We start from the raw sequence: 72,089 nt of genomic DNA, 5'->3' as shown, positions 1-72,089 counted from the left end.
CTGCCCGTCCTTGTCACCCTTGTTTTCCTCACAAAGATGCTTCCACGTTAGGTATCCTGTCCCATATCTGAGGTGCTGAGGTGGTTGGAGAGGCTATTGAAGGCTTCCTGATTTGGCACAGCCTGCATGCTGGGAGCAAGACTCACCCTGAAGGAACTGGGTGGAACAGTGCAGGCAAGAAAGACGAGAGCATCAGGTGACAGGCCGGGCACAGAGATTGCAGAGAGCAGATGCAGCCGCAAGGGCAGACGAATGTGCCAGGAGAGCCAGGGACAAGCGAGTAAGGTGTCAGATGGGCACGCTTTCCTCCAGGGGCAGGCAGGCTGTGCAAGAAGCCAGGCAGAGGACAGGGGAATGATTAGCAAGCGGGAGAATGAGTCACGCAGCCAGTCCCCTGGGCAGCTGCACGCGCAGCAGGCTCTCCCGGGCACTGCTCCATGCCAGGCTGCACAGCTGGTAGAGAGAAAGGGGCCAGAGCTCCTGCAGGGCCTCTCGAGGATGGGCTAGGAGCCTGGCTTCTAATGACCACCTGCTCCTGGCTTGGGTCCAGAACTGCCTACGACCTCTGTCTCTGGGTACAGCTTGCTCCCCCCATAGCTTCAGAGCAGGCCTCAACTTAGGGAGCCATGTTTCTCCTCAGTGCCCCTCCACCTTTCCTACCCCTTTTCACCCCACAGCATAATGAGATTTCTAGTTTCCAGAGACCTGAAAGCTGCTGGGAAAGCAGAAGTTGACAGGCCCGCCTCCCTCACAGGACTATCTTTGATGGGAGTCATCCCAAAACGGACAAATCCCAGGGCCAACTCCAGCCCTTTGGCGAATGGAGCAAGACAGAAATCAGGCAGCCCCTCACCCTGAAATGGAAAAGGTACAACCGGGTCCGGAGGCAGTCTGACTCAGCTGCTCCGGCGAGGGTGTCCCAGAGGCATCTGTGGGCAGGCCCGCACTAACACGGCTGTCCCCGACTCTGATGGCCAGTAGTGTTTCATGGCGTGGGGAGTTAGAGACAGAAGAAACCTATTCGCCTTGGCTGCAGAGCAGCAGAGGTCTGTCTGCCAGGAGCTGGGATGAGAGGGCACGGGAGACTCACTTGTGACCCCTTGACCGTGTTTTTCAGAGCCGGCTCTTCTGACTTCCTCGCTCACAAGGAACTTGGGAACATTCCTCTGAGCTCTGAAAGGAGTAGGGTGGCACAAGGTGGCAGTAGAGAGGCTTATAGTTGTGAGAGGAAGACAGGGTCTCTCACTGGCCTGGAACTCCCCAGGTAGGCTCAGTTGGTAAGCCAAGGACCAGGTATCTGCTTGTGTCTACCTCCCCAGTGCTGGGATTACAAGCGTGTGCCAGTGTACCCCGTTGTTTCTGTTGTTTGTTTCTTTTCTTTTCTTTCCTTTCCTTTCCTTTTCTTTTCTGTTTGTTTTGTTTGTTTTTTTGTTTTGGTTTGTTTTGGTTTGGTTTTTGGTTTTTTGAGACAGGGTTTCTCTGTATAGCCCTGGCTGTCCTAGAACTCATAGACAAGGCTGGCCATGAACTCAGAAATGCATCTGCCTCTGCCTCCCAAGTGCTGGGATTAAAGGCATACACCAACACTGCCCGGCTGTTTGTTTCTTTTTTCTGAGTCCTGGGAATCAAATTCAGGTCTTGGCATGCTTTACTGATTGGGCCATCTCCCTGGCCCTGGGACTACCCTTTGGATGCAGGTGGCTACTCTGACCTCCTAATCTAAGCATAACCTTTGCAGCTCCACAAACAGCTCCCAGGGGCAGAGAATTCACTGTGCCTTTCAGTGACCATTGACCATTTCAGTTGCTCCTTTCCTTCCAGAGCAGCTAGAGGAGAGAGTGGAGGAACCAGGTACTCAGAGGCTCTGTGTGTGTGTGTGTGTGTGTGTGTGTGTGTGTGTGTGTGTATCTCTGTGTGTCTGTCTATCTGTCTCTCTGTGCCTGACTGCCTATCTCTCTCTGTGTATCTCTCTGTCTGTCTGTGTATCTCTCTGTTTCTGTGTGTGTATATCTTTGTGTCTGTATCTCTGTGTGTGTCTGTCTGTCTCCCTGTTTGTCTGTCTTTGTGTGTGTGTATACCTCTGTGCCTGTATCTCTGTATCTGTCTCTCTGTGCCTCAATGTCTGTCTCTGTGTGTATCTGTGTGTGTGTGTGTGTGTGTCTCACTGTGTCTGACTCTGTCTGTCTCTGTGTGTGTGTGTGTGTGTGTGTGTGTGTGTGTCTAAGTGCCTCTGTTCTATCTGGCCTCCTCAGCCAAGGGACGAGCCACTGCAGTCTTGCTCAGGCCCCTGCCCTGCTGCTGACCAGTTGTGGAGGAGGAAGATGGCTGCTTCAGCATCCCTCCCGACCTGTGGTTCAGTCAGTGGATTTATTGAACACTTAAGCTGCCCAGGGCTCTGGCCGCTTCACCCTGGCTTGTCCCTGCTTCCCTGTAGCCATTTTCTCCATCTGCAAATGAGATCAGTAAATCTCGGCACTGAGCGAGGAGGGCCAGTGACAGACAGCACTGCTGGTGACCGAGCAGCCGGGGGCTTTGCTTTTCTGCACAGCCACGGGCCTGAGTGGCGCGTTCACCTCTAATGGCAAAAGCATGCAACGAGGCCCCATCAGGACCCTTTGCCTGTTCCATAGCTCACTGAATGGATGGCGTACGTACATGGCTGTCTCAAGTCGCAGAGTCTAAGTCCCTGACAGATTCACGTCCAAGCCAAGGTTAAATGGGCCCCTGGTACATTGGAGTATGCGGGTATAGTGAATTTGCATCTGTGGTGTGGCACTGTATATTGTGTTTCTATATTATAGTGATGCGGCCTTTGGGTGCACAGTGTGTGATGGAGAGAGAGAGTGTGTCTGGGTTAGTAATATAGGTTTGTAAGAGGTGGTATGAGGGTATGTGGTTTGTGAGAATACAATGATGTGTGTGTGGTTTGTGGAGGCAGTATGAGATGTGCATGGTTTCTGTGGGGTATGTGATATCTGTGTAGTTTGTAAGGGGTGTGGTATGTTATATGTGGTTTGTGGTGGTGGGTTGGTTTGGGGGTTGTGGTACATGAGGCATGAGGGGTGTCTAATGCCTTACAGGAGGGGTGGCTCCCGTGCCTGGTACCTTAAACGATGAGAAATTCTTGCTTCACCTCCAAGTGGCTACTGTGAAGTTGGGAGCTCTGGTTACAGTTCTCAAGGGCGCATCGCAGCGCCACTTCCAGAAAGGTCAGCTACAGACTTTTCATGGACACACAGGTTTGGGCCCACTCTGGTTTATTAACGGAGGGAGCACTGCTAGTGTTGAGGACCCACCCACAGCTTGGATTTATCACAAGATCTCACGTAACGGCAGCACGCCCAGGCCTGAGCTACTTGGCCACAGCCAGCTGAGTTCATGTAGATCCCCAAAACTTGACAGTGGGGTTTCTGTTAGCTGGGGGACACTTGCAGGGGTGGGGCCCATCTCCGTGGCAGCAAACCCCTTAAATCAATGTCATCCTCCCTTGTTAACACTCCCAGATCTCTAACGTGTCCTCCTCCTAGCCCCCATTGTCCTCTGCCTGTCAAAGCCTGTGATTGTGTGCACAAATCCTTCACTATTCCAGGTGGCTGTGGTAGACAGAACACTCACCCAGACATCTCCAAGGTGTTCACAGGGTGAGCCAGGTCACGTTACCTAGGCTCAGTCACAGCCCTGTCAAGCCCTCCCTGCAGAAGTGAAGACACCATTCTGTCAGGAAAGATCCTTTCCTTTCCTGGTGGTGCTACACCTCATCTGGAGTCCCTGGGCCACATTTGGGAAGGGACCACAAATCTTCAAAGCCAAAAGTAGCCCTGGGTGACTTGAGGCAGGGGGAGGCATTGCAGGTTTTAATAAGAATTAGGGGGGTGGGTGGGTATGGGGGACTTTTTGGTATAGCATTGGAAATGTAAATGAGCTAAATACCTAATAAAAAATGGGAAAAAAAAGAATTAGACTAACAGCTCCCCCCATGCAGGGAGAAGTCCCCCCAATACCAAGTGTTTTCGTAGGCTTTTAACCTTCCCTTACCCTCAAGCTGAATTGTTAACTAAACCTTCTAAAGCAGGAAGTCCTCCAGAAACTAGAGTCTTCTGTCCAGGGACTGAGAGCACGCCCTGCCGGGTGGGAAGATCAAAGTAGGTCACGGGTGGACTTTCTTGGGTGGCTGTCTCAGAGCACCACGCAGCCAGCCTCATCATATCCGTCCCCTCCCAGTCCCGACCTCACTCATAAGAAATCTGGCTTGGTGTCGGAGCTTAGTAGGAGAATATTTGCCCAGCACGTGCTTGGTCCTGGGGTCTATCCCCAACACAGTTCATTAATGAGTGAAATCCTGGAGAAGCATTCCGGGCCTGGAGATGCGCCTCAGGGTTCCTGTATCTGCCTAGCATGCAAAAGGCTGTATGTTCAATATCAATCCCATAAAAAGGAACGTACTGTACTGTTGGGCTCCAGCCGGCCTCTCCAAATACACAGACTTCAACCAGTCAGACTCTGAAGAGTTCGGGAACTTTACAGTAACAAGGAAGAGCCACCAGCTGTCTCTCACCATAGCCTTGACAGAGTGGACAGGAAATGTATGGCACCACCTCGGGGTCTGACATGGGAAGAGGGAGCCACAGTCCCACCTTGGAATTCAAGGTTACAAAAAAAAAATTACTTCCCATGGGCATAAAAATTAAGCCTAAACAAATTATATCTAAAATATCACTGGATGCCAAGGCACATGTCTGCAGTCCCAGCACTGGGCAAGCTGAGAAGATGGGGCAGTAGGGGCTGCCTTGAGCAACCGTGAGATTGTGTCTCAAAAACAAGGAAGGGGAGGAGGAAAGAGGAAGCAGGGAAGAGAAGAAGGAAGGAGGAGGAAAAACAGAAGAACTGGCTTCCTGCATCCCACTCTCTGCCCCTAGTCCAGCTCCCGTCTTTTCCTAGTCTAAGTCCAAAACTCCAGCATTGCCTCTTCAAGAAAGGCCCCTCAGCAGCCTCCCACAGGAGACACGTCCATTCGTAGACACAAAGTTTGCCTTGTTCTACTTCCACAGGACTTGGCGCTCTCCCTTTCCAGCATCCGCCTCGCTCTCAGAGAAGACTCTGAATGTCGGGCCTGTGAAGGGAAAATGGAGAAGAGACAATCCCGCCAGCAGGCACCACTCAGTGGAGCAGACAAGGAGAGCTTCGATGGTGTAGAAAAGTGATAACTCTTTCTAGGGATCATGGGAAGGGAACACAGGTGCCTAGACCTGAGAGGGCAACTCTGTTGGGGACACAAGCAGCTCCCCACCCGACGGGACAGCCTAGCCCTTGCCGTCCTTTGCTCCATCCTTAGGGAAGAGTAGCAAAGGACTGACATCAGGGAGCACTGAGCAGGGTGGCTCAGCGCTGCTCTCAGAAGTGCTGTGAGGGAAAGAATGGCTTATTCTCTTCTTCCCCAGGGGGCTGTGCGGGAAGAAGCCACTGTCTGAATTCAACCTCCCTACTGAGGGCCTGATTCTCTGTGGCTCTGAGCCCCTTGGCTACCCTCTCCTGGCTGCCTCCTCAGACCCCTCCCAGGTTGGATACACCGTCAAGTGCCCTTTCTCTGGTTGTCCTTTCCCCCAAGGAACACCACAGGCTACACAGGCTGGGGAAGCCAATCTGTGAGGTGTGAAGAAGAGGTTTCAGAGGAGAGCACTATCCCTGACAGACTGCTCTGGAGGTCAGCTAGGGCACCTGGGCTGGCCATGTTCAGAGAGGTGCTGTAGGTTAGGTCTCGGACAGTTTTCGGGGGCGTGGCAAGGAAGATGAAGAGAACGCTATTTGGTGACTTAACTAAGAACATGCATAGAGCCGGGCGTGGTGGCGCAATGCCTTTAATCCCTGCACTCGGGAGGCAGAGGCAGACAAATTTCTGAGTTCCAGGCCAGCCTGGTCTACAAAGTGAGTTCCAGGACAGCCAGGGCAAAGAGACCCAGGGGACCCTTTCTCAACCTCCCCTCCTCCCCCCCCCAAAAAAAAGAACATGCATAGCCTTGCTCCGAAGTGTACGAGTGAGTCGGAGCTGTGCTGGTCCGGGCACCATATGAACCATGTTTAGGACTAGCCCAGCTGACTCCATTCCATCTCAGCACACTCACAGGTAATTTCATGAGCCGGCTGCAATTCACACCTGGATCTACCATCACGGCAGCCTGTCAACACTCAGACGTGGCTTGCTTGGACACATTTTCCAGGTGTCACCAGGCAATTCCACACATGGCATGCGGCAGTCATATCCGAAGGCCGTCCCCAAGACTCGGAACTCTGCCTGCTTTCAGTTATTTACTTATTTATTTGAAACAGGGTCTCACTGTGTAGCCCAGGTTAGCCTTGAGCTCACTGTAAAGCTGCCTTTAAACTTATGATCCTCCTCCTAAGTGCTAGGAGGACAGGGACGTGCCACCAGACCACACTTCATTTCCTTATCTTATCTCTAAGCCAGGGCACACATACCAGACTCTCTCCCGAGGTAATTTCAGCAGGAATTCTCTCCAGATCTAGTGCCCCAAACATACTTACATCTGACACGGCCATTTGTATTCCTTCTGGGGTCCTCTTTGCATGGCTGACTTCAAGCAGGCTAATTAATTATTTTAGAAACCACGATTAAATCGACACAGTGATTAATCTGATAATCCTTTTTATGAAATTACCTCGGAAACGCTAACTTTTCATCTTTTGAAACTCACTGTGTAAATTACTCTGAAGATTACATTGTACCAGCTTTTGGCTCCGTAAATCTTAATGGCAATGTTTTGCCAAAAGCAATAAAAGCTGTCCTGGATTTATCAGGTCAATCAGGGAAGGGGCAGGCAGGCAGGAAATTGAAGGTGACTCAAACTGCAAAGTCGGGAGGGAGGGGTCGTTGACTGAAGAAACTGTTGGAACTTGCCACTGTGGCCACATGCAAGCAAGGAAGTGAGTAGCCTCAGGAAGCAGAGAGGCATGCAGAACGCCAGTCACAGCTGCCGAGGCTCCCTGTCGGAAAGAAGAGATGTGCAGTTCTTAGAGGTCTTAGAAGAGGCCTTCTAGTCGTGCCTCTTCTCCCCACCCCCAGCAGCTCCTCCCAGTGCCCAGAAGGCAGAAGGCAGAGGCAGAGAGAAGATGCTTGGGCTGTTGTCTTCCTCTGCTATGCCCGACGGGCAGGGTCCTGGGCCTCAGGCTGACTTGAATCACTCCAATCCTACTTTAGATGTTATCAACCATGCCTCCTACAGCCTGGCTGCAGTGACCCAGCCTATCTATCTGAGTGCAGCATCCCCTTCTACTGTTCGCTTCTTTCCTACATAGTGGCTACACACTGGATCCCTCTGCGGGCCTCACTGGAAGTGTGTCACATTGCTCTGCAGCTTGTAGGAGGTAGCAGGCACCACAGGCCTCTACAGATTGCAGGACAGGTGGAGGGCCCCCGCCTTCTGAACCCAGGCCCCTAGCTATCCAGCTAGCTGAAAGTGTTTATTGAACACCTACTTTGTTCCAGGCTCTAAGGACTATGGAATGAACAAGATAGAGTCAGCTCCTGTCCTCCTGATGGTGGAACAAACAGGCAGTAAACTCTATGACCATGGGGGAGATGGGAAGGGGACAGAGCCGGTAGAAGGGTCAGGGCAAAGGCCTTGGAGTCTTCCTAGTGGGACCCTAGCTTTGACTCTTCCTCACTGAGATGATATTTGAATAGAGAACCGGAGATGGAGGACAGACCCACAGAAACGCAGGAGGAAGAGCGAGCCACTGGTGCCAAGGCCCCCAACAACACACTTCATCATCCAAGGAGCGGCACCATGGCTGGACTAAAGGGAGCATCGTGGCAAGACACCAAGGTCAGGTAGCTTTGGAATCCCCACGCCATGGAAAGAGCTGAGATGTGGCCTTTCTGGGCATCTTACAAGGAAAACGCGTCCATCTGTTGCCTTGTTCTGGTCTGAAAGGTATCTCCCCCCCCCCCAGCCCCCCCCCCCCCGACAGATCAGGTGCTTCCACTGGCTCCAGGGAAAGGCTCCGGAGCTGGGATTTCCAAATCTTGGAAGCCTCACTGCCAGGAGTCACCGTGTGGCCTGAGGAAACCAAGATACCTCATACAGATTCCACATAGTCCCTGTCTCTACTGCTGCGTCCCTGGGGTCAGAAGAAGACCAACCCATAGCTTCTGTCTTTTTTCTCCTGGCCGGGCTATTCAGATGATAGCTAAAGACAAGGCAAGCTGCCTTATCTTCCCCAAGCCGGGACAGAAGGAGTTTATGAGGACGCTGATAGGAACCCTGAGAGGCTACTGGCCCTCTCAGGGTGCTCCTCAGAAAAGTCTCAGTGTGTGGTAATTATCTGGTTAGTGAGGACTTCAGCTGACCTCTGAAGAGTGACAGGACAGTCCTCCTCCTTCAGGAGATGGTGACCCACACCCATCAACCCATGCTGGGGTTACTCTGTTCTTCTCATGGTGCCACACAGGAGCTGGGCCAGTCTGGAGGAGAAAGGATGCTGGAGCCTTACTCTCAGGGGAGGAGCGCTCTCTTAGCTCACTCTCCAAGAACTGGGTGGGGAGTCTTTCAGACAGAACCTGTCTTTGGCCCTGAGTCTCATCCTGGTGACTGAGCCGGGCTTATCCCCGTGGCTTAGCAGAGCGAGCGGCCATGGAAGCTTTTCTGGACTGGGCTAGCAAGGCGTGAGGGTTTAAGCATGTGCCCGGAGAGCTCTGGCACCTGTTTGATACTTCCCAGGTTGATGGTGGCATTTCTGGTGTGAATCCAGCCCCTGGAGTATCCAGGTCCCGGGCTCCATCTGCCACCTCACTTGAGGGTGCCAGGCCCCTCACCTCTCCTACTCCAGGCCCACATCACCTTCCAGAATAACCCCCATCAGGAACGCGGCTAGGATCTTTCCTCCCTGTTGCTTTTCCAGTGAGGCCTCTTTTCCCCTTCATACAAGCACTTCCGAGAGAGCCAAATCGACCGCCCTCTAGGTTGCCATGGAAACAGAGCTTTCTTTCCTCCCTCCTGTTTACCTTGGTCAGGGGACTGCGACAAAAAGCAGCCTGTCGCAGGAGGAGAAGGGAGGGCGGGGGAGAGCGGAGGGAGAATCAGCTTGCCTTAAACCAGATCATTCCGGTTTGGAGTGGTTCTCTCCCCCGCAGCCCTAGGCCCCTCTTGCCACACTGGGCTGTGGAAGGCAGGGAGGGAGGGAGGATCCTCATCCTGCGAAGCTTTAGTGGAGAAGGTCCTACACCCGTGGTACCCCGTCCTAATTCCAAGTGGACCTGTCTCCCTCAAGGCCAGAGTTTGGCCTCCAGTGCATCCTCTGGAGGTGCTGCCCCAGGGTGACTGCTGTGCTCAGGTTGGCTCCCCACCCCAGGATAAAGAGATGGGAGCTGAAGGCCAGGCCTTGCTCTGTATATGTACTCTTGAGTGCCCTGGCCAAAGTGGCCTCACCCTATTTACCAAAAAGATCATTGTCGTAGCCTCGAACTTAAAATTTCCCAACTAACTGCCTTGGAGCGCGATTATATATCAGTGCCTTCTGAGCACCGCCTCTCCTCGCCCTAACTTTCCAAGTCTCCTGCAGTTTTTCTGGTTTCTTTCGTAGGCTTCCTCCCCTTCCAGAAGCCACCAGGAGGTGGTGGGTGCTGTCCCTGAAAAGCTTTCTAGCTCTTTGTGCTCCTCTGAGCCTTGAGCTAAAGTACTCTATTCTCAGTACCTGATTCCTCTAACCGGTTTGCTGGGTAGAAGCCCTGCCTCCGGGTGCTATCAGCCTGAATACAAGGTTGTGCCCCGGTGGCATCCCAGCCGGTTGCGTACCCACTAGATGCACAGTTAGCGTGGGCACCGGCCGCTGCTAGTCGCGGTGCCCACGACCAGGACCAGCGCTGCTCGCCAGGGGGCGGCAGAGAACCCACCCTGGGCAGCTTCTCCGCGAAGCACGAGGCCATTTTACATTCGAAAAATCCTGACCTGGCTCCGCATCTATGTGGACACTGGGAGCTTTGCCGGGACAAGTGACTGGCGGTGGCACCTGGGGGACTTGGCGCTCGCTTCCAGAGCAGCTTCCCGTCCCAGGCACAGGCTTCATCGTGCTGCACTGCGGCTCCGCGGAGCCCCGCCCACCTGGGGAAGGGTCTGGTCCTTTATCGGTGCAGTGAGAGTTCTTACCAAGGAGACCCTTCCTCTGGCATTGGGAGAGCTGGTAACTCCCTTGGCAAGAACACTTTGGTGGCCCTTGGCTTATCCTCCCGCATCCCAACACAATGTTTTTGTTTGGTTTCTGATTTTGTTTTAAGAAGCCCTGGTTGGCCTGAAACTCAGTGTATATAGACCAGGCTAGCCTCAAACTCACAGGTCCACCTGCCTCCGCCGAAATGCTGGGATGAAAAAACGAGGGTGCACCACCACGCCGGCTCCAGCACAAATTAGCTAAGCAGAAAGTGGACAGAGTGACGCCTGACTGCAGCACGTGGCAGATATGGCTCTGCTACCCTGCAGGGAGAGAAAGTGGGCCTTGCAGTCTTAGAACCTTCTGAGGCCCAGACTCTTGGTAGCTTTAGTGAGATGGTTCATAAAAGATGAACTGATCTGCCCGTCCCTTCTGAGGTGACACACACTGACACTTGATGTATTTCACAGATGCAACCGCTGTGAGGATCCTGGCTTGGTGTTGAGTGCCAAGAATAGTAAGTGGCCAGCGTGTGCCGCTGTCTGTGTCCTCTCTTCACCAACCCTAGAGCTGGGCTGAGGAGCCAAACTGGACAGGCCCTTCCCGCCTGCCTGGCTGCTGCCTGAGCCGAGCCGAGAGACCTCATTTCTGTGTGTCAGGCTGGGCTGTCCCAACCTTGGTGAATCAGAATATGGCTAATCTGCAGGGTCTCCTGGGAATAAGGTCCACCCCCGCCCACCTCTTTTCACCCAACTATGGAGAAGAAAAAGAGGTACAATAATACTCTTGCTTGATGTTATAAAGGGACAAGATAGCAAGGAACACATTTCCCGCAACACAATAAGACACTTAGAACAACAGATTGCTTTTTTCCCCAAACCTTCTCCCCCTTCATTTGTTCCTCTCTAGAGCTGGCTCTTAAAGGTTCCCAGATACCAGTCAGGCTGCGTGTGAACGAGTGGGGAACTTCACAGTTGTATCCTTTGAATCATTCCAACTACAGACTTAGTGAGAAAAGCTATTTTCACACTATCTAGAAAGACAAGTTGTTTGGTTTCTGTTTTGTAAGGAGAGGGAGATGCCAGCAGTTCAGCCCAGGCCTCCCTCGAATGTCACAGGCTAGGCAGGTTTGCTGCCACCTAGCTATATCCCCAGCCTCCACGTCAGTCTCAACACTACTGGACTAAGTAGTCTAGACACTGATGCCTTTGTTTGTTTGTTTGTTTGTTTGTTTGTTTGTTTGTTTGTTTTAGACACTATTCTTTTTATCTCTAATTAAAATGTTACCTAATGGTTGTCTTAATCTGAGACCTCCCAGCTCTAGAGAGCAGCCATGACTGGGACCATTAGCACCAATCTGAGCACTCTCCACGGCCACTAAAGCCGCACAGAGGTCTCGGAGACACTATTAGTCCACTTGAGGAAGAATAACACTGGCACCATTTTACTCGTATTTCAGTGCTCTCGAGGGAGGGAAGGGACGAGTCTGTTTGATCAGACTGTCATTCTCACATCAAGGTGACAGGGCCAGGACAAGCACTGTTCATCCCGGCCTTGGCTCAACAGTTCTCTGCTGGACAATTAGGCACAAGGAAGAAAGTGAGCAGCTACGAGACAGGGGTCCCCAAATCCTTAACCCAGTTGATACAGAACTGAGATTTGTTAAGATACCACTTTATGGGCCAGGCGTGGTGGTGCAGGCCTCTAATCCCAGCACTCGGAAGGCAGAGGCAGGCAGATTTCTGAGTTCGAGGCCAGCCTGGTCTACAAAGTGAGTTCCAGGACAGCCAGGGCTACACAGAGAAACCCTGTCTCAAAAATAACCAAAAAAAACCCCCTTTATTTTAAAATATTTAAAATAACAACAGCAAAAACAAACAAACAAACAAGCACCCCCAAAAAAAACCAGTACTGAGTTTTGGGGATTCCGGCCCCACATTTTTCCTTTTTAATAAGTATGTATTATTTTTTGAATGATTGTTGCACGTGTGCAGAAGATAACCCTCAGGTGCATCTCGTCTTCTACCTTTGCGTGGGTCTAGGTGGCCACATGCACAGCAAGACTTTTGTCTACTGAGGCACTTCGGCAGCCCTGCATGGTTTAGAAACCAGTGGCTTACACGTTAGCTCTGCCGCTGGCTTTGTTCTTCCTCCCTCCATTTACAGCCCCTCCCACTCCGTCCAAGCCTGTATCACACACGTGAGCATGCTACAAGTATGGCACTCATCTAATCTACAGAGCTGACACCAAACCCCGTGGGCTGACAGTCGGAGTGTCAGATGAAGGGGTGTTGTAGAGTTGTACAACACCCTTGGCAAGCATCCTGCTTACCAGAGGCTAGCTTCCCAAGTTCCCCTGTATCCTCCTCTCTAGTCCACTTCCTCTGACTGATGAGTAAGCCACACCCAAGAGAAACCAAGCTCCAGAGAGGAGGAGTGTTTATGAGAGGTAGGAACGAAGTCCTGTCCCAACCCAGAATCTTCCTAAAACTGCCACTCTGTGGCTAGAACCAGGTGCGGCTATTTATATTTAAATACATTTAAATCAAGTTCCAGATTCAGTTTGTCTGTCACAGTAACCAGTGTTGGAGTATTCAATAGCTCATGTGGCTGGTAGCTGCCACCCTAGTGGACAGTGCAGGTGGAGAACATGTCCTTTCACTAAACAAGGCTTTCTGACTTGTCAGCTGAGCGGAGCAGAGACTGCGGTGCTACGGCCTAACCACGCTAGGTAAAATGGTAGCTCTGCAACAGAGTCCTGATAAACCAGAACCAGAACTGTGGGAAGCCACATGTGCCGTTGCAGAGTGGCACTGGCTACTGCTGGCCACCACGCATAAGTTTGGACAAACAACCAATGTGTACATATGCAGTAAAGCTTTTTGCCAAGTCACTGCCTGGCCAGGGCATGTTAATGAGGTACTGAGAATATAACAAATCAGATGTGAGACATGCAAATGAGGTATGTTAATGAGGTTCTGTGAGGTACTGAGAGAGAGTAGCCAATCAGATGAGGAACATGCAAATGAGGCTTAGTGCATAACCAATCTGGGTGTGAGACACGCCTCTCCTAGGCCTATATAAGCAGCACCAGTTCTGGGCTCGGGGTCTCTTCGCCTCTGCAATCAAGCTCTCCCAATAAATGTGTGCAGAAGGATCCTGTTGCAGCATCTTTACTGCTGGCCAGTCTGGCACGCGCAAGACAGAACCAGAACCAGAACCAGAGAGCAAAATCACAAAAACCAGCAGAGACACTGCTGCCCCTCTCCCCCCACTAGGTCAAAATGGCTCTTGCCTAGGAGCCCAGCCAAATGCAGAGAAGAGTTTTTCTCAGGGACTGAAGGATAGCTTGGTAGTCAAAAACAAAAACAAAACAAAACCATAGAGGGCACTTGGAGAGTTCAGCCCCCCCCCCCCCACCCCATGCCAGTGGCTTCTTGGAACTCCAGCTTGGGTATTGGTCTCTACTTATTTTGTTTAGGGACGGGGTCTCTATGTAGCCCCAGAACTCACTATGTAGGCCAGGCTGGAGTCCAGAATTAAACACTGCATAGTACACTACTATGCCTCTTTTTTCTTTTTGTTTTGTAAGATTCTTTTTCAAAGCTCTTGCAGGTCAAAAGTATGAATGCTAAAGGGATTAACTTCTTATTCTTTCAGAGGGAAATAAGGCAAAGGAAGGAAGACTGCCCTGCACAGGACATCTTTTTCTTTCTTTTCTTTTAAGATTTTTATTAATTATATGTGAGTACACTGTAGCTGTCTTCAGACACCCCAGAAGAGGGCATCAGATCTCATTATGGATGGTTGTGAGCTACCATGTGGTTGCTGGGATTTGAACTCAGGACCTTCAGAAGAGCAGTCAGTGCCCTTAACTGTTGAGCCATCTCTCTAGCCCTGCACAGGACATCTTATGTACTGTCTATATGGTGGACAAATGAGCCGGACCCTTTCTCCTCCTTGTAGACTTTCATTGTCACAGTAAAGAGATCCATCCTTAGAAAGTCAATGGGCACAGAAAGGAGTGTGCCCTAGACGGCAAGCCTTAAAGGTACCCGATGTGGATGGAGTGCCCCTGTCCACTCTGAATTGTGAGTTGAGGAGATAGTTGCTGGGAGAAAGGTCACAAGATGAAGCAGGGCTAATTGTGGTTTAATCCTGAGGACCCCAGTAAAGGATTCAGCTCCCATGACCTCCTTTTCTCTGGACTGCAAAGTCCCAGGACTGCCCACAGGGCTCACACTGCCCTTACATGTCCCCGTGTCACCTCGGCAACACCTAGGGAAGTCTGACAGCACAGGAACCTGCTCGGCAGTGGTGTGGGGTATCTGAAAGATTGCAGTAAGAGAGGGGCCTGCCTGCCCCACAGGTGCTCCCTTGCCGAGTTCTACAGAGCCAAGTTCTACAGAGCAGGCTACTGTGTGTCCAGGAGTTCCGGAAGGTGAACAAAGAGGGGTGGGGGTAATAGCGGAGGGCACGCAGATATGACAGAGCAAAGATGACTCTGGTGAGAATTGAAGAACATGTAGTGACAGGGGTAGGGCTGTTGTCTATGTCAAATAGGTGAACTCAAACGTGCACAAATTACTGCAGACTGCAGACAATCATGGCAACTTGGACCAAGTAGATTTAGAGATTTATTGATCAGATTGTTTTAGAAAACCAACAGCGAACACTGACAAGGTAGGGAAGTACAGGTGGAACGTTTCAGGCTAGGTTCACTTGCTCATAGGAAACCGGGAGAGGCGGGAAAGCTGTCCTGCTCACATGGCATGCACACCAGACTGCAAAAGGACGTCCACACTGTGCAACAGGACTGTGGCAAAGAGCTTTGAAGTAAGGCAAGCACTGTGTATGGCCTCCACTGCCTGCAGGAAGAGTAGAGCCTGGCCCAGCCTGGGAACAGCTCCAAAGGGAGGCTGACCTTTCCTGCCTGTCCCTACTGCCTCTGCAGGGAGAAGCCTGTGAGCTCCCTAAGACTACCCCAGCCAGTAGCTTCCCCCTGCCTCCTTTATATTCCTGCTGTGTAACTAACACAACAGCAATCACAACTACTTAGTGAAATTGGCCTTTTCTCTGAAAACTGCCTCTGACTCGCCCTCTGCAGACTAAGTGGGGCCTTTAAAAAAACTTCTCAAAAGTTTTAAAAAAGATTAACAACATGGAAAGACCACCAAGGAGATGGCGCTACCATCGAAGCACAGCTCTGCTTTTGACACCAGACAAGGGAAGATATTTTTTTTTTCTTCCAAATCTCACAAACTTATGGACGGGTGACAACATATAGACATAGGTCCCAGAACCCCCACTGAGCCTGCTTCAGGCCCAGCCAAAGCTACCAGAGCTCTAAGGTACCTGGGGACCAATGGAATTTACACCTATGGTAACCAGCTCTTGAAAAGCGTGGCTGTAACAATAAATCCTCCTGCATTCACCCTGAAGCCCAACACCAGGAAACAACAGAAAACAAAAAGGAAAATGGCTTTTTGTGCTACGTCAGAGTGTTGGTGGGAGGGCCACTCTCTAAGCATCACTAAGACCACAGAACAGCAAACTGCTTTTACAGGGGACAAAACCAACACAGTCCGAGAGGACAGAGCACCCTTGCTGCACACCAGGACATCAGACTGCAGAAGGTGACTCCAAAGGAGGAAACAAAAAAGCAAGCTTTGCCAAGAGCCAGGAAATGTGCTCAGACAGTGGGGTTTCTGTTTCTGTTCAACACAGCCTGTTCATCCCACAGGAACTAAGAGTTCTCTCTGGTCAGGAAGCAGCAGAGAACTCAGCAGCAGGCTGTGCTCAAGGTTCCCACCGGTGGTCATTTTCCTACCAGTGTCTAAGTTAACTGGGAGCCTGGCCTGGCTAGCTGCTGGCCCTTCTTTGAGCTTCTTTTCCTTCTCTGACTTCTCGTCCCTTGAAAAGGGGATGTGTGTGGAAGAAGGACAGGAAGGGACAAGATATGTAAATCAACTGTTTGAAGGAGAAGGCTAAACACTGATTATCTATGGATTTCGATTGTGTGTGCTTTCACCTTGCTACAGTGGATAACGAAAGATCAGTCATACTTTTAATCTAGAAATGTTAATATTTTCATCATATATATAATTTTAAAATCTAGCTCTGTACTGGACATGAATGCTATAAAGCAAGCTTTTATATCAAATCATTAGGCCCTGAAAGATGATTTCTGCCAGTGGGAAGGAAGGGTTTTGTTTGTCCTGAAAAGCAGGTAAAGTTTCAATCTATTATATACTGGTTTGCAGTTTTCTGTAAAGTGGAAAATACCTTATCGTAAAGAAAACATCATTTAATAAGGTATTACATTCCCAGATAAGTTAGCGTATATGGGGGGGGGGGCTGTATTAACATTAGGTTTCAATTCTCTACCTGGGCAACACTTTCAAGTGGACTTCCTTATTCCTGGGCAAGACATGCAAATGGGAGGCAGTACAAACAGGGATGGGAAACCCTCAGCTCCTAGCAAACTGAGGAACAGACCTTTTTTTTTATAACTAGAATAAGAAAACATGGACCTGAAAGAAATCCAGCTTTACCAAGAAGTTGGCTTATGATCACACTAAAAGTTCTTGGCATAATTCTACTCTAAGGTAATAAGTTGACTTGCCCAAGACAGGTACAAAGAGTGGTGTCACTGCTTTACACTCGTCGATTCTACATAATCTGTACAGACCATATGTTTCTACATATTGCACTTCTACTTCCAGGACTGCAGGAAGATGTCTGGGCGCACCTCAAAAAGGCAGGGGGGCAGCAGGCATCACAACCTTCCCACACCAGGTGATGCCACTGGGAATCCCGAGTGCTGGTTATAGAGAAACCAAAATGCTGGTGACCCTTAGAGAGGATCCAGTCACCTTCCTTTAAGTCCTTCTCCACAGTCATTTGGCATCCAGAACATGTGCGTGAGTGGCTGCGGCATTCAGCTGCTTCCTGCACCACTTTCGCTAGTGTTCTATTCAAAGACACTTTAGACCCAACATGCACTTCTAAGATACAGAAGGTCGTTGATGTCAGGCCTCCAACATCCATCTCAAAGAGACTGCCTTCAACTGGCTTAAAAAGGATGCCAACAAGTGTTGGCTTGAATCAGCCCCCTTTCTACAGCTTTCTAGTGTAACAGAACCAGAGTCAGCCTCAGTTGTCCAAGGACCATGGGAGTCAAAGCACAGAGGCTGAACATTGCCTTTGGTCCCTATATAAACCAATGACAAATATCCTTCTGTCACCCTAGAAAACATGGCTTATTTAGTTTGGGATACACTTCCACCATGTGTCCAGGAGACCTGGCCCAGAGTCACAGTTTTGAGCACACAGTGGCTCAGGCTGACTTGCTCTGGAGAGGGGTCTTATGAGGAGTGCGCCTATCGGTGGCAGGAAGTAAAAGCCACACCAACAGGAAGTGGCCAGAGCTGGGGGTTAAGACCCCAGAAACGCAGGTCCATCCCCTCACTCAGAGATAAGGGCTTCACTCAGGACCACAGAGCAAAGGCTCCACTAACTTAACCCACACGGATGGAGCATAAGGCCTGTTGGGAGCCAAAGGGAGGAGACCTCTCTAAGACTGCACACCGGGCAGGAACGTTTTTTTACTGTAACTCAAAGGTGACTTTTATTTCATATCAACTAAAGAGATCTCTTTTGGGCTAAAAGAAAATGAATAATATTAAAGCTAGGTGGAAAAGAGGCACTTAAAGGAAAAATGTGTTTGAAATCTCCTACATGTCTCCTCTGCAAGGAGCCTGCAGGGGGGACTGGCTGCACCCTCCTGCAGGCCTCTAGCATCCTGACTGCACCTATGGACACCCATAGGCTTACACAAGTCACTCCTCAGCTCTTCTAGCTGCCTGAGGACAAAAGGAGTAAAAACGTACGTTACTTTTCTCTCCAGAAAGGAGGAAACAAAATCTCTCACCAACAGAAGCGAATCACCCTGTCTCACCCCTTCCTCCTGCTGGCTCTCCAATGACCCCTGCTTCTTGAGAAGGAGACCCTGTACCTTTTCCCTTAAGACCTTCCTCCAGTCACTAGGCAACCACAGCATCGTGAACACAGAAGCGGACAGCAAAGGAGGCAACAAGCTCAGGAGGCAATCAAGAACCAACAGTTTAAGAAAACGCAGGGACATGGTCCAGAGACTTAAAGAGAAACAAGTTCTAAAAAAGCAGCAGCTGCTATGCTAGTCAAAGCCAGCACCCCAAGCAGAAGGTAAGACAGTTAAGCCTGAAGGGTGCGGGTGCTGTGCTCTATCTACTGTCCGTAGACATTTACATCACACACTTAAGAGTCTACAATCCCCCACCAAGAAGTCAAAGACATATTTAAAGCCATTAATAAGCACAAGGGAAGTTCAGAACTGCCTGGAAAGAACTTGATGCCATATACATTTAATTTGAGAGACAACAACAGAGGGTGATGATGACAGACACACTAAACATTGGCAGGCCAACGCTAACCACCGGAGCGTTACAGGATTGAAGGGATCGCTAATCAGACGTCACTGAGCTGCCTGCTAGTGTCAAGGTCAGGCATTTTTACAGCAAGTCATGAAGCACCGTTGAGTCCAGCCACTCCGCACATCTCAGAAACACTAACTCAACATCCAGACTTAAGAACAACCTGCTAGGCTACCAAGACTAGTGTTCTCGCTCTATCTCCCAGACCAAGAGTTGTTGTTGCTGGCTTTTTAAGCTTTGTGTTTGTTGATGATATTTTAATCTGTAGTGTTAGTTGACATGGTCAATATGCTCAGAATTAAAAAAAAAAGGCAACAATTTCTCTCTCTTGATTCTTAACATTATTAAGGGACTTTCAGACATTCCCTCAACTCCATCAAGAAAGAGGGAGTGCATAAGTGTGGGGTGCATTATGAGGGGCAGGAGGGAGGGGAGCAAAGAAGAAAGCACATGAGAAAGTGAAATGTCCATAAACTAAACCCATTCACAAAAAGGCATCTGATGTATTTTCTGAATAAGGCCTTGATCAGGGTAGCCAATCCTCTTTGTAGCACATTCTACACTGCCCATAAATAAAGGAGTCTCTTTAAATTAACATTTCCAGTATCAATGAACAGTCCAGAAATCTTCATTTCAAACGCTCGATGAGTTCCTGTGTGAGTCCAAGGTGCAGGAGCTGTGTTCGGGAGAGGTTTGCTAGGTTGGGGAAGGCCGCGAGCAGCTTCTCCCATGCCAGTTCCAGCAGGCTAGGTACCACCAGCCAGATCTTAAACAGCGACCCAGTCCGTTTGTTTTCATGGATGTTCACCACTCCTCCGTGGATGTACATGCAACCAGCCTGTGAACAAATGGCAGTGAGAAGACGACAAAGTCAAACACCAGAGCAAGAGTGACCAAGGCAGACTCAGCAACGGAAACAAAACCAGCCCACAGGCTGGACATACGAACCAGGTACAGCACTTGTGGGACTGCCAGGCCTGGGCTCAACACACAGGCACAGACACAGACTGTCTCACTGATCTAAACCTACGTGGAAACCAAGACTGTTCGTATAATGAGTAGGGTATTAGAGAAAGAATAGGGCTTTGGTTTCGATATAAGGTTTTATGTTCTGCTGAGCTGGAACTGGAGTCTTATGCTCAAGTGACCTGCCCATCTCAGCCTTCTGAGTGCTGGGATTACCATGGCCAATTCTATAGTTTTGTTTTGTAATTTGATTTCACTGTGTTTTTGTTTGGTTGGGTTGTTTGGTTTGGTTTGGGTTTTTGAGACGGGGTTTGTCTGAGTAGCCCTGGCTGTCCTGGAACTCACTCTGTAGACCAGGCTGGCCTCAAACTTACAGAGATCCACCTGCCTCTGCCTCATGAGTGGTGGGATTAAAGGTGTCCATGTGTTTTAACTTCAAGTACAAAGAACTTTTTATTAACAATTAAATTTAGAGTATACTAATTATCCAAAATACCAAATGCTGGTTATACTACAAAGATGAAAATCAGGTTTCTATAGTCTTTTCAATAAGATGCTAACAAAGGGTGACATCATTCTGCTCTCTAATACATTACATTGTCCTTTAAACTTGGATGTGACTGTGTTTCCCTCTCCTTTTCCAAATCTGGTTGCTATAAGCAACTCTTCCCTGACTAGTCTTCCTCACTACCTACAACTACGTAATATCAATGTGAGAACAAACTCACAGGAGTGACAGCCGCACAGTGAAAGTAAACGGGCTCTGGCATGGTGGCAGGGAGCTTCACCCACTGAAACGTCTGCAGATTCAGCTTCCAGATGTCTCCCAGGATCACTTCTCCATTATAGCCCCCACAAATGAAGACATCTGTCACGAACAAAGGAAATGAGCTGCAGCTACAGGACGTCTTACAGAGAACACGTGATAGCTGACAGGTGGGTCATTCCACAACACACCTGGGACATTGGCTGGGATGGAGGATGCCAGCCCAAGGAGGCTTCATGGCAAGGCTCTCCAATCCAAATATATCTCGGTTACAGACACTGCCAGTGCTTGAACTTTAGAGAAGCAGCACTGGAAATAAATGAACTAGGTGTAGGGAGAGCTCATGCTCTGAAGGAGGGTGGCTATGCAGGCCCAGGGAGATGCCCTGGAGGGAGCAGGCTAGCTACTTCTCAGTTTCCAAGAGAAGCTAAAAATCCCATGAGTCAGAAAACACTAATCAAAAACAAAACACAGCTACAGATGAGTTTCCAAACTCTTCCTTTGAGTAACATCCTGGAAAGAGCATGCATTTTTTTATTCCCAGAGACAAATATGCTCCACGTGGACATATGGAGAAATGCACACTGCAATATGCACTCTGGGGTCACAAAACAGGTTCTTCCTGGCCATCTTCAACCATGATAGCAAACACTCATTCAATCTGTAGAGCTGTGGGTTGGTTAGTTCATAACTATTGATCAATTTGTAGTAAAGGCCATATGACCTTTTAAAGGCTGAGAAGTTCCAACTATACGGTGTGACTTCCAGGAAGCAAATGAATAAATGGTTAATTCAAGTTGGGATCATGTTTAATGCAATGCTTAATTAAACTATAAAAAACAGCAGAACATTTTTTTGACTAGAATGCAAGAGAAACTTGAAAGCATCTCTCTGTTCTCAGAGGCAAAGCAGAGCAGCACTACCACCTATAAACCTCACCCAAGAGCATAAGCAACGGTTTAACACACCCCGGTGAATATATAAGTGGCAGATAAATGCTACTTAAGTCTGAACTGGAGTGCTAAAGGCTGCAGCGGCCAAGCTCCTGCATAGACCCCTTCCCAGGGGAGGAGGACCGGGTGTGCTCAAGGATGTTATCAAACTGTAAAAAATATTAATTGCACAGTAAATTAAAAGTCATTAGCCAAAGGCTCATTATCACACTTAGATAAATCATACCAAGCCTTTGCTACAGGAGGCCCAAAGAATGAACTTGGAGTTCTGACATCAGACAGAGAACAGAATAAGCGTGATGGTATAGTACTCTGAGAGTTATTACAATTGTAGTACGGTGTGCACCAAGGTCTTACTGCATAAGCACCCACATGCTGCACACAAATCATGCTGAAGGAGCCAGTGGTACAGTAACAGCTGACTTACCGTCAGCTTCAGAGTTCTTGTAACTGAGAGAGCCCAGACCCAAAACGACTTTACATTCTGAAAGCTGCCGAGAGGCAAAACTCTCTACAGTTCCCTTTAAGTTTAAATTAAAAAGTAGGTACTGTCCAAAACTATGCACCCCTTTTGAGGAGCTCATTAGGAAACCAGTCATTCTCAGCAGCTATGATTACAGAAATGAACCAAACTTTATTTAGACTCCATACCATTTTTAATTTGAACACAACTGTGACATCGTCGGGCTGCAGGAAAACCTGTCAAACACATAAATACAGAAACTCAATTATTCACAGAAACCATCAGATTTTCTCGTTGTTGTGTGACTTTGTGTGTGTCTCAGAGAGCCCAGCAGAGGAGAATGGACCACTTGGAGTGAGCTGGAGTTGCAGGAGGCTGTGAACTGCCTGATGGTGGGTCTGACCTCAGGTCCTCTGGAAAGCAGTGTGTGCTTCACCCATGAGCCCTCTGCAGCCCCTAGGCCCCAGTCCTTATGTCACACGTGCTTCTCCCTGTGCCGTGTAACCCAATAACCCAGGTGAAACCTCTCTGCTGGGTTCCTAAGGGAGAATAATAACTGGGCTGAAGAATATCGGTAGTTGCTAATGTCAGCTTTATAAATATTTTATGTGCCATACCACTTAAGAAAATCACCCTTACCCCCTAAAACACAAGTGTAAAATAGAATTGTAAACACATGAATCCATACTTTTAATTTACCTATTTTTTCATGAGGTTTTGTTGCGATCTCCTCCCATGCATTTGTTTCAAGGTTGTATGCATGGATCTTGGAAGAAATAAGAGAACACATGTTCAGGTAAATAAATGTAATCTTAGTTACCATGGAAACAGATTTTCTAAAAGCAAACATTTTTAGAACAGTTTTAGAAAAACTAAACTAAGGAGAGATGCACGTGCCTCTTAGTGGTCTGTGCTGCCCTACTGTGTGCTGTCCTGGACCGGTCACATGTCCACAGTGAGTGAGAGCTATTCTTGTAACAGGAAGAAATAAAGCAGCATTGGAGAGGGCACAGACAGAAGCTCAGCAGACCTCTTACAGCCTGCTGCAAGGCCAGCAAGAGCTCTGTCACCTGATCCTCATCTCCTCTGTGATTTCTAATTCATTTGAAATGCCCTGGGGACGGATGACTGAGAGCCCTAAGGAGCTCGATGCTCTAGAGTCAGTGCTGTGGAGTCCCGACAGGGATGTCACATTCCCAGAAGCCTGCTCCAATTCTCTAGTCCCAATCCCTAGTCACCGCCTCATCCACCGCACTTTCATAAAGACTTTTCAGCGTGTGAAGAATGTGACTACCAACTGCAAAGCCTCTTAGGAGCTCTGAGTGCAACCTTCTGTCACAGACAACACTGGTCACAAAACAAGTGCTGAAGCTGCTCCAAAATTCAAGTAGACAACAGAATCAGCTTGATTAGTATGACATATGCCTGTCTATTCATCTCCCAGTACCTTTACTTCTTTAAGAAAAAAACCTACCTTGTTTAAGGAATAGGCTGTCCAGGAAGTACCTCCTCCCAAGATGTAAATCCTCTGCCCGTCATGAGCAATTTCATGTCTGTACCTGAAAATACCAAAACAAAACAAACAACTAGGTGAACATGACTTTCCTAAGGTTTTGCTGTGAGGTTTTTATTAACTAAATATATAACATTATTTATGGTGATAAATGATTAGAAATGATCTAAGTGTTAACCAGCAGTGAACTGGTTAATGAATTACAGAATATACACAAAATGCATTAGTATACAGTCAATAAGGAATAAAGGATGGCTAATCCACTCAGAAGTTCTTTTCATACCATTACCTGGAAAAGAAATGAGTTCCATACTAAACAGGCTGCAGGCAGGGTTAAAACTTCCAGCCATGTAAACACTCTCGGGTGAGAGGGCGTCCAATCGACTAGTATCTTAGCTATCTCTAAGATTAATTTTATCTTTCTTTCCTAGTTTGCTGATTTGTGTTTTTTAGATTGTCTATAATCTTCCTGTCATAGGTCTAAGGAGAAATTATCATCTAATAAATGACCAACCTGTATTTAATTAAACCCTACACTATGAGTTTTTAAGATATTTGACAGAAATTGTATATACAGTATGCTGAATGAAACACCTACTAGAACTTTCATCTAGGCAACTAAACTAGAAGTGAAACTTTTCCCCCCAAAGTGAAAGGCTCTATGTACTATTCTTTGTTGTCAATTGAGTATATCTGGAGTTAACTAAAACTAGATATACCTGTGAGGGCTTCTTTCTTAAAATATTTGAAGTGGAAAGACCCACTTTTAATCCAGATCTTTTGAGGTAAGAAGATCCACCTTAAATCTGGGTCACACCTTCTGGTGACAGCCTATACAAAGGACATGGACGAAGGAAGCTTGCTCTCTCTGGCATTCTAGTCTACCTCTTCAGGATTGTAGTGTATAGTGAAGATCCAATGAGACATCCAGCCTGTGGACTGAACAACCACAACTACTGGGTTCTTGGGCCTGCCATAGGCAGATGGCCACTGTTGGACCATAGCCTATAAGCCAGTGTGTGAGTGTGTGTGTGTGTGTGTGTGTGTGTGTATGTGTGTGTATGTGTGTGTGTGTGTATGTGTGTGTATGTGTGTGTGTGTGTGTGTGTGTGTGTGTGTGTTCTATTCTTCTAGAGACTCCTGACTAGTACAGGCTTTCTTTGAATTGGAATTTCTTTTTTAAAAAGATGTGTTTGATGTATCTGGGTGTTTCGTCTGCATGTACTCTGAGCACCAGAAGGGAGAATGGCATCCCATGGGACTATAGTTATAGACAGTTGTAAGTTGCCATGTGGGTGCTGAGAATTGAACTCAAGAGCTCTGGAAGCCATGTTAACCACTGAACCATCCCCCCAGCCCTTTAGAATTGGAATTCTTTTTATTTATTTTTAGTTTTTGAGTGACGAAGGGGTGGGGCGGGGGTTGGGTGGCATAGTGGTCTGAGACAGGGTTTCTCTGTGCAGCCCTGGCTGTCCTGGAACTCACTCTGTAGTCCAGGCTGGCCTCTGTCTTCCCGGTACTGGGATTAAAGGCTGAGGTAAGAAGATCCTGCTTCAGTTTCCCAGTGGCAACAATGTATATAGAAGGCCACTATGTGAAAATGCTTGCCTTTCCCTGGAATGCCCCAGTGATCAAAGCATAAATTATATCCAAAGAACTGCCTTACTGACCATCTCCATCTCCCAAGTTCCCTCCCAGGCAGCCCAGCAGCATCCTACTGCAAGGACACTAGAGTACAGCAAATGCAGACATGATGTTTAAGGCAACAAAAGATACCCAGTCAGTCTGAAGAGAGGGAATACTCTCTTCCAGTCAATACTCACTGGCCCTCAGTATGACTTTTAGTGGTAACTGCTACTATTGGTTTCTTTCAAACATTGCTAGCCTCTTACTACTAAAGGACAACAGAAATACTATATTAAGAATGTTACACTTAGAGGAAAATACTCTATTCTCATTAGCAGACCTTTCTTCTCTATTAGTCTGGATCCACTCTGGATCCAGCGACTTTCTGTCTTCATGTTGCTAAGGCTCTGGAAGAGGTCAGATTTCAGCAAGAAAGGCTAGCGCTCAGTCCCCGCACCTCACCTCTCCTCCGGCAGGTCACAGGACAGGTTGTTTGGTTTGAGTTGTGTCCACACCATGGTGTTGAGATCTAACTTGTGCAGGTCTGTGCTATAGATGTAGCCGGTTGTTCCCCCAAAGACATAAAGGGACCCATTGATGAGGGCCATGGCCTGTGGAAGGTGAGTGAGAAAAACTCCTTAATACTTTAGCACAGATGTCCCCAAACCGTGTTTTATCGAATTCTCTTCTTTTGGCTTTTTCTTAGGTTTGTTTGTTGTTTTTGTTGTCGTCGTTGTTTTTGTTTTTCAAGACAGGATTTCTCTGTGTAGCTCCAGCTGTCCTAGAACTCACTCTATAGACCATGCTGGCCATGAATTCAGAGATCCATCTGCCTCTGCCTCTCAAGTGCTGGGATTAAATGTGTGCATGACCACCCTCCTGGCCTCTTCTTCTTCAGCCTTTAAGCTATGTGAATCTTGGGTAGAAACTTGTCTCCGTAGTTGGAGTGTTTCCTGTTCTCCCAGAGAGCTGGAGTCAGTTCCCACCAGCCATTTGGGTAGCTCATGACCACCTGTGACTTCAGCTCCCCAGGCACCTGTGCACACACACTGCATAAACAAAAATAAAATACCAGGTTGAAGCAATGGCTCAGCACTTGAGTCCGGTTGCTCTTGCAGAGGACCTGAGCTCAGTTCCCATCACCCACATGGTGTCACAGACATCCTGTACCTCCAGTTCCAAGAGATCTCACACCCTCGCCTGGTCTCCTTTGGCACTACATACAGACGTAGTACACACACATGCAAGCAAAACACATTACACATAAAATAAATCTAAAAATAAAATAAAGTGTCAAATTTTGACTCAGGTGTGATAGTGTTTGCTTATAATTCTAGTACTCAGGAGGCTGAGGCAACAAGATCTGAAGTCTGAGGATAGATTAGGGGCTCCATAGTGAGTTCCACAACAAACTGAGCTACAAAGTGAGACCTTGTTCCAATAAAATGAAACAAAACAAACAAGCAAAAAAGACAAAACAACAAAAAGGAAACATAAACAAACAAATTAAAAAAAATCACATCAAAATCTCAAAAAACTAAAGGTAAAAGGGCTGGCGAGATGACCACTAAGTTCAAAGTGCTGGCCTTACAGCCTGATATCCGAGCTCATCCCCAGAATCCAGTGACGGGAAACAACCAACCTGCAGAAGTTGTCCTCTAACCTATACCTGTGGGCTGTGTGGCATCTGTGCATATACACACACACCCACACACACACGCACACAACACACACACTCTCTAATAACAATAAATGAACAATTTTGAAAGGTTAAAATTCAGGCCCTTCATCCAGGTGAGCTAATATATGCCTATCATCCCAACTGTCATGAAGTTGATCTCAAGCTGGGACCAGCAACACGTGAGCCCTTGTCCACGAAGGAATGAAGAAACGACTAAAGCATTGTACAGAACTCAGGGGCTGTTTTCCCCTCGCCTATACAAAGGTGAAGCTTTGCCAGTTCTACCTAGAAAGGAATCTGTCAGATGACTCTTAAAGGTCACGACTGTAGGGACAGTGAACAGGAGCACCCCCCTGAAAGCTGCTTCTCCTCTAAGCAGTCTGAAGAAATACACTCCAAGCAGCAGCAACAGGAAACTAAGCTAGCATCATCCTAGAGTATGAAACGCAGAGAGAGCTGGCACTCTCCACCAGACTCACTCGGAAGCACTGCCACGGCTGCTTCTCAGAGCCTGTGTGCTGGGACACAGCGTGATCTAGGGACGCTCCCTTTCAAAGTTAGAGCTCAGGAGTGTTTAACCACACCTGTGTGCCAGACAGCTGAGCCAGATGCCACGCAGTGCTTACTGTTAGTGCAGCCACTTGTCTTAAAGTCTGTTTATTGGGCAGCCCACTATCTTTCCGGATATCTTTACACCAACCTACACAATCTCTACGTGTCTTAGTTCAAACTCCTGTTCAGTCTCTTATGAGCTATACTTCTTAGGAATAAAGTTCTTCAGAGAGTTCTGTCATCAGACCAGCCTCAGACCATGCTAAAGCTCCACGTTACTAAGGGTTGGTGTAGTTAAGGAAATTTCCAAGTAGATCTAGCTCCCGACCTTCAAGTTGGATTAGAAGCAAACAGTGGTCCTGGGAAGATGGCTTGTTGGGTAGAATGCTGCTGTGCAAGCCTAAGGCCCAAGATCAGTTCCTAGCACCTTTGCGAAACAACAAACCAAACAAGCCAGGAGCGGTCAGATGTACTTGTACACACAGGGCTGGTGAGGCAGGATTGGCAGACCCCTGCAGCTCACTGGCCAGGCAGCTTGGCCTCATCAGCAAGCCCCAGAAGCCAGAGACACTATCTCAAAAAAAAGAGAGAAAAATCAAAAGGTGGACAGCTCCTCAGGAACAATACCTGAGGCTGTCCTCTCGCCTACACTTGGAAAACAAACCCAACACACAGCGCAGAATGGTGACAAGAAGAGGGGGGAATGTAAGATCCATAAATTATACTTTCACACCAGGAAGTGAAATGCCCCATCAAGTCCCATCTCCACTGCAACCACAGCAACACTGGATTCTGACACTGCTGCTAGAGCACAAAACATGAGGCAAGCACAAGGCAAGCGCACAGCCGTGGACCTGCCGTAGCAGGCAGTACCTGTCCGTATATACGGCTGGGCCTCTTCCCCCGACAGCTGAGTAGAGCCCATCTCTTGTACTTCACATTGCAGACATGGACGTCATTGCCGTTGCTCTCACCAAACGGGATGCCTGTACCTCCGAACACTAACAGGTTGTTTCCATGCAGCACAACTGGGGAGGAAGAAGCACACATTCCACTCGTGCACTGCTATCTCTAGCATGTTGCCCATGAGCCCAGACCACCTGAGAGGCTCAAACATGTCTACTTTAATGATCTAAGATCACACATATCTAACTATAGGACTTTGCAAAAGAAATGTCTTAGTTAATACTAGATGGATCTCTCTCACACGGCTCACTGTTAGATATATGATACACAGCCAAAATGCACTTGTAGAATTCACTAAATAAAATAATGTGCATTGCAATGTCAAGTCTACAGAATACCATTGCTGTTCAAGACAGCTCAAAAACACAGAAAAACGGGAAAAATGATCTATCATCTTTGTCTTAGAAAAGACCCCATAGGACTGGAATGGGGATTAAGGGCTCATTCTCTGCCAGAGGAATGATCTTTATATTTTAAACTATACTTTCTTTTTTTTTTTTTTTTTCTTTTTTTTTTTCAAGACAGGGTTTCTCTGTGTAGCCCTGGCTGTCCTGGGACTCACTTTGTAGACCAGGCTGGCCTTGAACTCAGAAATACACCTGCCTCTGCCTCCCAAGTGCTGGGATTAAAGGCGTGCGCCACCACTGCCCTGCGATTGTGGGGAAGTTGAGGAGCTACTGAAATGAGAGGGGGCGAGGGAAGGAGAAAGGGACGATTGTGTACAGTGTGGCAAACAGAAAAGAGAAAGGTAGAATACCAAAATTGCCTGCAGGATTGGTGTTTCTTTTTATCTGCTAGAGGATTAAACTGGCAGAAACTATAGTTTAAAGCCGGGCGTGATGGTGCATGCCTTTAATCCCAGCACACTTGGGAGGCAGAGGCAGGTGGATTTCCGAGTTCGAGGCCAGCCTGGTCTACAGAGTGAGTTCTAGGACAGCCAGGCCTTCACAGAGAAACCCTGTCTCAAAAAACAAAAACAAATAAAACCTCCCCACAACCCTTTAATTCACACAGTGCAGTAGTGGAGTCTGTACCCAGTGCCGTCAGGAGTTGGATTTAATGCTAGTGGGACTTTAGGAAAGCTGGTTCACAACACCCCTGAGGCTGGAACTGTAAATGTTATTCTCTTTTCTCTTTCATTACTACTTTCCTCTCTCTCCTGTCTCCCTTTCTGTCTGCATCCAGAGCTTGGTGCACTCCACCATTAAGCAATGAACCCATTTCCACTTTTAGAGATGCTAAACAGAAACAAAAGTAATCAATGTTTGTTTTTTTAACTCCTCTATTTTCCGGAGATAAGGTCTTGCTATGTAGCTCAGGCTGGCCTCAGAATCACTATGTAGCCCAGGCTAGCCTAAAATTCATTGCAATCCTTCTGTCTCAGCCTTCCAAGTGCTGGGATTACAGGCATGCACCATTGTACTGGTTAAAAAGAGTTTAAATAGCTTGCTGAAGGTTTCCTAAAAAGAGCTGGATTCAATCCCAAGCAGTCTGGCTTCAGAGCATTTACTTTTAGCCATCTATTCTCAGGGCCCCTCTCAAATGTTGGTTCTTCATTTGTACAATGGCAATCACTGTAGAAACTTGTATCACAATGATGCTGTAAGGAAGTGAAGTCCTTCATTTAATAGCTATTAATTACTATAGCTGCAACTCCAGTTTTTCATTTGACTACATTTTTCCTAGGATATATGTAATACTTTATATTGAACCTGAGATGGTGTTAGTCTCACTTTACAGGTAAATAGTTAAAAACTCATCTGGCAATCCAAAATTATACAGTTAGGCTCAAACCCAGGAACGCAGCGATTCAGAGTCATTACACTGTATTATCACCACAGTGAAATACCTGTTCCGTGACTACACTTCATCATGTTGCAACAGTGTACGTTATTAAGAAGGGAACAAGTGACACCAAACCTGCCATTTCAGATAGTTCACAAAGTCAAAACTTCAAAACTGCTGGTACTTACGTGACATTGATGCCAATTCCCGGGGCATGTAGCCATCTGTACCCATCTGGTGCCACACGCCTGTTGCAAAATGATACCGCCAAAGCTCCCTGAAGAGAGGGTAGTCTTCGTTATCCGGCCCTCCCGATTCATCATAGTCTGGGTTATACCCTCCAAACACATAGAGATTGGTATTGTCTGCCACACAACGGTGTCCACTGCGGGCTGGGGGAGGTCTGTGGCCTAAAGAAGAAGAGGATGGTTTTCCAAAAATGGCTTCAGATGAGGAGCATAAACAGAATTAGTAACAACCATCTGAACTTCCAAAGGGAGTGGGGGGGGGGGGGTGATTCCTAATACACATGTATGTCATTTACCTCGCTTATTGTATGCACTTACACAGACTACTTAGGATTTTAGGGAGTTAGTCTCCATTTTTATTTCCTACGATTTTTAAATTTCAAAGACTAAAAGATTCTTCCCAGGAGAGGTGACACAGCATGATAAACTCAAGAAAATGACTGACGATATGGAATTCAAGAGAAGCAAGAGAGGCCTAGTGCTTCAGACGCTAAGGTCAGAGATCAGATCTCTTCCTCTTTAGGTGAGAGCAGAGGCAAGCTAGATTAAACTGTGACTGTTGGAGAGAGCAATCACAAACATGTGTGAGTCATGTCTAAATAAACACATACATGTAATTATACGCTTAAAAAGAAAACTGGCTCTTGTGTGCTCAGAGCAAAATTAAACTTTGAATACCATTCCAAAACTTTTCAAAGAAAATCCTGCATTTATCCCAAAGGACATCTTATATTCTGTTTAAGGCTATTACTAAGAAAAGCTATTATGAAAAAAATTTAAACTCAAAATGATCAAAAATTAAAAAAACTGTAGGTAAGACCTGACCTCTGAAATACTCCATGATATGGGTAAAGACAGCATTTTCTGGATAGGACTCCAGGACCCTTCCCCACAACCCTCCCTGAAAAGGACAAAGTTTGTCAAATAGGAAGGAAGCAAGTTATAGATTTTAAATATTTTTCTTTATGATAGCAAGAATCCAGCTTGCCTTATGCATAGTTAGCAAGCATTCTATCACTGAGCTACAGCCTGAGGTTTCAGTTCCGTCACCAGCTAGACCTGTGGCACAAGCCTGGAATCAAAAGTCCTCAGGAGGCTGAGGTAGGAGACCCATCATCTCAGGGCCTGCCTGGGCTCACAGCATAAGTTCAAGAACAACCTAGGCAATTTGGGGATATAGCTCCAGTGAGTAGAGTACTTGCCTAGCATATTTAAGGCCCTTGGCTAAATACCTGGTATACAATAAGTAAATGACTGAATTATATACATAATTCATTTAAACTAATTTTGAGATCAGTTTAAAGGGAGAAAAAAAATCCACTTCTTTATATTTCAATTATCCTTACAACTTCTTACACAGGTCTCCAGAAGTCCTTAAATAGTTACAGAACCAAACAAGCTGCAATAGGATATGGACTACGATGACACTACATTTGTTACTACCCTAAAGATATCTCTATTTTATGTGCTACTGATGATAGTATAATGTCCACCAGTACTTAGCACACTGCCAGACACCTAATATGCTTTACTAATTAGTATTTATTACCAACCTAATAAGGCCTTTTGTGTCTTTTTAAGCAAAAACTCTACTTTACATGATAAACTTTGGAACAAGAATTAAGATGCTATGCACAGAAATAGAGTACCTGAAAAACAAAGCAACAATGTATCTTTTAGTCGCTCTTGTCCTGTCAGTCCTGTGTGTAAATCACTGACAGCTCTTTAAGGCCTAGGTTAAGCATCTCAGAGCCCTCTGATGCTAAACCACTTCCTTTCACTTACTCACTAGAGCTATTAGCCTCACTGCCCAGCAAGCCTGGAGTCCTTCCTTTGACCTTGGCCTAGGCGACCTGCTCTCTAATTCTCCAGTGTAGAAATGCTCTCAAGTCTACCATATGTCCCTTTAGGTTCTTCTGGATCAGCAGCCTCCGTTCAATGTTAGGGCAGACCTAAAGTTATCGAGATGGGAATACTGTATTTTGTAAATATGAGTCCAATACCAGGCAAGTAGAATTCAGGCAACTAGGCATTGACAACTGATTTATGATTTGGTGTAAGTGAAGAATTAAGTTTCTGTCTGGCTCACTGAAAACAGGAGAGTAAGCTATGGGAGACCGAGCAAGGGCTCCCAGGACATCCTAGTTCTTTCGTCCAGGACCTTGGTGTAGACACAACCTTCCACTGAATCTGTCTCCTCATCTGTGCTGGGGAGGTACCACTGTACCTCGCAGATGTGCTATTGTTGAACGCTCACTGGCTTACACGTCTATCTTCCCAGGTAGTGGGGAGCTATGTGAGGAAAGAGAAATGCAGGTGCACCCACGTTCCTGTAACCTAGTGTGAGGCTCACATGAGACACTGAAGGGGGTTGAGAATGGAGCTGGTTTGTAACTGATTCCTCTCCACTCGTTTCATCTGTTTGTTTTTTATTGCAAACAGAGTAAAAGTTCCTCAAAGGCAAACAGCATGTACAATTATCCTGCATTACCCACATCACCTGACACAGCCGGAAAATACAACATATCTAAAAGTTTCCCTGGGTTTAACTTTAGGCCAAAGTAAACAGTGGCAGGGATGATTAAAACAATGACCAGCTCTGTGGACTCTGACACAGTATTTCCAAGATAGATGGTGTGGAGCTCAACAGCGAGCAGGTGCTGAGCATGTGGGAAGCCTGGCTTCAAACTCCAGCACCAAAAGAATAGAAGGGGGAGAGGGCAAGTGTGACTAGGGGATGGCTAGATTGTGTAAATGATCTTTGCAAGGTACATGCATCTAGGAATTAGCAAGACAAACGTAAAACAGTTGCTATGCTCACTGGTCAGGAAGGAAGACTCTCATGTTTTTTGTTTAGGTTTTACATATTGGGAAAATGTGAAAAGAATGACAGTAGCATTCTAGAACTTTCAATGGACACAGAGCAGAAAACATGGTCTAGGCTTACCGCCATCTTGGTGATGAACATAACATGTGGATCAAACACTACGGCAAAATGAAAAGATGATTTGACATAAAATGTACCCATTCATTCATTCTAAGCCCAAAAATTACTGGACAACAGCTGTGAACTGTTATTGTGACAGGTTCTGGGCCAGTGACACTGTCTCTGGGGCTTACAGCCTAGCTCTGCCCAACATAATGCAGTAATTCCTGGCTATACTTGAAATGTGGCTGGGCCCAACGGGAATTTGTGTTCAAAAATTTAGCATCCCTAAAAGAATGTAAAATTGTTGGGGAGTGGTGGTGCATGCCTTTAATCCCCATACTTGGGAAGCAGAGGCAGGCAGATTTCTGAGTTCAAGGCCAGCCTGATCTGCAAAGTGAGTTCCAGGACAGCCAGGGCTACACAGAGAAACTGTGTCTCAAAAAAACAAAACAAAACAAAAAAAACCAACCAACCAACCAAACAGAAAAAGTAAAATTACCAGTTCTACGTTAATGATATGATAAAATGATATGGGTTAAATAAAAATATTAACATAATGTCTTGTTTTTCATGTGGCTGCTACAAAACTTTAAGTTTGTAGCTCCTGTGTCTCCCAGATAGTGCTGAGTTAATCTAACTGCTAACTTCTGCTGTTCTCCGGATCTAGTCTAATTAAATGGCTGGGTAAGAGCATGTGATCAGTACCTGATCAATGCTGAACCTTCTGTCAAGGAGCCTTTAGAGCTGACAGAGTTAAGTTCTCTCTCCACAGAACCCCTTCCTATAGCCCAAGAGTGACTCCCGAATAGCAGAAACCCATTTCTTTCTTTTCTTTTTCTTTTTTTTGGTTTTTTGAGACAGGGTTTCTCTGTGTAGCCCTGGCTGTCCTGGAACTCACTCTGTAGACCAGGCTGGCCTCGAACTTAGAAATCTGCCTGCCTCTGCCTTCCAAGTGCTGGGATTAAAGGCATGCGCTACCACGCCCGACTCCCATTTCATTTTTAAAAAACCACAGGAATGTGTCAGGGCAGAAGCCAAGCACATGTGGCCAGCTCCTTGACCTTGACAAAATGAAATTTAGTTTTAGTCTAAAGTCTCTGAGTCCTCCACCAAGTTTTCCCCTGATACAATCATCCACAGGTTTGGATTGCCTGCTTCCAAAACTCTCACTAGAAAACAGAGGAGTAGGTTTCAGAGTGAGCTCAGAAGTAAAGATTCACAGAGCCAAGCCTAAAGACCAGCATCCAACTCCTGGAACATACAACACACACACACACACACACACACACACACACACACACACACACACACACACCACGGAATGTAAAAATGTGTGTGTAAGTGAGGAATGACAAATGACCCTGCATGCTGAGGTGATCTGAACATCAGAAGACACATACACGTAGCTGTGGGACCTGGACAGCTGAGCCATTTTCTTTCCCGAGGCAAGCATCTGTTCTAACTCAGGGGTAAACAGGAGTTATGGTAACTAGGGAGGTGGGTTTGATTTTGTAGCAGAAACCAGCTAGTTCTCTGAGATTATGCAACAGATTACTAGGTCATTTCCAATATTCTCATTATTACAAGTAATACTGGACTAAAGTTTCTTCTACATATTCCTATGAAAATGTATGAATAAATCTAGAAATAGAATTTTTGGGTCAAAGAAACATGCATTTCAAATATTTACAAATATAACTACTGTAGAGCTATATTACTGGACTATTTACAATCCTAAATATGCGTATGAAAGTGTGTATTTTGATCTTGTCCTGAGACAGGGTCTTAAGTAGCCCAGGATGATTTAAGCTACTGACCCTCCTACTCCTACTTTCAGAGCGCTAGGATTACAGATAGGGTCACCATGTCCACTTTCACAGTGTAGGGATGGATGAAAGGCAAGTGTGCTACCAACTGAACCACACACCTCAAAGCACCACTGCCTTCCTATCTTCTTATTCAGACGGGGTCTCAGTATACAGTCTGGGCCAGCCTTCAGCTCTCTAGAGGCAGGATCTCACTATATAGAGTTGGCTGACCTGAAATACAGTCTTTAGATCAGACTAGCCTTAAATGCTTAAAAACCTGTTTATGTCTCTCCAGTGAAAGGATTAAAGGCGTGCACCACCACATCTAGACAAGCCTCAAACTCCTGATCTTCTTTCTCTGCTTCCCCAGGGTGCAATCCAGAAAATTGGTTTTTTTAAAGATTATTTCTCTATGTGTATGACTGCCTAAATGTACGTACACTATGTGTATACCAAGTTGCCTAAGTGGGTCAGAAAAAGAAGTCAGAGCCTCTAGAACTGGAGCTATAGACAATTGTGAGCTGCCATGTGGGTGCTGAGAAACAAATCAGGGTCTTAATCAAGTGCTCTTAATCTCTCCAGCTCCCCAGCAAATACATTTTTTTGTTTATCCTATTCAAGTTTTAGCTGAAATTTAACAGAACAAGGTTGAATAGAAGAGATGATACTGAAGAGATTAGTCTTGCTTAATTTAATTCAGTGAGGACACTGGTCAAATTTCACTTCAAAATTAGTTATTTCCTCTTGGTTTCTTGTAATCATTAGATTTTGTTCCTTATTAGAAAAGGGTATATTTTTAAAATAAAATTTGTACTGAAATGTTACATACAGAAAGGGACACATATAAGGCCACAGTGTGATACATTTTAACAAAAAAAGAATGCTTAAATTTTTGTTAAGTTTTTATGGGGGTGTCATGCTTTTCTTTGAGCCTATTAGTGTAGGTACTACCAACTTCCAGAAGCTTGCCCTCCCTTCATGCTCACAGCACCCTCCGATGCACCTCTTTACCTTAGATTATTGTGAGCTGCTATACAGATACTGGACATCAAACCTGGGTCCTCCACAAAAGCCACCAATGCTTTTAATCTCTGATCCATTTCTCCAACCCACTAATTTTTCTGTCAATCATAAAACGAGTGGTCTCTCTATAGTTTTATTATACATTGCCATATCTAAGTGTGCATTCCCAAATAATGTTTGAAGTGTATAATAAAATGATACAGTAGCTGGATGGTGGCGCACGCCTTTGTAGCACTTGGGAGGCAGAGGCAGGAGGATCTCCGAGTTAAAAGGCCAGCCTGGTCTACAATGCAAATTCCAGGACAGCCATGGCTACACAGAGACACTGTGTCAAAAAACCAAAATAAGAAGATATAGTACATATTCTTTTGGGTTCTTATTTATGATTGTTCCAAGGCTCCCTTTCTGTTGTTGTTGAAGATGGTGTGCGCAGTCTGCTCATCTCCACTGTTGAGTGGCATCTCTGTCTGAGTGGGCAGCCCAGTTTACTCACTTAGTCTAGTTCTGTGAATAGACACTTAGGTGCTTTCAATCTGTGGCCTATTATTGATAGAAACATTTTCATACATGTTTTCAGGTGAACAGGGGGCCACAATGCTGTTGGCTATAAATCCAGAGACTGAATTCCTGAGTCTTAAAGGAAATCCTTATTAGATGAGGCCATAGTTTTCAAAATGGCTAGAACAATTCCCGTAGTAACCAACAGCATGAACATCCCACGTTCATGTCAATACTTGGCAGTCACTGCTCCCACTTAGTACTTCCTGTTAGTCTACAAACCTATCTCACATTAGAACACACATTTTTCTCATTGCTGATGAAATTGGGCACCTTTTGGTTGTGAGCCTAGCCTTTAACGGCTGAGCCATCTCTCCAGCCCAGAAATTGGGCACTTTTTAAAAATCTTTTTAGATGAGGTCTCTCTGTGTAGTTCTGGCTGTTCTGTAAATCATTATGTAGACAGGCTGTCCTTTAACTCCCAGAGATCCTCTAGCTTCTGCCTCCAAGAATGCCGAAATTGAAGGTATACATCACCATGCCCAACCAAGTCGAGCACTTTTTATGTTAGTTGGCCATCTGGAATTTCATTCAGCAAATGCCTACTCCAGACTGCACACATTCTTATAGAGATGTCTTTTATAAATCCTGATTTGCATAAATTCATGGTATATTCCTGAAATGAGAATGCTCACTTCTCACCTATATATTTCAGTACTGAAATTCTGTACTTTTACTAAGATTTATTTTCACTAATGTATGTGTGTGTGTGCATGTGTGTAAGGGCATAGGTATGTGTGCATGAAGGCAGGCCCAAGGCTGACTTCCTTCTTTTTGCTGACTGAGGAAAACTCTTTCTGTTCATTTCTCATCCAGCTAGTCTGACTGGACAGCTTGCTCTTGGACCTACTGCCTTAGCCTTCCCAGAACCAGGATTACAGGCAGCCTGCTGTGCCCCCTGGCATTTACAGACATTTTGAGGGACCCAATCTGGTCCTTAGGCAAGCACTTTATTCACTAAACAAAAAAATTATGAGACTTTTAGCACTAGTTCCAACTGTTTAATCTTAGTTATAGAAATGCAATACATATGTATACACACATATTACACAATTCCTCTACACTGTTAGAAATATCTATAGTTGTATTTAGCTTCACGGCTAAGTTTTAGTAGAGTCTCTACACACTACTTCATATAATCAAATATTCCTCAATTTGGACTTTATGTCACCAGAAGTACCTTTCCAACTAATTTTCCCAAAATGAGTGTACTGCATAAATTCCAGATCTCTCATTTATTTTGAGAGGTCAAGGCCAGCCACATCTGGAGAGTAGGTTCTATGCCAGATAGGGCTACATAGTGAGATACTGTTTCAAGACAAACAAACAAATAAAAATAAATTCTTTATAGTTTATAATTAGATCGAACTCAATACACCTCTCACATGCACTGTACTATCAAACGGAGATGCAGAAGCAGCTGAAGTCCCACTGCCCCTGTCCTGGAAGAGCTTACAACCCAAGGGGAGGCACACAAGTGAACAGAACTCCATGTGGTCAGTGCTGGTGCTATTACAGGCTGTACACAGAAAGTGACATCAGGACAAAGTGGGGACAGGTCTTCCAAGTTTTCCTGGAAGTAACTGCTAGACTTACTGTTAAAGAATCAGAGGTTTTTCTGGAAATACTTATTAAAAGTGTTAAGGGATAATCAACTAGTGGTTTGCAAATCAATGGGAGTTTATCACCTACTCCCAAACTCTGCCCTGGGATTATCCATGCCACGCTTAATGACAAGAAGTGTCACACAAGAAAATCTGGAAGTCACTTTTTAAAAAGATGATTTTTATTCAATGTGCATGAGTATTCTGCCTGCCTTCAGTATGTATGCCCTGGGTGTCCGCCTCGTGCCCACTGAGGCACCACTCTGCAGCCAGTCCTTGAAGTCATTCCTTGTTTTCCCCTCCTACTCTTCAATTAGTGATCTAGGCTCTAACTCAGCACCATGCATAATTCAAGTTTGTACCTCCCCCACATCCCTACTACAGCTGCCTCATTTCAGGATGCAGGTTTCCTCACCTTGGTAACTGTAGTCATTATCTCTTTACTAGCTACAAGACCAAGTCTGATCATGAAAAACTCTCCTTCAATGGTACTCGATCTATCTGGCCCCTTACAGATTCTGGCTGCCATTTCCCATTATGCTAAACTTTCTACAGACCTTTGAAAGCATCTACACAAACACCATATTCAAGCTATCTGGCACCTACCTGTGTCTGCAATTACCCTTCCCTCAAAAAACCCTCTTAGGTTTAAGTGACTTATCTGATAAACCAAATGATACTATTCATCGTCTTCACCATTTGCTGATGAGAAACCTGTGTGTGTGCTCCACTACCTTATCAGGACACTGTCACAAATAACTCCGTTCTAATCACTCTGCAGCTGTCGTTCACCTGGTTCTCTAGCTCCGCATCATCAATCTATCAAGCACAGTAACTGCCTCATGGAGAGCCACCAGAAACACCGAGTGAAGGGATGAATGGTGAACAGAGTTAAACCTAAGAAAGTCGATGGGACGGCCAGAGGTCAATGGGAAAGGACAGAACACTGAGTTTCCACCTTTAATGGGTAGAAATAAGAAAACACGGAAGAGAACAAAATGGACAAAGAGGAGGAAGCAGAAAACATCTAGGATCATACAAAGCACTGTGATCCAAAGGGAAGAGAAACGTGAATAAGATGCAGGAGGCCAACAGCATCAAACACTGAAACTCGTCGAAGGAGAGAAGACAGACAAGGCAAGGCCTCTGCTTCTAAGGAGGCTAGTGGTGATCCTTACACCCCAATGCTGAGCCTGCTCCCGCTTCAGTCTGCTCAGCATTATCTACCACCAACTTCCTCAATTTCTCTGAATTTAGGACTTACAAATCTCCAATGGTATAAAACTTACCTGTGCGGTGTTTTTTACCCCCATGATTCTTTTTTTTTTTTTTTTAAATGGAAGCTATACAAAACAAAAAACAAAAAAAAAAAAAACCCACCATCCAGATAGAACCAAATTTGTTTTTACTATTTCTTTTGACATTTTATATTTGTATAGGATTTTACACAATTTTTAAGTTTTTTTAAAATATGCTTGAGTGTTTGTCTGCAAGTATGTGAAGTGCACACACACCTAATGCTTGCAGAAGCCAAAGAAGGGCGTCAGATCCTCTGGAAGTGGTTTAGTGCTTGTTAGCCACCATGCGGGTGATGGAAACCCAAAAGGGTCCTCTGCAAAAGCAGCAAGAGCTCTTATCCTCTGAGCCCTCTCTCCACTCACATAACTGCTTTTTCATTAAACTCTATGTCCCAATTTTTTTTTTTTTTTTTTTTTTTGGTGGTGGTGGTGGTGGTGGTGACATGGTCCCACGTGCTTCAGGCCCCTTGAACTCACTATGTAGCTGGAGACAACCCTGAACTGATCGTCTTGCCTCCACCTCCCTTTTAAGTGTGAGAATTAAAAGTGGTACCATTTTTGCCTTTGTTTGCTTTGGTAGTATTTTGTTTGTTTGAATTTTATTGTAGTGGCTCCCAGGGATTGTGAGTTGGTTGTCAAGTCTTGAGTCATCCCCCTGCCCCCATACTTGGTGTTATATGTGGTGCTGGGGACCAGGGGTTTTTAGGTGGCTCTGAGCATGCTCCATTTAAGCACCCTGCCAACTAAGCTGTATCTCTAACCCTTGTTCTGGTTCTTAGACAGTTTCACTCTGCAGAGTTTCATTTGAGGATGGCCTAGAATTCACCATGCAACTCAGGCTGGCCTATACTGTAAAAGGACATCCTCCTGCCTCAGCCTCCCAAATTCAGGGTTTATAGACCTGAACCACCATGCCTGGCCTTAAATTACTTCTTAATTATGCTTATATTTAGTAAACATGAGTACTTAAAATATTGCTACATTGCTTATGAAGCCTAGTTTATGCTTATTTCAGACTAAGTTAAATTTCTCAGTTTAAAAAAGTTAATAAGTTAGTATTTAATTTAAAAAGAAAATATTACAGAACTAACATCTCTCTTTGCACTTATATTTTTTTTGTATGTTTTTTGTTTGTTTGTTTTTGTTTTTTGTTTTTTCGAGACAGGGTTTCTCTGTATAGCCCTGGCTGTCCTGGAACTCACTTTGTAGACCAGGCTGGCCTCGAACTCAGAAATCCGCCTGCCTCCGCCTCCTAAATGCTGGGATTAAAGGCGTGCGCCACCACGCCTGGCTTGCACTTATATGTATTATTTTCCCATAACACACTACTAAAGTACCTTTGACATTTATCAATAACAATTATTCTGCTGAGAGGCACCTTGCTATTACTGAATTTCTTATCTTGACCCATTCAGGCCTGGTTTTAAGTCTGTTCATGTTCCAGGGTTTGGCTGCTAAAAATATGTTAAAAACTAGATATGGAGACATCTATAGCAGCTGTGGGATTTACCGTAGTGGTCTTTGTTGTTTGGTTTTGGGTTTTGTTGTTGTTTGTTTGTTTTTGTTTTTTGAGAAAGGGTCTTTCTGTCTAGCCCTGGCTATTCTGGAACTTGCTATGTGGCTTGGCATTCACTGATCTGCCGGCTTTAAAGGTTTACATGGCTCCATGCAGCTTAGGTTTTTTATTTAATCTCTTCAGTTAAAATTAGAGGAATGACTTGTAAGTAATTTAGTAAGTCTTAATTATAACATCAAGCATGCTTATCTGATAATTTGCTATAGCTAAAAAACAAGAAAGAAGGAAAAACTGTGAGCTAGATTTTTCTTTTTATTCAGAACAGTCTACAGCTGACAGAAAAGTAGTTAGTAGAAAGAGTGCGAACTCTAAGAAGAAAAGCTGCCTGTCAGACACATCAGCAGCTTTAAAGGTGATACAGTTTGCTAGTTAGTCCTAAGACTGCATAAAAGCTCACGTTTAAGCTCTCTTTCCTAGACCCTTGCCAACATGGATGGCTTTAGTCTTCCCATTTTACTTATTGTGTTTGTGACAGTAATGAATAATGAAGTTTATATTTACTGGCATTTGTTTTTGAACTTGTTATTACATTTATATATTATTTATTTATAAATTACATGTGTTGTATGTGGCTGTGTGTACATGCTGTGCCACAGCACATGTGTGGAGTCAGGACAACTTGGAGTCATTTCTGTTCCTACCATGTGGGTCCCAGAGGTCAAACTCAGGTCACTGAGCCTGGCAACAGGCACTTTTACCCTCTGAGCCATTTTGCCCTCCCCAACTACCATTTGCTATGTATTAACTATTCATGTGCATTCACTTATTTTTTAGTATAGACTACTAGTTCCTGGGAGCTCTTTATTATTCAGATTAACCACCTGTTATAAATGCTTCCCATGGCTATGTTTTTATCTATGATGCTTGATACAAAGAATTCTTAGCCTATCATATCATCACTTGGTTCTTCCTTAGAATCACATCCTACACTTGAAGGTTTTTTGATGTGGTTATGGTGGTCTGCCACTGATACTAGTGAGGTAATCTACTCTACTATCTAAGATACATTAAGAGAATCTAACTTCCCCAAAACTTATCATTATAATCCCAACAGTGGTCAATATAAAACATAAATTTAAAACTAAGGCCTAGACTTTTTGCTTCAATTTTGGCTGTTAAGACAACTTAAAGAGAACAGTTTTGAATTTAGAAAATCCATTCAAAATTCCCTTCAACCCACAGGAAGCACAGACCTCTTGCCTGTTATCACCCACCTCTCAAGAACCTGTTAGGGATCCTTATGATGGGACAGGACTGAATGAAGCGCCTCCTAACTGGGTCCCACCGTATTTTCTTCTTACCTGTCACCACAATTATCAGCAGTAAGTCAGACACATACAACACATGGCAAGTAATACATAGTTACTGTATTATAAAGACAGAAAAACAGGAAACAAAACAATACTTGAATACAGAAGGAAAGTGATATAAAGTCTCGTTTAACTCTGGAAGTTAAAATGACATAATACATAAGCAGTGGTCAGAGTTTTCAACTCTTATCCCCAACAACACAATTATGTGCACCTTTGTAAAGCTGTTCAACAGCCTCAAATCATCACCAATGCCGTCTGCGGCAAACATTTACCAGGAATTTTAGAAGCGATTAGACAGAACAGCCTTTTAAAGCCAATAAAGCCAAAAGGAGCTCCACCCAAAAGCATCAGGCACAGCACAGGCTCCTCTGCTCAAGGGTTTTGTTTTGTTTTTACTAGTTACAAAGCAATGGATACGGACCTTTAATAAGAAATCTGCTGGGCTAGCAAGATGCCTCAGCAGTTGAGAGCACTGACTACTCTTCCAGAGGTCCTGAGTTCAAATCCCAGCAACCACATGGTGGCTCACAACCACCCACAATGAGATCTGGTGCCCTCTTCTGTTGCATCTGAAGTCAGCTACAGTGTACTTACGTTTAATAATAAATAAATCTTTTGACCGGAGCACACCAGGCCAAGCCAAGTGGGGCCGACTGGAGCGAGCACAGGTCCTAAAAATCAATTCCCAACAACCACATGAAGGCTCACAACCATCTGTACAGTTACAGTGTACTGACATACATAAAATAAATAAATAAATTTTAAAAAATCTTCCGGCCTTAAAAATTAAAACTAGATGATAAGCAAGTCAAGCAAAAGGTTCCTATCTGGGCGCCTCCATGCAGCACGGGGAGGAGGGCACAGGATGCGCCTCCTAGGAAGCTAATCAGCCCCACACGAATCCCAATTACAGTTTGTTTTCTCACAACATAGAAGAAAAATGTAATGGACTCATAGAACTGTTCAAAGGATCAATTTTCTCTCTTCCCAAAGTTTTGATACTTCGCATTAAAATACCTCTTGCCAAAAAAAAACCAAACATTGCTTGCATAGCACATAAAACTTATATTGCATCATATAATTCCCTCAGCAATTCAGAACTAGCTCCGCACTCATTTTTTTAGGCACCTACTATGCCTGCATCCCTGTTTTAAGACCTAGAGTTGCAAAAAAGGATATGAGTCATCCTACCTAGAACTCCTCTCAGGGAAGCAAAGGACTTGTCTAATAATTACACTGAGGGAAGTGTGACAAGGGTTCTAACCCCCCTGGAAGATCTTATGGTAGTCAACACGTAAGGGAGGGAGGAAGCAGAAGGAAACTGACTGACTGATGGAGTGTGAGGGCCCAGCCTGAGCATCCTGTCTTCCCACTACATAGCACCTTCTCTGCCTCCAATTCCCCAGAAGGAGAATGAATGGGGTTTGCTTTAAGCAATTGGAGGTATATTCAGATGATCATCAGAAGATCTAGCTTGTTTATTCAAACACTCTAACATGGAGAAACACAAATGCTGCTTAGTATGACCTTCACAATACTGGGGAGAAGAGACTGGTGGGGAAATTATATATCTGCACAATATCTCAAATCTTTTAAGTCTGTGGTTTCCAAATGCTGGTCTCTAGTTCACTGCTAGGTTAAAGTGAAATTCCCAGCCCAATATAAAAGGAGAAATATATGGAAAAAAGCTAAAATATTCTCTTCAAAGGTCTATCCATTTTACTATTAAATATTCTTTATTTTCTAAGAGAATGATGATAGAAAATTGCATTGGTTATACTTTTACATATCTTTGCTTAAAAAATAGAAACTTTGCAAACAAAAGTTTACTCTAAAGTTACACACATATATTTTACACATACAGACTGAGCCGCTGCTTTGAATCAATCTGATCCACCATTGATGACTCATGAGTCCTGCACAGGGAGCCATACTGCCAAAGGATACCACCACACATTATAACCTTCCCTTAGTCTCTCTCACCTAGGCTCCAAGCAGAAAGACAAGATAGACACACAAAACCACCGAATAGCAATACAAGACAGAATATAACAAGTGGTTAGCTTACAATTTGACATTTTTATGTATCAAAAGTGTTAAAGTGTACATACCCTTTGACCCAGCTATTCCACTTCTAGGAATCTATTCCTAAAGAAACAACCATAGATGCATGGAAAGATGTATGGACAAAGATATTAACTATAGTAATATTTATAATGGTAAAAACATTATAAACACTTTCAATATCCAACAAGAAGGAGATGGTTAAGTATGTTAGTTAAACATACTTAAAAACGTTCATGTGCTACATACCACTTAAAAGTTTATATGAGGCTATTAACATTAACAAGCATTTACAATATATTGCAAATGAGCCAGTTACAAAGTAGCATTACAGTAAGATATAATCTTAGTAAAAAAGTCTATGATCATGAAAAGTACAAAAAAGATTTACATCAAATTTTAATTGTGATTATCTCTGGGTGGATTTTATGAGTGATTTTGTTTTTTCTCCTTTGTTCTTGCCTTTATTTTCCAAGCTTTTAAGAAAACATTACTTTTGGACTGGAAAAAGACAATATCATATTACTTTAATTTTTGAAAATATAATTTAAAAAAGTACTGGAAAGAAACACACCAAAACTGTTAACAGTGAGTTATGACTAAGGTTGGAGTAATTACTCTTCTTATGTTAGCCAAAACTTTTATGGCATATTATTTATAGAAAATAACATAATCATGAATTTTCCTTTTGCCTTTTTTGAGATAGGACCTCCTCGTGTAGGCGTGGCTGCTCCAGAACTTACTAAATGGACCAGGCTGGTCTGGAACTCACAGAGATCCACCTGCCTCTTCCTTGCTTGAATTAAAGATATGTTCTACCACATCTGGCCGCCATGTGAAATTTAAAACTACCTTAGAATATAGAGATAACAAAAAAATTAGTGAATCAAAGCTGTAACCAAAGATCTTTTGGAGGGCTGAGTGTATAGCTCAGTATACACACACTTGGCCAGCATGCACAGGGCCCTGGGGCCAAACCTAAGCACCCACCCCTGTTTTGTTTTATCAGAACTTCTGTTAAACATCTTTGGCATGTTTCTCTCATAGCAACCAACATATTATTTCTGTCACAGATGAAGCTAATGCTAACTTCATGGAAGTTATTCAATCAAAATGGATGCTGACTTTAGGATCCATGTGTTCTTCTTCCCCCAAAGAGCAGAGATGGGGGGTGGGGGGAGAGAATAAAGGGGGAGGGGAGGAAAGGGAAGGAGGGAGGGGGCACAGTACCATAACAACAACAACGTAACAGTAATGTGCACATGCACTTTTTATTTTTACAGAATCACACACCTTTTAAATTTCATAAATTTATTCTTGACCTAAACTTCTATTCATTAACATTTACACAAACATAAACTGCTTATGGTAAAAATAAAGCAAATACCAATCTCTATTAGTGCTTATTTTAAAATAAACCTTCCCAAAGAAAAACATATTTTCTCCAGTCATTTAACCAATATCTAATCTGCTACCTTAATTTTCTTTTTATTTTTTAAATTATTTATTTATTTATTTATTTATTTTTGTTTTGTTTTTTGAGACAGGGTTTCTCTGTATAGCCCTGGCTGTCCTGGAACTCACTCTGTAGACCAGGCTGGCCTCAAACTTAGAAATTCGCCTGCCTCTGCCTCCTGAGTGCTGGGATCAAAGGCGTGCGTCACCACGCCTAGCCTTAATTTTCTTTTTACAAAATTTGCTTCACCATAATCACTAAAATTAAAACTTTACCAAGACACACACTAACTCAGCTTTTCCCCAATTTCATAAATAATGTCATCTTTTTATAAATCTACAGAGAAAGCACATGCTTTCAATCCCTTGGGAGGCAGAGGCAAGTGGATCTGAGTCCAAGGACAGTGTGGTCTATAGAGTGTGCTACAGCACAGCCAAGGCTACAGAGTGAAATCCTTTCGGGGGTGGAAGGCCTACACAAGAAAGAACAAAACAACAACAAATACTCTAATAGACTAAAACTAAGAGGAGTCAGTTTTAAAGAGAGGAAAGATAAAGAGATGAAAGGGAAAGCTGAGAGAACAGACTCAGAAGTCAGTCTAACAACCAGGAGCGGGTGAGCGGTAGCTTCACTGGTTTAAACAGCTGAACTAAGTTAACTACAGAGGCAGGCAGCAGAACGAGCTGAAACAGACTGTAAAGATCACCACATTGGTGGTTGGTGATACACAGAAGTTATATTACAGATCAACCCCTCCCACCTATTTGTCCCCTGGAGCCAAGTGTTTAAGAAGAAGAGGTATTTGCTCCCAGATGAGACTGGTGGCAATGACCAAGAGGATGCTCCCCAGGTAGGACTAAGATGAGCCGTTGGCTCTAAGAAGAGCCCTCTGTGGGTATCAGCATTCTGACAGATGAAGGGCAGTTACACTAGAGAATGGTCAATATCAGGTACACTCCCTCACCATGACTCATCCAGTGTCCACTCTCCTCCCTACCACAATTAGTGGGATCTGTGCAAAACACCGAGGGAAAGTCACAGCAAGGCTAGCAAAGATTCTCAAAGTAGCATGAACCAGCATAAAATCAAGACTCAAACATGGTACAAGTCAGAAGTAAAACGTGAAGATAACAAAGAGAAGTGATCTCTATCAAAATGTCAAGTACTGGTTTTTTTTCATTACAGAAATGAGCAAATGAATCTTAAGCTTCATATGGAAATGGAAGGAGCCCAGAACACCACAACAATCTGAAAAAGATTGGAAGACTAACATGACACGTCACTCCCAAACTTACAATGGTACAGTATTTAAAGCAGAGGGACTGACATAAGAACATACATAAACAAATGATTTCCAGTGAGAACTCAGTACTGTGGCGGCATGTGCCTGTAATTCCAGCACTCACATGGAGGCCAAAGCTGGAAGGACCACCACCAGGAGTTTAAGGCCAGCCTGGTCTAGATACAAACTTCCAGGGCAGCCAAGACTACATAGTCAGACAAACCATAAATAAATAAATAAGTAAATAAATGTGAGAATTCAGTTAAACACAAACATCTATTATCCATTAATTTTGGAGAAGTGACAAGCAAATCCTACAGGTAGCAAGAATCATCTTTCCAACTCACTCTACAACTACATACATTTTAACCTAGCATTTTTTGGGGGGAAGGGACAGGTGGAGATTGTTGTTCTGTGTTTTGAGATGGGATTTTCACTCTGTGGCCAGGTTTAAGTTGGCTATGAGTCTCCTTTTCTGCCTCCTGAGGGCTGGGGTTATAGGTAGGCATGCCCCACCACGTTCAACCTTTAAACCTAGAATTCTACACTTAATCTCTTTTTCATGTATGAAAAAGGGCATTTTGGATGTGTAAGGACACAATAAAATTGCTCCCTCATAAGTCTGAAAAGGGAATCACTTAACATATACATATGGAATGGAAAAATAATAACGCGACATAAGAAAGAGTGACCAGGAAAGCCTCAAAGCTTAGTAGGCATCAGCTAACTGGGAAATAACAAATTACTGACATTCATAACTGCAATTAGCTTGGGCTCAATAAAGGGAGACCCTCAAAACACACACATAGAGCTGGGTGTGGCGCACGCCTTTAATCCCAGCACTCGGGAGGCAGAGGCAGGCAGATTTCTGAGTTCAAGGCCAGCCTGGTCTACAAAGTGAGTTCCAGGACAGCCAGGGCTACACAGAGAAAATCTGTCTCGGAAAAAAAAATACACATAAAAGCCAGGGTGTGATGGAGCAGACCTTTAATCCTAGCACCCAACAAGCAGATCTTTGAGTCTGAGGCCAGCCTGGTCTATTTAGTGAGTTCCAGGCCAGGTTACATAGTGACCCCCATCTCAAAAGCCAAGCAAACAAAACCCCAAACAAGAAACACACACACACACACACACACACACACACACACACACACGAGACTAGGTACATCTTTTGCTAAAAAGTCCTTAATTTTAGTTTCTCTCAAAACTGACCTGGAGGGGCTGGAGAGATGGCTCAGTGGTTAAGGACACATGTTGCTCTTGCAGAGGACCCACAATCAGTTCTCAGCACCCATGTGGTAGCACACAGCCATATGTAATTCTAGTTCCAGGGTAGCTCTTCTGACCTACAGGGATACCGGCACATATACAGTGCTCATGCATACAGTCAGGTGTGCTGGCTAGTTTTATGTCAGCTTGACACAGTCATCTGAAAGGAGGGAACGTCAATTGAGAAAACACTTTGATAAGATCCAACTGAAGGCAAGCCTGTAAGGCATTTTCTGTGTGTGTGTATGTGTGACAGAGCGAGCGAGCGGAGCGAGCGAGCGAGCGAGCGAGCAAGAGAGAGAGAATTTATGTTTGTGTTATGCTGTGCTGGTGGTCTGTGTGTGTTTGTGTGCATGTATGTATGTACCTCTGATCTGATAGTCTGGGTCCCTTAAGAAAGGAGACTGAGCAAGCTGTTCATCAGCTCCTCCATCCAGGTTCCTTCTCTGTTGACTACATTCAATGATAGAATGTGTTATGGAAATGTAAGTGAAATAAACCCTTTCCCCCCAAGTTGCTTTTGGTCATAGTGTTTCATCGCAGCGACAGAAACCCTAATGAAGACAGGAGGCAAAAACCCATACACATATAATAAATATTTTAAAAAGATTTTTCAAAACTGTGCATCAAATCAGTACAAGCACAATTTTAAAAAAGGTAGCACTGAATATTGGTGAGCATGCATAGAAACGAGGTCATGTAAACACTGTCAGGTCTTGGGAGGCAGAGGCAGAATATCTGTAAGTCTGAAGCCAGCATAGTCTACATAGTGAGTTCCGGAACAGCCAGGGCCACATAGTGAGATCCTGTCTCAAACGCTCGCCTGCCAAAAAGAAAAAGAAAGAGAAAGAGGAAGAGGAAGAGGAAGAGGAAGAGGAAGAAAAAGAAAAAAGAGAGGAAAGGAAAAGAGGAAGGAAAGAAAGGGGGAGGGGGAAGGGGAGGGGGAGGGGAGGGGAGGGGAGGGAAAGGGGAGGGGAGGGGAGGGGAGGGGAGGGGAGGGGAGGGGAGGGAAGGGAAAGGAAAGGAAAGGAAAGGAAAGGAAAGGAAAGGAAAGGAAAGGAAAGGAAAGGAAAGGGTTGCACAGTCACTCTGAAAAGGACATCACAGCAAGGCTAAACAGGTGCTTACTATAGAACAAGGTAATTACATTCTTGGGCATTTATCCCAAATAATTGAAATTTTATGTTCACATAAAACATAAACACAAAGCTCATGACAAACTTATTCACTATAGTTAAAATATGAAGCCACCCCAATTCCCTTCAGTGAGTGGTTAAACAAACTGATAGATACATCTATGAAACATTGACATGGGGAACAACTTGGGTAGATCAGAAGGGAATTATGAAGGGTAAAATGCATCAGCTTACCAAGGCATTTCCATAGTTAATCTTGAGGTCAGCTTAGCTGGATTTAAGGTGTGTTTGTGAGGCTGTTTTCAGAGAGGGGAAGGCCCACTATGAATGTAGGTGACCAATATTATAGGCTAGGATCCAGATAGAGTAAGAGTGGAAAAGAGACCCCTGAACAGGCTGTGGTAGTGTGAATAATAATGGCCCCCAGAGTCTCATATATCTGCATGCTTAGTCCCCATATGAAGAAGTTTGGAAAGAAAAGGAGGTATACCACTAGAGGTGGCCTGGGGTTTCAAAAGCTGATACAGGGCCCAGAGTGTTTTTGTCCCTGCTGCCTGTAAATCAGGGTGTAAAGCTCTCAGTTCCAGGGCCATTCCTGCCTTCATGCTTCCCACCATGATGATAATGAACTAAACCTCTGAAACTGTGTGGGGCAAGGGGTTATGCACAGACAGCCTGGTCTCCAGTCGAGCTTAGATCTTGAACCCCAGTGGGACCTGATGGGTGGTAATTTCCACCTACATGGGTCAGAAGGCATAAGATCATGTCTCCTGGACCCCTGGCTCCTATCGAAGTTACTGACCCCAAAACCCCCACAGGAGAGGTCTAGATTCCACCCCCACCCACAGTTACCTGGCAACAGCAAGATAGCCCAGCCCACTATAAGAAGGGCTGCTTGGCCCCACCTCTCTCTCTCTTTTAAGCTTTCTTACTCTCTAGTCCTCCTTCTCTCTCTTTTCCCCTCTCCACGTGGCCATGGCCGGCCTCTCCCTCTCAGATTTCTACCTTCTCTCCTTTCTCCCTGTCTTTCTACAATAAAGCTCTAAAACCATTGAGTCTCTGACCATCAAGGCCCGCTGTGCTTGAACGGTGGGGTAGGCTTTCTTCTAACACACACACACACACACACACACACACACACACACACACACCCGCCAAAAGGCCTTCTACGCTGCAGCCATGGACCGGGCTAAGGACTTTCGCCTGCATGGGAACCACCCAGCGCCTCCCTATCCCCCTGCCCTTTCCCCATTTCATCCCCAAGGCTGAGTGCTGCCCTGGGGCCCCTATTCTGTTTTCTACTCCTCTGCCGTATCCAGTGTGGGATGCCGGAGGTTGAGAACCTGGTACCAGGGGCTGCCCCTTGTCCACCACCCGTTGTGTGGGGTCAGTGGCTTAACATAGCCAGATGCCCACCCAGGGCTGTGTGGAAAGCGTGCACAGTCCTCCCATGTCCACCCACCCAGAGCATCAAAACTGGACGCAGGTTCTCTCCCACTCCCCTCTTTCCCACATACCCCCGGCCCCGCAAAACTGTAAGCCAGCCTTCAAGAGCTGCCTTGATCATGATGTCTTTTCATAGCATTAACAGTGCTAAGACACAGACATTCTCCTTTACTGCTTCATGGCCCCAGAAACCATGGAACCAAGAACTATAAACAGAAACATCTCAAATCTTAAGTCATCTCAAGATAACGTTTCTCCTTATAAGTAGTTTCTCTGGTGTTCATTGTAGTGATGAAAAGTTAACACACACACACAGAGCTGCTTCTAGGGAAGTAGGGCTATTGCTAGCTACCTTCTGGTTCAGAAGCCTTTGTACCTGGTGTGCAGGAGGAATTCAGAAGAGTTTGGAATGCACACCACAGAATCCTAGAACTACTACACGCTTAGCTTAATTCTGGGATGAAGTCAAATCCTTCAGTAGAGACAGCTCAACAGGCTTCTTCCAAGTAGAAATGAGGACTCTCTTAAAACTGGACACAGGGCCACTTGTGTCTCATCACAGCAAAGAATTTGTCTTTATTTTGCCCATGGCTTAAGGGTGGTAGACTAAATGAATCTAATAAAGGAATTTTCTGGACTGCCCAGCTATAGTGTACTTAGATATAATAATAAATAAATCTTAAAAAAAAAAAGGACTCACTGTGGTCAGTGTCTCTTCATAACAATGGAAACCCTAAGACATTGCCTCTAGACATTAGACATGTTATCTCAGGTGCTGGAGAGATGGCTCCGCATTCAAGAGAACTGACTGTTCTTCCAAAGGTCCAGAGTTCAATTCCCAGCAGCCACATGGTGGCTCACAGCCATCTGTAATGTCATCTGATGCCCTCTTCTGATGTGACTGAAGACAGCTATAGTATACTTATATACATTAAATAAATAAATAAACAGACATGTTATTTCTTCTAAGGTTAACCGCAGCTTATATACATTTATGCTAAGCACTGTGGTTTCATACAGACTCAGTTAGAAATTCTCTCAACTATGTGAGGACTACAGAGGAATAAACAGGTAAGCGGGCAGACATGGCTAGTTCTCAACTTGCCCATGACTTGATTCCTGTCCTTTCTGAACAGCCTGATGGTCCTTTCTGCTTTACACAGCTTTCTCGTGCCATGTCTCAGTAGTTTTCTTTCATTTTCTTATTCCCCCAACATTATTCTTAATTTTTATAAAACAAGGCAGGCTATCATAGACATTTCTTCTGTAAGTACAAAGTAATCATAGCATAGTGAGGAACAGCTTCTAATCTTGAGCTAGTCTTTGTCATTTTGGTTTTATTATGTAAGCATCCTTTTTCTGAGGAGAAAAAAAAAGTGGGCTCATTAGGTGAGAAGTTTTTGTCTTTGGGGGAAAGAAAGGGCACAAACTGAAATGATATTCATCTACATAAATGAATGATTCCTGGCTAGACTATCCTTGAGAAATAAGCTAAAATTTACATATTTACATATGTTAATCAAAAAGTATTATAATTCATAAATCTGTTAGATTGAAGCATCACATCTGAATCTAATAAATACAAAATTTCTGAGAACACTCTGGTCTAAAATAATATCATATTCTTATTGTTTATGAATATCTGCCAAGATTTCAACATAAAACCCTCCCCACCTCTGGAGACATGGCTCAGTGATTAAGAACCCTTGCCGCTCTTCCAGAAGACCGAGATCCGACTTTAACTCCAGTTCCAGGGGATCTGAGGCCCTCTTCTAGCCTTCTGGAGCACCTGGTAGGCATGTGGTGCACATACATACATGCAAACAAAGCATATATAAATTATACATACCTTCTTTAAAAATTAAAACTAAAACTAAAAAAGAAAAACAAATAACAACTCCAACCCTTTTGGCAGTCTCTTAAGCCCCCAAATCCTACAACTCTCAAAGGAATTGCAACTACTTACAGATCCTTAGAACTACCCACTACCGTTGTGGGTGGGCCTGGTGCTGTTCTTGTGAACCAATCCCCTAATGAATAAAGGAGCCAAATCTCTGGGCGAGTAGGAGGGACTTCCGGGCTGGACAGAGGAAGAGAGGGAGGAAGAAAGGAAGCAGGAATTATGTTCCTTTTGGGCGGAGATAACGTGAGGACAAGATGTAGCTACTATTGTCTCCCGGATTGTGGCGAATTCACCAGGATTCCCCACTGGAGAAAATAGATTTAGTATAGTTTACAAGATTAGGATTTCAATTGCTGTGCCCAACAATTGAGTTACTGTCATTTCTGAACTAAGTTTGTGTGGTGTTTTCCTTCACGTGGTGGTCCAACTGGGTTCAAGAGAGAACGATGCCTGAGTTTGCCAGATGTGGACCACAAAGGCCATGGGGAATTTGAAGTACAGGACTGGTGTGGTAGCAACCCGCCAGTGGGACGGGTGGAGCTCCAGGCCAGAGAGTCTCCATGAGATAGGAACAGACTGGCCAGACTGCCAGGGCAGAGAGAACGTGCCAGTTCCAGTTTTTAAGATTTCTCTATTTCCCACAACACATTACAATGGTTGTTGAGACACTAGACTAGAAAAGCAAAACAAAACAACAACAAAAAAACCAGATTGATGATAGCCTTCTCAGTTCAGTCGTTAGACTACTAGCTGCCCTTGAAGACTCGGGTTTGACTCCCAACACCCATGTGGAGGCTCACAACCACCTGTAATTCAGCCAGGGATGGGGGGGAGGGTGTCCAACACCTCCTTCTGGCCTCTGTGGGCATTGCATGCAAATAGTACACAGACATGCAGCCAGATAAACATAAAATAAAAATAAATAAAACTTAAAACTCAGGCTGGAGAAATTAGTTTCCAAAGAACTAAAACCTGGCTCTCTCCTAAGAAGAACATAACATCTGATAGAGCCCCTGAAGAATATCCGTTAGACTCAGAAGTCAATGGAACTACATTAAAAAGAAAAGAGTTACATTCACAAATCTATGACCATTATCAAGAGGGCAATTCAATGGACTCGCACATTATAGGGAAGACACCTACCAGGAGGCATAACAGAAGTTTCGATCAAATGCATGACAACTGTTGGGATAATTAAGACCTACAAACAGTGTGCCAGCTTTCTTTCAAAGTAATGGACAATGCATTATTCCAAATGTGTAGACCTCTTAAGGTTCCAGTTAGTAACAACAAAACATATTAAGAGACTTTTATTTTGTGTGTATGTGTGGGTGGGTACATGTTAAAGTGTGTGGAGTACCAGTGGGTAAGGTGCCCATGTGGAGGCAGGGACGTCCACCTCAGGCATCGCTCCTGAGCAGTCAACCTTGTCACTGGCACCCAGACTTTCTGATTGAATAGGCTGGTTGGCCACAGAGCCTCAAGGATCCTTCTGACATTGCCTCCACAGCTCTGGGACTGCAAGTATGAGCTACCCATCTAGCTTTTTACGTAGGTGCAGGGGACTCCCCCTAAGATTAGGGCTTTTAGAGGAAGGTTTGCCACCATTATTAGGTTTGCTGAATTAGGATTGGTGTTAAGACTTCTAAGGTCTTTTTCTTTCCTTTTCTTTTCTTTTCTTTTTTTAAACTTTTAATTTTTATTTATATGAGCACACTGTAGCTGCCTTCAAACACACCAGAAGAGGCATCAGGTCTCATTACAGATGGTTGTGAGCCACCATGTGGTTGCTGGGAATTGAACTCAGGACCTCTGGAAGAGCAGTCGGTGCTCTTAACCGCTGAGCCATCTATCTCTCCAGCCCCCTAAGTTCTTTTTCAATTTTAACATCTTATGGTTCAAAGGAGAGAAAAACTAAAATTTCATTCTAAACATTATGATTTATAAGGTTGATTTCTGTGTTTGAGGATTTAAAAGCAAAACCCCTGCCTTTGTTATAGTCTACATTTTTCTGCACATGAGTCTACAATGAAATACACCCTATAGCTACTAAGTCCATTTGCTTGCTTCTCTCTGTTGGTAGTGGTGTTTGACCGTCTTTATTACTCTGATTCTACAATCCTGTATACACGAAGGACACGCTTTACTTCACAGCTACAACCTCAGCCCTGACTTCTTGATTCAGGATCACCTCCATGCTTTCATCTACAGAAAAAATTTTTTCTGTTTAAAAAAATTATAGAGCTGGAGAGACGGTTCAGCAGTTAAGAACAATTGTTGCTCTTGTCTAGGGCCCACCATGGTGACCATCCATAACTCTAGTTCTCAGGGATCTGACCCCCACAAGCTCCAGGAACACATGTGGTGTACATGCATGCGTGCAGGCAGAATATTCATATCATAAAATAAGTCTTTAAAGAGAAAATTCTGATGGGCAGTGGTGGTCCATACTTTTAATCTCAGAACTGGGGAGGCAGAGCAGATATATACATATATATACATATCTCCATATCCCTGTGCATCTGAGACAAGTCTCTCTACACAGAGAGTTCCGAGTCAACCAGGGCTGCATAGTGAGATCCTGTCTCAAAAACAACAAAAAGATGGACTCAAGAGATGGCTCAGTGGGTAAAGGCTGACAACTTGAATTTGATCTCTAGGATCCACATGATAAAAGAGGACTCTTGAAAGACCTTTGACCTCCATACATGCACTGTGGAATGTAATGCACACACTCACACATAAAAATAAATAAATTTAATTTTAAAAAATATTTAATAAGGAAACCAGACATGGTGGCCCATGTCTGTAATCCCAGCATTTGAGAAGCTAAGGTTGTCCTATATGGTGTTTCAGGGTATGTATGAGCTTGTCTAAAAAAATTTCTCTCTCTCTCTCTCTCTCTCTCTCTATATATATATATATATATGTATGTATGTATGTATGTATAAGATATAACTGGGAATATAGCTTAGTGGTATGTATCACTTGCCTAACATGCATGAGACACTGGGTTCAATCTCAGTATCTACACCAACCCCAAAAGGTAGCGTGTAGCCAGGGTAAGAGTGCATAGCTTATAATCACAGTGCTGAGAAGGACAGCAAAGCAGGGTGCACATTTAATCCCAGCACTTGGGAGGCAGAGGCAGGTGGATTTCTGAGTTCGAGGCCAGCCTGGTCTACAAAGTGAGTTCCAGGACAGCCAGAGCTACACAGAGAAACCCTGTCTCAAAAAACCAATAAATAAATAAATAAATAAATAAATAAATAAAACAAAGTATGAACTATGAATATGGCCAAAGTAAGCAAGATACCTAGGCCTAGTATGACTTCAGAATGAAGTACTACACTGAGAAATATCTATTTCTGGGAATAGCACAATGTGCACACCCCTAATCCAAGTTACACTGGAGGCTAAGGCAGGAGGATCTTAAGTTACAGGTCAGTGTAGGCTACATAGTTAGATGCCATTTCAGGAAAGTAAACCTATTCTTTCCTTGGAAAGCAGAATGATAAAAGACAGTATGTTGTACACTAGAGGATTTTTCCCATAAGCTCAGACAAGTTTCATTTAAAATCATAATTTAGACCCTTTTTTGAGACAGGGCTTCACTATGTATCTCTGATTGATCTGGACCTCTTGTAGCCTAGGCTGACTTTGAACTCACAGAGATATACTTGTCTGCCTCTGTCTCCTAAGTCTGGGATAAAAGGTACACACCATGGTTATTTTAAGTCCCTAAATTTTTTGATACAACTTTAAGAAACTGTTTTCTGGGCTGGAGAGATGGCTCAGTGGTTAAGAGCACTGACTGTTCTTCCAGAGGTCCTAAGTTCAAATCTCAGCAACCACATGGTGGCTCACAACCATCTGTAATAGGATCTGATGCTCTCTTCTAGTGTGTCTGAAGACAGCTACAGTGTTCTTACATATAATAATAAATAAATCTTAAAAAAAAAAAGCTGTTTTCCTTAGTAGTTTAATATGTAAATGTATTTAAAACAAAATCTATTTTTCTTTTGAAATTATCAAAATCAGAGTCCACACTAGAAATTCCACAGTCTTGAATGAGATTTATGTACATATTTTTAAAAGATTTTGTTTCACCGGGCAGTGGTGGCACACGCCTTTAATCCCAGCACTTGGAGGGTAGAGGCAGGCGGATTTCTAAGTTCGAGGCCAGCCTGGTCTACAGAGTGAGTTCCAGGACAGCCAGGGCTACACAGAGAAACCTTGTCTTGAACAACAAAACAAAACAAAACAGAATTTGTTTCATGTGACACCAAGGTATGTATGGTTAGCATTTAATCAATTATCTATCTGATTCAAGCTAACAAAGTTGATAGTTTAATAATGAAACCATATGGCAAGAAGTTACTATGGATAAAAAAGGAAAGCAAAAGGCATTGTTCAACTCCAAATTATTTTATCATCTCATTTCCTTACTAGTCATTATACTTCTCACTTTACTACCTAAGCTTACTTTCAATGATTATATCCTAGATAGCAGAAGTCCAGGCTGGATTCTAAATGTGGCAGGAAACCAACATAGAATTTTGATCTAGGAAGCAATATATAGTTGTGCTTGAGGCAAGATTAATTCTGCGTCAACACATCGGGTAGATCAGAAGACTAAGAATAACAGAATATATCTACAGCTGTGTGTGTGTGTGTGTGTGTGTGTGTGTGTGTGTGTGTGTCCATACACTGCAGCTGAAGGCAGTAAAGACCTAAACTGTGGTAGTGATAGAGTGAGCTGAAAGGAACAATCTGAGAAGGAGCACAGCACAGCAGTCAAGTGGATGACCCACAGCCTGACTCTAACCTTTCAGGCTTACATGGTCATAGACAAGAGTTTTACCTTCTGTGCCTCAGTGTTCTTACCTATAAAAAGGGGGACAAACATAAGTACCGAATTTACCTACTTACACACTGTGAGTAAATGTGTACAGAAGCACCCAACTAGGGCTTTGACATAGCTAGCACACTCAATTCAATACCTAGCACCTACCGTCTGAACCAGGCATAGGGACCAACCTCCATAATCCCAGCACTTCAGAAGCAAAGACATCAAGGTCGTTCTCAATTTAACGACAGCCTTTGCTGTATGAAACCCTGTCTCAAACAAAAAAGAGCTTAGTGAAAAAGCAAGAGTTAAGGCAGGTACACAACTTTAATTCCAGTGTTTTGGGGGAGGTCAGAGCCAAGCAGATCTAAGTTCAATGCCAGCCTGGTCTAGATCATGAGTTAGTTCCAGGACAGCCAGAATTACCTACATAATGAGACCCCCATCTTGAAAAAAACAACAACATAAAAACAAACATAAACAAAAAGCAAGCATGAGACTACCAGTGGTGGTACAGACACATCCCTCCAGCACTCATGAGCTGTCTCAGGAAAGAGATGGGGAAGTGAGGTTAAGCCAATCTTAGCTGACTGCTTTGTGCTGATGGACAAATTGATGTGGAATTGTAAGGAAGCCAGAATGGACAAAATGGACCTTTGAAAGAAGAGTAAAATAGGAAGGCTCATAATTCTTTATTTCAAAACTTATTTCAAAGTACCAGGAAATGAACTAATATGGTGCTGGCATATAAGCAGACATACAGATCAATGGAACAGAACAGAGATATCAGAATGAGCCCACTTCGTGGTAATCAAATCATTTCTAACAAGGGTGACAGTACCGTTCAGAAGTGAAAGAAAAGTGCTATAAACAAATGACATCGGAATGGCCAGACAGAGATCAGAAGACCCTGGCACCAAGTACAGGGACAAACACAAGGCCACACAAGACTGAAGGGAAACACGAGGTATATATTTATGACCTTGTATTTGGCAAAGGATCCTTGTAAATCACACCAAAACATGAACAAAAGGAAAGAAATAGCTAGACTTCATCAAAATGTAAAAGATCAGTGTGTGCTTTTAGCAACACAACTAAGAAACTGATAAAATAGGAGGAAACACACATATAAATGTTAAATTATATAAACAAAGGACTTAAGTCTAAAATATATAAAGAACTCTTAAAACAACAAAAAGACAACCCAATTAAAAACAGGATGGGACATTTAAACTTGACCCAAGATGGAGTTATCATAGAGAAAGGAGCTTCAGTTGAGGAAATGCCTCCATGAGACCCAGCTATAAGGCATTTTCTCAATTAGTGATCAAGGGGGAAAGGCCCCTTGTGGATGGGACCATCTCTGGGCTGGTAATCTTGGTTCTATAAGAGAGCAGGCTGAGCAAGCCAGGGGAAGCAAGCCAGTAAAGAACATCCCTCCATGGCCTCTGCATCAGCTCCTGCTTCCTGACCTGCTTGAGTTCCAGTCCTGACTTTCTTTGGTGATGAACAGCAGCATGGAAGTGTAAGCCGAATAAACCCTTTCCTCCCCGACTGCTTCTTGGTCATGATGTGTGTGCAGGAAGAGAAACCCTGACTAAGATACTCCCTAACAAGGAAACAGCCACAGACAAATGGTCAACACGCACATAAAAACATGCTTGGCATTGTTAGTCACTGAAGGAAAACACATCAAAAACTACAATGAAGACAGGAAGGTGCAACGCCTACAGCCCAGCCACTGAGGCTGAAGTTGCTTCAGCTCAGGAGTCTAAGACAGAACAACACGAAGACCTGGTCTAAAAACAAGAGCGTTAAGATTCTATTTCACAGATATTAAAATAGTTGGTATAAAGACTCAGAAAGTGAGATGACAAGTGTTTGGGAAGATGGACAAAGTGCTGGTGGAAATGTAAAATTCCACTTGCTCTGGAAAACTGTCTGGATATTCATCAAGTGGCTAAACATATTCCACAGAAATACTTGAGTTCCAGTCCTTGTACAATTCAGCAATTGTACTCCGGGTATTTACCTAAGGGAAACACATAACCAGACATCTGTACACAGGTCTACACGCAGCAGCAGAACACTTAACAGTCAAAAACTAAAAACATCCCAAGTACATATCAACAGATGATTTGGTAAATTAATATGGGAAGGATAAAAACAAACCATGGGAGGGGAGCCGTGACGGCTCAGCTGGTAAAGGTGCTTGTCGTGATGCTCTGGGTCTGATCCCTGGGACCCCAGGGTAGAAAAGAGAACTAACTCCCAAAAGACTTGTTCTTTGACCTCTACATGTACAGCCTGGCCCTTGTGTGCACACAAATGCACACGCGTACACTCAAACAAATAAATGTCAATAAATAAATCAATGAAGTCGGGGTCAGAAAGATGACTCATGGATTAGAACACTTGCTTCATAATCATGAAGACCAAAGCTCAGGTCCCAACACCCATATAACATACCTTAACCCCAGCTCCAAGGGGACCGGAGATTGGTCGATTGTTGGAGCTTGCTGCTTCTAGCCTACTTGAAACAAAAGAAACCCCAACTTCAGCTGAGATCCTGCCTTAAAAAAATAGGCAGAGTGAAAGAGAAGGATATCCAATGCCCTCTTTTGTCCTCTGTGCAGGCATTGCTACACAGAACCACACACATAAACATACAGACACAGAAATAAATCAACCTTTAAAGGGGGTCGGGTGGCTGGAGAGATGGCTCAGTGGTTAAGAATACTGACTGCTCTTCCAAAGGTCCTGAATTCAATTCCCAGCAACCACATGGTGGCTCCAACCATCTGTGTCTGAAGACAGCTACAGTGTACTCACATACATAAAATAAACAAATCTTTAAAAAAAAAGAGAAAATATAAAAGAGAGAGAGAGGGTGCGAGCGAGCGAGAGCAAGCAGGACTGTGCAGTGCATGCCTTTAATCCTAACACTTGGTATTATTCTTGAGCTCTAAAGCATAAAATTGTGCCATTGCCAAGAAAATCAATGGAACTAAGATCACAGTAAAGGACTGAGGTCATAGACAGGTGGTGAGAGTGCACACCTTCAATTCCAGCACTTAGGAGACAGAGACTAGAGGATCTTTATGAGTTCAAGGCCAGCCTGGACTACAGAGAGAATTCCACGACAGCCACAGCTACATAGAGAAACCCTGTCTTGAAAAACAAAGCAAAACAAACAAATAGAAACATATAAATAAATAAGGAAAAAAAGGAATAGAAGAGAGAGGGCTCTGAGAGTAAGAGAACTGGCTACTCTTCTTTGGTCCTGAATTCAATTCCCAGCAACCACAAAGTGGCTCACAAACATCTATAATAGGATCTAATGCCCTCTTCTGGCATGCACAAAAGCAGAGCATTCATACATTTAAAAAAAATAGATGAATAAAAAAATTTAAATATGGCCGGGCGGTAGTGGCGCACGCCTTTAATCCCAGCACTCAGGAGGCAGAGGCAGGTGGATTTCTGAGTTCGAGACCAGCCTGGTCTACAAAGTGAGTTCCAGGACAGCTATACAGAGAAACACTGTCTCAAAAAATCAAAAAACAAACAAACAAAAATTTTAAATATGGCATGTTCTCTCCTATATCCCTGACTGCCCTGGAACCTATTTTTTTTTTTTTAAAAGGGTACCAGCAAGATGGCGTGACAACTAAAGGCACCAGAAGCCTGATGACCTAAGTTCCATCCCTAGAACACACACAAAGAAAGGAGAGTACCAACTCCTAAAGCTGTCTTCTAACCTCTCCATCTGTGCCATGGCACATGTGAGCTCACAGACACGCAACAGTAAGCAAATGTGAAGAGGGCTGGAGTATTGCAGGAAATGTGAACATCAAGAAATGAATGTAAGACAGGTGGATCTAGGAGTTCAAGACCAGCCTGGTCTACAGAGCAAGTTCCAGGGCAGCCAGAAACAAGGGGCGGGGAGGGGGGGGGAGGGGAGGGGGAGAGGGAGAAAGAAATACCCTCAAAAGCCTGCAGCCACACACGTCTTTTTATCTGTTTTAAAGATGTATTACTTTATGTATATGGGTCTTTTGTCTGCAAGTCTGTCTGTATTATCAGAAGAGGGCATTGGATCCCATAGGGTTATGTTATGAGTTGATGTGTTGCTAGGAATTGAACCCAGGATCTCTGGAAGAGCAGCCAGTGCTCTTAACTGCTGAGCCATCTCTCAAGTCCCCTATTTCTTTTTTAAGAGAGTGTGTGTGTATGTGTACGTGCATGTGCACACATCTCCTAGAGCTGGAGTTTCAGGCAGCTGTGCACCACTATGTGGGTGCTGGGAACTGAACTACAGACCTCTGCAAAAGCAGTGCTCACTAAGCCAGCTCTCCAGCTCACCAATACTAAGGATTCAAAAGGCTGAGCAAGCCGGGCAGTGGTGGCACACGCCTTTAATCCCAGCACTTGGGAGGTAGAGGCAGACGGATTTCTGAGTTCGAGGCCAGCCTGGTCTACAAAGTGAGTTCCAGGACAGCCAGGGCTACACAGAGAAACCCTGTCTCGGAAAAAAATAAAATAAAATAAAATAAAATAAAATAAATAAATAAATAAAACCACAATATTTTGGAGGCAGAGGCAGGCAGATTTCTGAGTTTGAGGCCAGCCTGGTCCACAGAGAGAGTTCCAGGACAACCAGGGATATACAGAGAAACCCTGTCTCAAAAAACCAAACAAACAACAAAAAAAAAAGAGCACTGGCTCTGCTTCTCCAGAGGACCAGGGTTCAACTCCCAGAATCCACATGGTGGCTCACAACACAATCAATAATTCCAGTTCCAGGGAATCTGATGCTCTCTTCTGATCTCTGAGAGCACCCAGTATACACATGGTACACAGATAGACACATACATGCAAGGAAAACACATGTATACATTTTTAAAAATAGAAAGTAAAAGTTTAGCCAGGCATAATGCGCATTCTTGTAACCCCAGCACTTGAGAAGCAGAAGCAGAAGGATTTCCACACATTCCCAGCCAGAATGGGCAACACAGTAACACTAACTCAAAAACAAGGGGCTTGTAGGTCAAGGTGGTACAAGGTTTTAATCCCAGTACTCGGGAGACAGAAGCAGGAAGATCTCTGTGAGTCTGAGGCCAGTCTGGTCATATAGTGAGTTCCAGTCAGCCAGGGCTACAGAGTGAGACCCAGTCTCACAAACAAATCTAAACTCTGGCCTGGGAGAACAGCTTCTGGGTAGCATGCTTGCCTATCATGTACAAAGCCTGGGTTCCATCTGCAGTTATTACAAAGATGAGGAGGGGGTTGGTATTCCAATAAAGGAACCAAGCAAAAGCCACCAGCAGGTTAACACTGTCATCAGACCATGAACTGACCCTACCTTTACAAAGGGCAATTTGACACTTTATCAAGATTTAAATAGTGAGTAGCCTTTGGCCTAGCAACTGAGCTTCTAGGAATTTACCTGCAAGATAAAGACCCTAAGTGTGAAATTCCTGACATATAGGGAAACTCAAGGCATCACTGTGGCAGGACCCTTATGGCATATCTAAACATACAACAGCTCTACCTGAGGCACAATGCACACCCCTTCTGGAAAAAACAGGCAAGAAATATATCATTAAGGAGAGAAGCCAATATTCATGAAGGCAGAAAGAAAACCTGCCTTCTCTATGTTTTGTTTTATTGCTTTTTGCGACAAGGTTTCATGTAGCCCAAGATGGCCTCCAACTCAAATGCAGCTATGATGTGGAGGAGACCAGGCCTTCCTGCCTCTTCTCCTCAGGCTTCGATCTCAGACACTACCATATGTGACTAACACATGTTCTTTTCTACCACTTGAACTTTACATTTATTTAAAACTTTTAAATTAAGATTTCACAATGATTTTTCACCCAGCTTACTGTTAAGTATGTCTTCCTCTTTGTCATTATCTGTGTTAGCAACAATGTTTAACTATTTTTTCCTACTAGCACATTTACTTAATTAAACTCACATATTAAATGTAATGCTACCTTGTACTCTGTCCCCCAAGTCCCTTGCTCTCTGCGCTCTATCTCTAAATGCATAATCTACAAAATGGCAGCTCCATTCCCTATATTTTCCCTAGGTATATAAAGACTTTTAATTGCTAACCTAAAAATGTTCTTAGCCTATGGGGTAAACATAGCATCACTGCTGTATCCTAGAAAATAGCAGAAAAGGGCCAGCAAGATGGCTTAGCAGGTAAATGAGCTTGCTGCCAAATCTAATGACCCAAGTTCTAGTCCTAGGACCATGCAATAGAATGAAGAAGAAACCTGACTCCCAAAAGTTGTCCTCTGACACCCACATACACACTGTGGCACATACATAGGGGATGAGTGCATATGCACACACACACAAAAAAAAAATTCTGTTTTTAAAGAAAAAAATATATTTTAGAAATAAAAAAAGATAGCAGAACAGCAAGGCAATATTCAAAATTTCAAAAACACTGTGCTGATACAATGCCTAATGTAGTAGTACGTGATACTTTTAAGGACTCAATATTATCTGTTTGTCCAGAGCCAGTGGGGCTATGCAGGACTGAAGTACAGCAATCAAGTCATTATACATGAATATCTTACATATAATGCCAATACATTAATTTAATCTTTTTAAAATTAAAAGAAAAAAATTTCAAGACAGGGTTTCTCTCTGTAGCCCTGGTTGTCCTAGAACTCACTTCATAGACTGGGCTAGCCTCAAACTCACAGAGATTCACCTGCCTCTGACTCCCAAGTGTTGGAATTAATGGTATGCACCACCACTTCTCCACCTAAAAAAAAAAATCTTAATTTTATGTGTTCAGATATTTTGCCTGCCTAGATGTCTGTACACCATCTATACGCCTGATCCCTGTGGAGGACAAAGGACAGCAGGTGCCCTGGAAGCAGAGTTGCAGATGGTTGGTTATAAGTCACTCTGTGGGTGCTGGGAATGAAAACCTGCTCTGAAAGAGCAGCTTCTTGATTTCTGAGCCCTCTCTACACTCCCTAGTCACTAATTGTTAATATATTACATTGTGGTACATGCATGCAGATATGGTTTATGTGTATATAACATATATATATATATATATATATATACACACACACATACACACACACACATAGAGTACGTCTTTCCCAACAATATTCCTACACAAATGCTATATATACCTTAGGAAAAATGAGTGATACAGGGAGAAGGGCTGTCAGAAAGGTGAAAGAAGGCTCTTATGGAAAAAAATACAACTGAGATCCAGGAAAGGTAAGTTAAATAAGAGGAGGAAGCACACGGGTTCCTCCAGGAGAGACGCCCGTGTGCAGTGACTTCCTGTGCTGAGGGAAGCAAAGCAGAGAACACAGAACAAAATGGAGGACAACCCAAGGCGAGAAGGCACTTGGTGTAGGGCCATCTAGGACACGATAAGGGTCTCAGCCTTACTGTGAGAGCAATGAAGCAGCAAGAAAGGTTAGGTACAGTGTCATGTGCCTGTATGCCACTACTCTAGAAGCTGACACAGAAGGGTGAAAGGTTCAAGGCCAGCCTGGACAAGGTTAGACCCTATGTTAAAAACAAAAAAGGTAAAAGAAAAAGGCTATAAGCAGAGATAATAAAAGATTTGTATTTTCAAAGATCAGTGATATATGAATGGGAGGCTCTAGCAGACGTAGGAAGTCTGCTTAGAAAGCTACTGCAGTGACCCTAAAGGACAGTGACAGAATTAGTTACAATGGAAACAAAATGAACAAGACTAGGTAGCTAACTATAACTGAAGTTGGTGGGGAGCTTAAGGAGACCCAGCTTTCAGATTCCCATAAGTAGATGGATAAAGGTCCTACCACCAAAGCCAGGCACAGGCCTTTAACCCCAGTGCACAGGAAGTAGAGCCTGGAAGATACCTTTGAGTTTGAAGCCACGCTGGTCTACATGCTATATAGTAAGATTTTTGTCTTTTACATTTTCTCAAAAGATACTATCCCTGAAAGACAATGAGGACACTCCAGGAACACCACCATATTATACTGCTTTGTTTCACAGGGACTGGACACAAGACAGAAATGTTAGAAAGAAGAAAAAAGGTTCTTCAAGTATGTGGAAGCCTTAGTAAAGAAGGGTGAATTGGAAAATAGGGATAGAAGTCAAAAGAGATGAAAAATTAATAACCAAACAAACAAAAACAAACACAAAATCAAAAAGAAAAAAAAAGAGGAAGAAAAGATAGGTCTCTAGCGTCAGCCATAAAACAGACCTACACATTCCTTCCTATTCCTCACTACCACTTAAAATAGTCTGAATTACTTCAAAATAGAGTAAAGAGCTATAATATGCAGTACCTAGGAGAACAAAGGATTAGTATGAAAGAATTTATTATTTATATCAACATATATTATTGAGCTATTGGGAATTTTCTAATTTTGAGAACGAGGGAAAGATGGAGACCGCCTGTGTGGGAAGAAGGAGCTGAATGCCAGCCTGGAAGAAAGGAAGCAGAACGAAGACTGACAACTCCACTTCTCCAATTTTCACAGTTTAAGCACGTTTTATCTTCACCTCTGGACAAATGGCTGTTCTTGTCCTCCTGTGCTAAGGGAATGCAGAAATAGCGCCATACTTCAGACCCTTATTTGAAATCATGGCTTACCCTGCCCTCATGTGGTAGCAGAGAGGAACTGCACCAGTATGTTGCAGGACCCTGAGAATGCCCACATGAAGTTCATGGTGTAATAATTAATCTATGACCAAAGACTTAAAAGATTGCAGGCAGAGAGCAAACTGGGAATAGTCCTTGCCAAGGGATTTATCTTCTAGGCTTAGTAATGCAGAAAACCTAGGGTTTTGTTGTTAACTGATGATAACAAAAAAAAATGTCTCCTTTTTTCTTGTTAAACATCACATATTTAGCAATTCCAGAATACCAGTCTGATACTGTTTATTCAAATCCAATTTATGGTATATTTGATTATTTACAAATGTCTCAATTTTATTTTAATGGCATGAACAAATGGGTTAATGAACATTTCTGGCACACATCAAAAACCATATCACAAATATTAGTAATTATCTCTCTGAATAAGTAAAATCCCCTTTGTTATCTTTAAATTAATCAACTGATTTTTTTTACCACCTAGAAGAACAAGTCACAATAGTAAACACAATTCAGAAACAATCAGGTTCTCAAAACATCTAAACAAATATACCACTGATACAATCAACTTAACACTAGTCACACATACACAAAAAAACATGGCGAAGGTCTAGTACATCATTCCTGACAATTCTCTTCACGGTGAAAAAAAAAAAAAAACACGACTGCCCAATAAAATGATTTAGCATTCTGTGCATGATTTAATTCTCTACCTTTTAACAGACTGAAAATTTGTAAACGTACGCTTTTTACAACTGTTTACACACATACCTACATGACTTTGTTTTGTTTTTTTTAAAACATGTGAACTCAAAGACCATGAAATTTTTAGCAGTAGGTATATTTTTCCAATTTTCAGTTTTGATACCGGGATCACATCCTTTCGTTTCTTTATATTCATGATCTTCATTTCCCCCTTTTAAAATCTAGTCACCATTACCCATTCTGTCTCTGTACATCCCCAAATATTACTGATTCAACCATTTCCCTTAATCTTTTTTATTTTCTTTCCCATATACTCCCTAGCCAACACACACACACATACATACATACACACACACACTTTCACATGCTCATTCCATTTCAAAATATCCAACTCTGACACAGTTGGTTGGCTTTTTTTTTTTCCTTTCAAACAAAATCACTTCTATATTGCTCTCCTCTCCTTAATTTGGCACTCCTTTTGAAATAATTTTCCACAGTTAAACACCAATGTCTTTCTTTCACAACATCCATCCGCGGAAGAGGAAAAGATTAAGAACCGGGCAAGCGAAACATTTGGGAATGTCAAAGAGACAGCGGCCTCTCGGTCGGGAGGAAAATACAACTCTCCTCCCCGAGCTGTCGACACAGCGAGACTTCTCTTCGGCGTGCTCCGGTTCCCCTCCTGACCTCAACGCCACCTTCCTGCTGCTCTGCTTCCCTGTCCTCCCTCGGCTGTGTGTCCGAGGGGCAGCAGAGCCCGGCGACCGCCACCTTCTCGCCGGCAGCGGCCCCACCACTCACCTGGCAGGTGCGGCCGTCCCGAGAGCTGCACGAATCGGTTGAGCTGTCCGGTGCCCCGACCCCCGCCGGCCGCGCCGGCCCCGCTAACCCCGCTGGCCCCGCCGGCCGCGCCTCCTCCCCGCCGGCGGTTCCGGTCCCAGCCCTGGGCAGCCGACATGGCCCGCTAACGATTGCCGCAGCCCGGTCCCGGCAAGCCCCTGCCCCGGCAGCGCGAGCCGAGCCTCCTTCCCGGGCTCCTCAAGAGACCCGGGAGACGGGGGCCGGGGTAGCGCCGGGCTCTCCAGCAACCAATGGCTGGCCGCCTTGGTGACAGTGGACCAATGGGCAGTCTCTTTCTTGGCAGGTGGAGGGAGGCGGGGAGAGACGTGGTAACCATAGCTATAGCTAAAAGAGATGGGGGGAGAAAAGGCGTAAGCAGACGCTCAGAGAGCGCATCGATTCCCGGAGCTCGCCCGCTTCTCCGGGATGCTGGGGGCTCAGACCAGATAGTCGAAGACCGAGCGGGGAGGCTACGCCAGAGGAGACTCCCAAGCAGGGTCGCTGCCTCAGCATGGTCGATACTCCGGAATTCTGTCCCATAAGCACTGCATTTAGAAACATCATAGGTACACAATGCATGTACTTGGTGTTGGTACATCTGTCTGCAGTTCTGCAAACTGAGCCCCGGTCTGCGGACTGTTGCCACACACAAAGGGCTCACGGGAGGTGGGGGCAGGGGGAGGAGTCAGATGAAATCTAAAAAACTCCTGGCTTTCATCATTTGTTTTGTCTCACGGTGGCACTGCCGGGACCCTTCCCCTGCAAAAGCCACGTCAAGAGCAAACAGCTTTAAACCCGATTAGCAAATACCGAAAACTGTTCGATATTAGAGTAATCATAGAAACACAAGTGAAAATTTCAATAAGAAAATCTTTCAGGCATCAGTGAAGATCTTTATTTAAACACGCGGCTTGTGTATGCCTGCCAAGAAAAAAACAATAGAAAAAGATACTCTCTTAGATGACACACGATCAAGTAAATGTTTTACTCACACACACACACACAAACAATCCACCTCAATTGTCTTACAATATACACAGTTAACGATAGAAAATGGAACGGACGATGTGATTTTAAAATGTAAATATCAGAAATTCCCATCGTTTCAAAATTAAACCGAAAATTTGGCTTTGAAGTTGGGGAGGCGCAGTGCACAGTGGGAAAATGCAGATACACATTGCTGTTTCCAAATAAGGAAAAAAAACATAAATTTCTCAAGGGAAACAAAACCTTTCAAGATCTAATCTGATGGACTGCTGACCCCCTTGATGTTTCACACATGAGAACCTCACATGTTGGATTTTTTTTTTTTTTAAGGAGTGGGGTGGAGAAGGAGAAAGTGCTGAGACCAGAAGTCTCCTTTGATCTCAGTGAGCAAATTTCATGTCGTCATGAAATTTTGGTTTTTTGTCTCCACACCCAGTTTCTGTAGGAAAAGAAGTATTTTTATCCATTATGCATTATGATACAGTTTATTGAAATGTTTGACATCTGATAAAAAGAAAACCCATGGAGCTGGGGATGAAGGTAGCTCAGTTGCTTAAAATACTTGTCTAGCACCAAAGGTACAGTCTCCTGCCACAGTATAAAACTCAGCATGGTGACACACTCTTGTAATCCCCAACCGAGGATGGTGGCAGAAAGATCAGGCATTCAAATCCAGCCCCACTCAGATAGATACATTACAAGTTCAAGGCCAACCTTAGCGGCATAAAATCCAGACTCAACAACAACAAAAACAAACAAACAAACAAACAAACCCAGGACCACCAAGAGCTAGAAGGATGTATGCAGAGCACTGGCTGGTCGTCCAGAGGACCTTGGTTCGATTCCTAGGACTTACAGAGCAGCTCTCAACCATCTGTAAGTCCAAATTCAGGATCAGACGCTCTGTTATGACCTCCTCTGGGTGCTGGGCATGCAAGTGATGTACAGACAGACATAAGGGCAGGCAAAACACCCAGATATATTAAATTAAATTAAATTTAAGAAAAAAGGCTGGACCAAACAGAAGCCTAGCGTGATGGTGCTTGCCTGTCTCCCCAGCCCAACACCTCACTGGCAGAAGTAGGAGGCCCATAAATTCAAGTGCCTTGGCTATATAATGAGTTTAGAGCCACTCTGTGATTTATGAGACTGTCCCCAGCCGCTCCCCAAAACCAAAGTCTGTGATCCTAAAACAGGAGAAAAAAAAAACCCCTAATGAGTTAATTTTTCTAAAGAATTGTACTCCCCCAGCTGGAGGGATGACCCAGCAGCTAAAAGCACTGGCCACTCTTCGAGAAGACCTGGATTTGATTCCCAGTACCCACATGGTAACTTACAACCACCTGTAACTCCAGTCCCAAAGAGTCGAATTCCCTCTTCTGGTGTCAATGGTACCAGGCACACATAAGGTACACAGACATACATGCAAACAAAACACTCATATATACATTTTTTTAAAAATGAATTGTACCAACTGAACAACCTGATTCTAATATAAGGAAATATCCTTTTTAAAGGTTTATTCATTTAATTTAAGCATACAAGTACACTGTAGCTGTCTCCAGACACACCAGAAGAGGACACTGGATCCCATTAGATTATGAGCCACCATGTGATTTCTGGAAATTGAACTCAGGACCTCTGGAAGAGCAGTCAGTGCTCTTTAATCACTAAGCCATCTCTCCAGAGCCAAGAAATGTTGTCTTTCTAGGAGAATTCTGTATAAACAAGGAATGGTAGGATACCACCATTTTGCCACCCCTAATGAATTAAGAGAACTTCCCGTTGAATGTCTGCAATCACTAGCATCACATGACAGTATAACATGATCATGTTGAAGGCTTAAGGGCACTGGGGGCAGGGGGAGCAATGAGGGCCAATAAAATGGCTCATTGGGTAAAGGCAGAAAGTATGTAGGAGCTGAAAGACGGGAGGCAGTGCTACGAGACTCAACTCACTGCAGTTCACATAAATATCAGCTATAGTTGCCTGCACAAGACCAGGCTGATCAACATTCCAGCACAGGTCTGTGTCGTGTGAGGCTCTGCTTCCAGCTGAGGAACTCTGGACAACTGATGGCTCCTGGATGAGGGTCATTTTCTTCAAGGGTGTGGCTACTGATAGTTGCTCATGCTCCAGAGTATAAATCCACACCCCACCCACACGTGCAGGGAACACCAACTGGACTCAGTGGTTATTTTGGTTTAAAGTTAGGAGCTATGGTTCAGCAGTTGAGAGTGCTTATTCTAAAGGACCCAGGTTTGCTTCCAGCACCCACACCAGACAGTTCACAACTGCCTGTAGTTCAGTTCTTTGCACACATAGTACACATAACTTCATACACATAAAGATAAATAAACCTTTAAAAGATTGCTGGGCATGGTAGTAATTTCAGCCACTCAAAAGGTAGAGGCAGGCAGGTGGGTCTCTGTGAATTGGACCTAGTCTGGTCTACATATGTTCTAGGACACCCAAAGATATAAAGTGGGATACTGGCTCCAAACGGAGAAATTGGGGTGCGGAGTTAGCTGGAGAGATGATTTGCCTGTTAAAAGCACTGGCTGCTCTTCCAGAAGAACTATATTCCATTCATAGCACCAACATAGTGATCCACAACCATCTGTAACTCCAATTCCAGGAAGTCCAACCCCCTTTCCTGGCCTCTGTGGCCATCAAACATGAAACAGTGCACAGCCATACAGGCAGTCATGCAAACACAGACATATATGCATATATACATATATATAAATTGATGGGGTGGGTGTCATGACAGGGTTATTGTGCAGCCCTGGAACTTACTCTGTAGACCAGGATGGCCTTAAAAATCAGAGATCCACCTGCCTCTCTGCCCTCCCAAGTGCTGGGACTAAAGGCGTGTACCACCTCTGCCCAGCTGAAAAAGCAGATATTTAATAAAGAAAATTATGTGGAAATAATATTAAAAAAATCCTCTGACAGAACTAGGAAAATAGCCCAGTGACTAAGGGTAGTGGCTGGGGATGTGGTAGGGTGGTGTGGAGAATACTGGAGGAAGGTGATCAGTCAGATTAGAAACAGCTAAGAATTGATGCTTGTTGTAGCTAGATGATGGATCCTCAGAGTTCATTGTATTGTTCTCCCTCGAGTTTTTAAAACAAGGTTTTAAAGCTGGGTGTGGCAGTTCATGCTTTTAGTCCCAGAACTCAGGAAGCAGAAGCAGGTGGGTCTATGTGAGTTCGAAGCCAGCCTGGTCTACAAACAAATTAAACAAATAA

General features: G+C 44.3%; 1 protein-coding gene and 1 long non-coding RNA gene across 5 annotated transcripts; both read right to left on the bottom strand.

Moving 5' to 3' along the window:
• Positions 1 to 6,646: 6,646 nt before the first annotated feature.
• Positions 6,647 to 8,975, bottom strand: 1700012C14Rik (RIKEN cDNA 1700012C14 gene). The gene is made up of 2 exons (NR_131049.1): positions 8,831 to 8,975; positions 6,647 to 6,999 (listed from the first exon to the last, which is right to left on the bottom strand). It is a non-coding gene; the product is annotated as an RIKEN cDNA 1700012C14 gene (long non-coding RNA).
• A 5,805-nt stretch (positions 8,976 to 14,780) lies between these two features.
• Klhdc10 (kelch domain containing 10) lies at positions 14,781 to 68,443 on the bottom strand. Of its 4 annotated transcripts, none has more exons than XM_017321829.1 (10): positions 42,858 to 43,017; positions 42,165 to 42,251; positions 30,095 to 30,316; positions 28,029 to 28,183; positions 25,385 to 25,533; positions 23,258 to 23,342; positions 22,483 to 22,549; positions 21,972 to 22,019; positions 20,330 to 20,469; positions 14,781 to 19,473 (listed from the first exon to the last, which is right to left on the bottom strand). In XM_017321829.1, exons 1-10 carry the CDS (start codon positions 43,000 to 43,002, stop codon positions 19,264 to 19,266), a joined length of 1,308 nt encoding a protein of 435 aa, XP_017177318.1. In that variant the 5' UTR covers positions 43,003 to 43,017; the 3' UTR covers positions 14,781 to 19,263. The 4 variants fall into 4 exon arrangements, with proteins under 4 accessions (XP_017177318.1, XP_030111526.1, NP_084018.1 ...); NM_029742.3 differs by lacking the exon at positions 42,858 to 43,017 and adding an exon at positions 67,810 to 68,105 and having other exon boundaries at positions 14,786 to 19,473; NM_001311087.1 differs by lacking the exons at positions 42,165 to 42,251; positions 42,858 to 43,017 and adding an exon at positions 67,810 to 68,105 and having other exon boundaries at positions 14,786 to 19,473.
• Positions 68,444 to 72,089: the final 3,646 nt, after the last annotated feature.

Source organism: Mus musculus, chromosome 6 (assembly GCF_000001635.26).
Source record: "Mus musculus strain C57BL/6J chromosome 6, GRCm38.p6 C57BL/6J".
In the NCBI taxonomy this organism is placed as follows: domain Eukaryota; kingdom Metazoa; phylum Chordata; class Mammalia; order Rodentia; family Muridae; genus Mus; species Mus musculus.
The sequence above is the reverse complement of the archived record's forward strand: the minus strand, read 5'-3'. Positions and strand labels throughout refer to the sequence as shown.

Excerpts from the sequence above, each read along its gene's own strand:
- Klhdc10 (NM_029742.3), bottom strand. The coding sequence starts at position 67,966 with ATGTCGGCTGCCCAGGGCTGGGACCGGAACCGCCGGCGGGGAGGAGGC. Across the intron at positions 42,252-67,809 it reads GGGACGGCCGCACCTGCCAG|GTAAGAAGAAAATACGGTGG; the intron begins GTGAGTGGTGGG and ends TTGTGGTGACAG. Across the intron at positions 22,020-22,482 it reads AAAACCTCATGAAAAAATAG|GTTTTCCTGCAGCCCGACGA; the intron begins GTAAATTAAAAG and ends TGTGTTTGACAG.